This window comes from Lygodium microphyllum, chromosome 12 (genome assembly GCF_053477565.2).
Source record: "Lygodium microphyllum isolate KBCC chromosome 12, Lygodium_microphyllum_v1.1.10, whole genome shotgun sequence".
In the NCBI taxonomy this organism is placed as follows: domain Eukaryota; kingdom Viridiplantae; phylum Streptophyta; class Polypodiopsida; order Schizaeales; family Lygodiaceae; genus Lygodium; species Lygodium microphyllum.
The window spans coordinates 11,245,677-11,317,765 of NC_141146.1; the positions used below are offsets into that span (position 1 = coordinate 11,245,677).

The 72,089-nt window shown below is 40.6% G+C and overlaps 2 protein-coding genes across 2 annotated transcripts; both read left to right on the top strand.

The window, feature by feature from the left end:
• The first annotated feature begins 21,948 nt into the window (after window positions 1-21,948).
• LOC148027450 (leukocyte immunoglobulin-like receptor family A protein) lies at window positions 21,949-46,914 on the top strand. Its single transcript, XM_087689143.1, has 4 exons — window positions 21,949-22,081; window positions 44,910-44,999; window positions 45,136-45,403; window positions 45,961-46,914. Exons 1-4 carry the CDS (start codon window positions 22,039-22,041, stop codon window positions 46,292-46,294), a joined length of 735 nt encoding a protein of 244 aa, XP_087545269.1. The 5' UTR covers window positions 21,949-22,038; the 3' UTR covers window positions 46,295-46,914.
• Window positions 29,062-31,357, top strand: LOC148027451 (uncharacterized). Its single transcript, XM_087688896.1, has one exon. It carries the CDS (start codon window positions 29,443-29,445, stop codon window positions 30,115-30,117), a length of 675 nt encoding a protein of 224 aa, XP_087545022.1. The 5' UTR covers window positions 29,062-29,442; the 3' UTR covers window positions 30,118-31,357.
• Window positions 46,915-72,089: the final 25,175 nt, after the last annotated feature.

The following is a 72,089-nucleotide window of genomic DNA, read 5'->3' on the forward strand; positions in this document are numbered from 1 at the left end:
GGGTAATGTAGGTCAGAACATCAATTAGGAAGTCATCACAGGAGTTGATCATGTTGGCGATGTGTAGCTCTTCTCTTCCTCGGTAAGGATTCAATCTAAATAGGAGTGAGCCATGTTATGATCTTCTAAGGGTCGATTGCAAGTGATTGCCAATATTCTAAAGGATCTAGGAGCAATACAAGTAGAGGTTTTGATGGCACGTCTTTGCTCGACATTAGTTATGATTGGATAGCCCTCTTGTTCCCATTGAAGATGGAGAGCATACCATTTACGTAGAAAGGAGGAGTCAATGACGGCCAGCTTTTTAAGTTCTTATAGCTCTTGGCTTGTGGCAGAGACTTTGCTTGTTGTAGAGGAGGTGATTAGCCTTTGTTTATGAGCTTGCTCTCGAGAAATCTCAATGCCGCAATCAATTCCTTGGCCATCATGGAAACTTTAATGAACCTTAATTCGAATTCTTCCCAGGTGCATGGGAGTATGTGTACATCAATTGCCAAAGGTTCTTCTAGGAGACCTAAGTCCAACCATTTGTAGCTTTTAGCAAGCATTGTGAAGGTAGCATCCAAGTGTCTACTACATATGACCAAGTTATCCCCTATATTCTCAACTAGATCAGAGGCCAATGTAAGAATAGATCTCCACTCATAAGAGGGTTTAAGGCTTGCAAGAGGTTGGGGTTTGATTGGGTTGGATAGCTGAGCAATTGTTGGTGTTTGTTACTTTGGTTGATCCTTAGGGCACAGGCTAGCCACTTGTGTGAGAGGCATGGTTTGGAGCTCAGATGATGTGTTGCTTGTTGGTTGTGAAGGTGTTGGGGTGCTAGCAGCATTAGGTTGCATCAGTTTAGGGGTAGCCACTTGTGGTTTTGGTCAATAGACCTGTTAAGGTTCGACAGATTTGGTTTTTGACTCAAGCAGTTTAGCAAGTTTAGATGGCTCACCACTCTTTGGAGATGGGCTAGTAGCATACAGCTGAGGGGCACGTGTGTGTGTTGCTCTTGGTCTTAGGCACCTAAATCCAGACATTGCCCTCATAGTAGCCTTGTGCATATAATAGGACTGCAAGTACCCATCATGGCTTGAGTTCTAGAATGCCAATTGTGTCTCTTATGCTTAGGATGTGATGTTTGGGAGTTATGGGTCCAGCGAGTCATTGTGATTGTCATTTAGGTATCCATCTTAGCTGTTATTCAATGGTCTTGGTTGTGTTTCCCTTAAGTTGCAATTGGTCAGTCTTGGCAGGGTAGGACAAGTCACAACCCCCTCCTTAGACTTTGTGTTAGGTACTCCTATCGCTGGCACTATGGGCTTGGATGGAGCCATGCTGCCCTTGCTGAAAGTTGTTACTATCCTCACATTGCCAATGGCAGGGTGAACATGTTGCGAGTCTTAGTCGACATTGCAATGTGCCTGCTTCTTGAAAGCGTGTCCTAGCAACAATTCCTTACCTGTAGCCTTGGTGCTAGGTAGGACATAGAAAACCATGGGTAGGCTTTCAGTCTCGATAGAGACCATTACTTTGCACTTCCCTAGCAGAGGGTAGGACTATCCCCCCAGATGGGTTGAGCTTAGCATTCATGGGTTGCAATTGGGGCTTACCAATGAGAGTCCAATGCTCATGGGTAAGGATGTTGAAGTCAGCTCCCTCATCAATGAGCACATCAAATGTGTGTGTCTTTTGAGCAATGATTGTGATTCACAAGTAAGCAAGTTCCACTGCCTCCTCGTTCGTATCCTCGATTTCTGTGATGGTGGCTACTCTCATGTTGATAGGTGACTATTGCAACATTGGCGGCTCATGCAATGGATGGGTTGGGGGGTAGTACTTCTTGAGGCAATTGCCACTAAAGAAGCCTATGCCCTCTCCCTCTAAGGTTTTGAGCTCTACAATTCCTATTTGACTAATGTTACAGACTTTAAAAGGCCCTAATCCTCTAAATTTCATCTTCTTCTTATGGCCCTTCACTAAGTATAGCAATACTAGGTCACCTTGCTCAAAGTCATGTTGTTTGACATGCTTGTCAAACCAACTCTTGCATCTTGCCTTCTCACAGATTACCACTTGAGTAGCTAGGAGTCGTATCTCAGAGAGACATTTCGGTGCTACTAAGCATTCGGTCCATGCTTCTTTCCCATCCCATTGCTCTTACATTGCTACTCTCAAGCTAGGAATGAAAAACTCTACTAGCAAAATCGCTTTGATTTGGTAGGTGAGCTTGAAAGGTATTTGTCCATTTGTTATCTTATAGGCTATCCTATAGGCCCATAGTGCTGTCATGAGTTTGTTATCCCAGTCGCTATGTGAGGCAAAGACTACCTCAATCAAGACATTCACTAGGATCTTGTTCGCAGACTCCACTTAACCATTAGCTTAAGGGTAGTAAGGTGATGATTTTCTGTGGATGATCAAGAAGGTGAAAAGCAAGTAGGCAATCACTTCATTAATGAAATGAGTACCTTGGTCACTGACTAGTTTGATGGGGTAGCCCAATCGTAAGATCACTTGCTCCCAAAAGAACTTAGCCGTAGTTCTAGCATCATTCTTTCTCATGGCTAGCTTCGGCCCATTTTGTAAGGTAGTCCATTGCCACAATGATGTATTTGGCTTGGGAGTACTGTGCCCGACTAATTGGCCCAATGCAGTCAATGCCCCATTTATCCTGTTGAGAATAGCAAATGATGCTTGGCTATAGAGGCCAAATGTATGCCCATAGAGGCTGAACCTATGCCCTAAAGAGACTAGAAGATAGACAATTGATGTATGCTCTAGGAAGAGATGTTCCTAATCCCGTATGCACAGTGACAATAGTGGTACTACCCAAAAGCTATATAAGCATGTACTTGACACTCATTTTTAAAAAAATTGTACCTTCAATTAAGCACTCAAGATTGTGTTTATGAGTCCAAGCTAATCTATCTTGGAACCTAATTCACTTGAGTTACAATCTCTTCTCTCTATCATGTATCAGTTCTATGATTTGTGTCCACCATAGCCAACTAGCTCTAGATCCATGTTTCTTGACATGGTATCAGATCCATGGCAAGCTAGTTCTAACGTCATTAGTTAGCTGTATTCTAATGTAAATGAATAGTAGGAGTTGAACCTACGTTAAGGCCCTTTGCCATATCCATATCATAGGTCCATTTCCAACCCATGGATGCAAGACAGGAAGAAGAGATGCAACAGGAACCTGAGAAAAGGTTGCCCCGAGACAACCCTCAGAAATTTTATTTTGTGTTTGTCCATGGTGCTTAGTGCTAGTACAAGGAGGTCAACCTCCTTCGCATGAGCAACCACCACACCACCCCTATTGATCTCACAGCCTCAAGCATTCACCCTACGGATCCCAGCACGGTCTCCTCCTTTGACGATTATAGGTAGTCACTCCTCAATTTCCTCCATTCTCTCCTCTAGAACAAGGGGAAGGATCCTCCCGTTGTGATCCTCATCGGCCATATGTTGGGCGGCAACTCCATTAGCCTTGCCGCGCTGATCGATTTCCAGGAAAATTAGCTGCCCTTGTGTATGTTGACACTAGAATAGCATAGGTGTGCAAAGAGAGAGAAGGGTGTATAGCTCGAAGCTTCCTTCGAAGGGTTTGTGCCTATGCTTACCTTTCATCAGGCGCTTCTCATGGCATTTCTATGGAATGCTCTGCCGCCTTATTTGCAGCCAAGTGGATGCAAAAACTAGACAAAAAGTCACCGATGGAATATATTAGTGAAGTACCCCCCATACCTATGGAAGGACGGGTTGTGGCATGCATAGGGGGCCTAGATCCCAGCTCTTGGTCATTCGGTGGAGTTTATTTGTCTTGATTTTCTGATGAACCAAATGTTTGCAAGTATTGTGGACTTCGGTATGAGCAAGCACACCATCATTAACTGTAAAAGTGATTTGCAAGTTCAATCACTGACAATAGCTTCAAAAATAGATCAGAAGCTCAAATTTTTGCTCTCTTATATGTTTATTGCCAAGTTCAAGTATATGGCTTTCAATCCATGTACAAGAGCACTTGCTTATCGAGCAAGCTTGTCAACTTGTTTAGTGTATGATGAGATTATGGGATTTTTTCATCTCAGTTGTAGAGCCTTCTTCTGTACCCATGAATATAAATGCAACCTGAAAAGTAGTTTAATTTTAAAAAAACTAATAACCCTTATTACTAAGGTTTAAATAAGCCTCTACTAAAATATCCCAAAAATTATGTATTCCAAGTCCATGTATCCTAAAATTTGTGTCAAAAGAGAAGTACCACACATCAACAAAAGGGACAAGGATCACAACAAAGAAAAAGAGCATGAAGACCAAGAAGGAGTCCAAGAAGATCAAAGACACCTAGAAGATCGAGGATATTACCAAAGGTTGCCAAAGAAGCAAAAGATGAAGATATTGTTTCCACTGTTGTTGTTGGCAAAGAATTTCCCATAGTGGATCTCCCGTAGTGGATCTTGTTTCCCATAGTGGATGTAAAAAACCCTGCCAAGATGTAAAGTTTCAAGCCTTAAACTTGACTAGGCTACCAAAGAGCTAGTCTTCTGGGCCATGTCATCATGTAGGGAGGGCAAAAGATAGCAAGGGTAGAGACTCATCATTTGAAGGGGGGTGTTGAGAATAGCAAATTATGCTTGGCCATAGAGGCTAGATGTATGCCCATAGAGGTTGAATCTATAACCTAAAGAGGCTAGAAGATAGACAATTGATGTATGCTCTAGGAAGAGATGTTTAGAATCCCATATGCACAGTGAGAATAGTGGTACTACCCAAAAGCTATATAAGCATGTACTTGACACTCATTTTTTTAAAACTTGTACCTTCAATTTGAGTCACTCAAGATTGTGTTTATGAGTCCAAGCTAATCTGTCCTAGAACCTAATTCACTTGAGTTACAATCTCTTCTCCCTATCATGTATTGGTTCTATGATTTGCATCCACCATAGCCAACTAGCTCTAGTTCTGTGTTTCTTGACATTTTCAAATGGTTGGCATGCTATGACTAGGGTCAACTCCATCTTATCTTTATGAATAGGAACCTTAGTCCTTTGACACTCATCACAATACTTTATAAATTTAGCAACATTAGGAAATAGGGTGGGCCACCACAGTTGAGATTGTAGCCCCTTTCGGGCCATAGTATCTCCGCTGAAGTGTCCTCCAGCAATTCCACCATGCACTTCACTCAATACATTATGCATTTTCATGCTCACATATGCATCTCTACAACAAGCCATCTATCCTAACCTATAGAGTTGGTCGGCGATCAATTGATAGGGTTGAATCTTAAGGATAAGGTGCCTTAGCCTAGCCTTCTCCATTGGTCTCTCTGGTAGTGTATGCTCTAGGATCTGGACTATGTCATTAGCTTAATAAGGTGTCAAGTCAACTCTGAATAAATACTTTTTACTAGACATGATAAAAAGGTGTGCATCATGTAGGTCATCTATAATGCCTTGTCCATAGGCCTCTCCTCTGGGTATGCAGGACATGTGATCTACCATGTAATGTTACTTGCCTTTACATACAACCACAGAAAATTCAAACTCTAAAAGTAGAAGTAACCACATTGAGCTATGCGTCACACAAGGTTTGTTAACAAGATAAAGGAAGGCTTGATGGTCAACAAAGAAGGTAAAGGGTGTAGCCAAAAGATAATGCCAAAATTTATTTATATCAAATGCCATGGCCAAACCCTCCCTCTCTGTTATGGATTAGTTCATCTCTATATCCATGAGTTGTCTGCTAGCAAGCTCACTAGAAAGCAAGGTTATGTTTGCTAAACTAGCACAAAACGGTTCCAACATCAAACTTTGATGCATCAATATGCACATGGAATGTTATGCTCCATTAGTGTGGGGCTCATAAATTTGGTGCAATAGTGAGAGCCTTTTTCAATTCCTCATAAGCGTGTTGGCACTTCTCAATCCACTCAAATATAATCAACAACTTGTAGAGTGGTCTAGCAATCAATGCATAGTTCAGAACGCACCGCCGATAGTACTTTATGTGTCCTAGGAAGCACTGAACTCACTTATAGGTGGGTGGTGGTGGCAAGTCGACAATAACCCTGATCTTAAAGAAGTCAGTGGTGGAAATGCCATTCTTGGATACCACATGCCCTAAGATACGTTTGTGTTTCACCCAGAATTGGCACTTTAGGGGGTTCAAAGAGAGACTATAGAGCCTACATCGTTCAAAGACTCCGTGAAGCTTATCCACCTATTCTTTCCAACTAGAGTGTACACATAGATCATCAACAAATACTTCTAGCTCTTGCCTAAGTATGCCTCTGAAGATGGCGCACATTAAATGTTGAAAGGTAGCAGATGCACTCATAGGCCCAAATGGCATGACTATGTATGCAAATACACCCCACTCTGTGGCGAACGATATCTTATGCCTATCATTGAGGTGTACTTGAACTTGGTTGTAACCTGAGAAGCTTTCCAAGAAACTGTATGCCTCTTTTCCTACTACTCTCTCAAGCATGTGCTCTATGTAAGGCAACAAATAATTATCTCTCTTAGTCCCTATGTTGACTTTCTTGTAGTTTACACACACTCGGATATTCATGTTCTTCTTCAAGACGATCAAAATGGGTGATACCCAATCCATGTGCTCAATCTAGTAGATGAATCCTGCCTTCAATAGCTTATCGATCTCTTCCTTCACGGCATGAGCATGCTTTGGGGATTCATCAGGATGTTATGTGTTACAACCCTCAAAAGGACCAGGAAAACACGTCTATGTACTCTCACAAGAGAGCAATAAGATCATCCTCTTCTTACTCAGTCAAGTCATCAGCTATAGACATGGGTTGAGGCCTCTCCCTTTCCCCTGCTAAGTTGACTTCCTTGACTCTGGCAGGTCCTTCTATTGGTTCACTTATCTGTCCTTGTCTCTTTGTGCCCAATAAGATCACTACCCTATCCCCTTTCTTGAATTTAGTGAAGCGCTTTGGAAGGTCTTAGGGTTTCTTTTACTATTTAACTTTCGATCCTTTTTGTTGTCCTGTCTTTTCCTCCTTCAGCTATATGTGCCTTTGGTGGACCGACAAGTCCCCTTTGGTGCGTCTGATTGTAGGTGGTCAGGTATCTCTAGATCACTCTCAGAGCTTACTTCTAATTTCAGTTGAACTCACAACCCTCGCTAGAGGATGGAGTTTCCCCTAATGATCGCAACTCTAATGTTGAAAGAGAGGTGAGACACTTGGTTGGACTAGCCCTGCTTGCTCATAGTCTATCACACCTAAGTGATCCAGTCAAGTGCAATCACATTCAGTTCTAAAGACTCCTCATTCAATCCTAAATGCATTGGCTCTCTGCGACTTGGATCTAATTTTATTTGTTAGATTGCTCGGTTGTCACAGTGTCACACTCTATCGTCTCGGCCTCTTCTTCACTGCTTTCATTCAAGGAATAGTAGTCCTCGTACTCGTCGTCTGCATTGCTACATTCTAATTGATCATCATCATCTAGGTCTCAATTCTCAACTCTCTTTTCATCTATGATGAGTGCCCGATTGTTCATATGGTTCAAGTCTCATACACTTTAGTCCATTGCCATTTTGATTCACCGATGAGATCATGGAGTGGCTTAAGATTAGTAGCTGGGTGACCAACTAGCTCCCTTGTTAGATACTCAAGAATCCCTTGGAGCTCTTTTAGGTGACCATCTAACTCTATACATGCATGTACATACTATAATACAATGAATGATGATATATCACATCCAATAATCTATACACTCCATAATTGGATAACAATGCTTTCTTCTTATAAATGTCCTCACAAGATCAACAGATGGATGAATTTAGGGTTTAATTTATTGAAATAAAAATGGTATACAAACATTCAACACATGTATTCTGCAAAGGATCTTCACCTTTTGCGCCTTCTATGCAATAACACTTTTCACCTCACTATAAGAAACAAAAGTTACCTTTTAAAGGACTTTAACATTAAGTGTGTCCTTTTAATTTATACTAAGGGGGATTAAGCAAAAAATGAACCCACTAGTAGGAGTACAATCCCAAGAGTTAGACGAGTGCCCAAGACACCAAGAACAAAGACCTAGAGGAGATGCACCCCCCTCAGATCACTAAGGGAAGAAAAAGCTAGCCAAGGTTAGGGATACATCTTTAGCTGCCTTGGTTGACCTCATAGATGCACTAGTGGGTTAGGAGGCAACTATTATGGCAGGCATCAGCTCAAACTTGACCCTGATCTTGACCTTGACCTTAACATGGCAAAGTACTCGTACCACATCCGGGCTTATTACATAGTACGACCAAAATAGACAAGGATAGCGCACCATGGAAAACCAGTAGACGATATCGTATTTGACTTTGAGGAGAAGAGGAGATTGGAAATGATAGCATTGTAGCTCATTGTGAGTTATAGCCATGAGCAAAGGGCTCAGAGATTGTGTTGAGAGAGAGAGCTCAACGAGGTTCACTCAAAAAGCACAAGCATTCTGTCTTTGCTTGGGAGACAAGGAATTGACTTGGTTTACCAGTCTATACAAAAATAAACACAATAACTTCACTCAGTTGAAGGATCTCTTCATCAAGAAATTCTTGAAGGTAGGTTGCTTCGATAACCTCATTGTTAAGCTAATAAATGTTAGTCAAAAAGACAAAGAGGACATACGACACTACGTCACACATGTGAGGAGTCTTTACAAGAGAATTCCTGCCTGAGCAACCCAATGAGAGAGCAGTCTATATCATATTCATTAACGGGATCCACAACGAAGAACTCTATAAGGCCCTAGCAAGGAACTCGAACATGCAAAGGGATGTGCTTGCAAGATTCTTTGAGGAGGCCATACGTACGGGTAGATGACTTGCTCAAGGAGAGAAGCTCTCAAGCTAAACAGCAAGGTAGCAATGCATTTAGGAACGCCGAGAGAGCTCCAGTAACTAATGAATGAGTAGTGAACATAAAAAAGAAAAAAGTGTTGAACTAGCCGAATTGAGCTAGCCAGACTTCAAGAATCAATACGAAAGTTGACCTCACATATAGTGTGTGCACTGTGGAGGGAACCGCCTGCTAGTTGAATGTCCCGATCCCAGATTAAGGCCATGTGTCAATTCTGGAAGATTTGGGCATGACACCATGCATTGTCGATTGCCGAGATGATTTCTTTACCAGCAAACTTACATTCAGCCATACTATTTGTAGACAATCGTATTTTGAAAGGGGAGCTCCTTTTGGCTCTACCTACACCAAACGATTCAAAGCCAACTCCTCTAAGAATAGACATCAACCCAACAGGAACTCCACTAGCTCGACAATTGTACTATCTATCATGCTTGGACTCTTTTCTGTTGAGTCACCTAACAATGATGCCGCACCTATCCCCATAAATGTCATGACACGAGCTCAAACAAAGCAAGCCGATATCTCATTACCTGGACCTAGCAACCTAGATGCATCCTTTATAGGGAAAAAAGAGTCGACAACGACAAAGGAAAAAGAAGACCAGGGTAAAAATAATGCACATTCAAGACCGAGAGTAAGACCATATTAACTAAGGGAAAACTGATCACTAATGCTAAAGCAGATGCATCTGCTCGTAAAATTAGAGAGAAGGGAAGCGCTAAGGTTGGAGAGTACCCTGACCCCAACCAATAGCTAAAGGGTGTGGATAAAGCCAAGGAATGGATAAAAGAAGCACAAACTCACCTTCAAGATACCGAACCTATCATTGAGGATGAGATTTAAAAACTCTCAATCATGAGCCCTCCAATCTCTCCCACATATATGAGAGCAAGAGAGACAGCACCACCATGTGAACATCTACATGGGTAGAATGAGGGGGCTACGACTACACAAATGGCTCAGGACCATTGGCAGCACGGAGCCCATGAAGCTGAGGAGGGAAAGACATATAAAAATTTTCTAAACACACTAATAACAACTCCTATGACATTGCCATTGGGAGAATTTCTTAGGCAAAACTCCGCACTTTGGCAAGAATTGAAGCAATGGGTAGAACACAGTAATAAACATAAACTACAAGACTTCCTAGACCATGATGCCATGACACACATATTAAGCCTAATGTTAAATCCAATGTCCAAGTCCCCACAAGTGAATGCCTTTTAGGAGGGAATTGAGATGCATGCAATCTTACCTGTCATTGCCTTAAGAGATACTACGCGAAAGGGGATAATAGACATAGGAGCAAACGTTAGTGTACTTAGCCATGCAATCTTGCAAGCTTGGGGAAACCCATCGGTGGAAACCGCATGCTTTAATGTCACTCTAGCGAATGGGATGAAGGTTAGACCTTTTGGAGTCTTGAAGGATTGGCCTCTAAAGATAGTGAGAATCCAATTCTTCGCAAAGTTCATAGTTATGAAGGGAGTGGATTATGATATCATGGTAGGCACGCTTGGATGAGGATTGTCAGAGTAGTAGAGGATTGGGATAATGGCCTGATATTCTTGGGCAATAGATTAGAAGTAGTTTGAGTAGAGATGGATACTTGGAAAACCTTACTAGTGGACTTAAATGCCATCTCTACCTTGCTAAAGGGTGACTCAAGGCTTGGAAGCGATTATGGACCTCTAACAAGGTACATTCCTTGCCCTGAGGATGAGCCAGATTGGATGCACATATTGGCAACCATTGATCTCCCATTCTTAGAGGATGAGGATGAATAAAGGCAAACTATAAACTCAACTAGCTACCCTAATAATGCTATTGCTTCTAACGTGATTGTAGTACTCTTGTGCATGATGGCCAAGAGTTCCACTAGCCAACCAACCCCAATCACCTATCACATCCCAACAAATAAATTAGAACTTCACAAAATCCTCTAGTACTTGTCAAGTGAGCTCATGGGTAACCCATCTACTAGTTTAAAGCCCCTCGAAGATCTTATGGAAAGCAATGAGGGGCAATGGACTAAGGTACACAACTTAAACTTGTCATGTAACTAAACTCCCATGACAAGTGTGGTAGAGCTCAAAAGTAGGAACCCTACAAGCAACACACAGTCCCAATGTGAGGATTCTTGCGATGAGTACGAAGATTATTGTTCCATTAGTGATGAGGAGAATGAAGAGGAAGTAGAGACCATACAATATGGCATGGATAGAAGAGTGATTGAGCAAATCAGAGCAAACATTAAACCTTGAGAGATCAACGCATTTCAAGTAAGAAAAGGAGTTGCCAAGGTAGATTGAAATCGACCTTGGCTAGAATGCCTAGAGGTGGTAGACTATGAGCAAGTGAGATTAGTTCATCCTCGCAACACACCATTATCTGAAGTGGAGTTAGCTTCAGAGTTACGAGCACCAGGGGAGACAACCTCTTCTAGTGAGGATGACAAGTACAATTTTGAGTCAAAGGCAAGCTCTGATAGTGACCCCAAAATACCTTGGCCAATGCACTAAGGGGGACCTTCCAGTCCACCTAAGGTGCAGGAGGCTAAAGGAGAAGAAAAAGAAATAGTCAAAGTTGTTAGAAGTTGAACAATAGAAGAATCCCTAGGACCCACCCAAGCGCTTCACGAAGTACAAAAAGGGTGATAGAATAGTGGTGCTAATGGGAGCCAAATGGAAAGGGAAAGCACGTGAACCCATCAAAGGACCAACCAAGGTTAAGGAGGTCAACTTGGTGAGAGAGGAGAACAAGCCTCGACCCATGTACATGGTGGATGACCTAATCGAGGAGGAAGAGAACCATCTCATGAATCTCTTAAGGGAGTTTGTCGATGTGTTTGCATGGTCCTTGGATGAGCTGACAGGAATACATCCGAGCAGTGACTTACAATATTCCCATGACCCTTGAAGCAGTACCAGTCAAGCAATGACCATACATGATGAACACTAAGCATGCACACATAGTAAAGGAGGAGATTGATAAGCTATTAAAGGTTGGATTCATTTACAAAATAGAGCACACATAGTGGGTGTCACCCATAGTCATAGTCATGAAAAAAAATGGGAAGATAAACTATAAGAAGGTCAACATAGCTACCAAGAGAAACAACTATCCATTACCATACACGAAGCACATGCTAGAGAGAATGGCAAGAAAGGAAGCCTACAATTTTTTGGATGGCTTCTCAGGCTATAACCAAGTGCAAGTCCATCTGGATGATAGGCACAAGACGGCATTTGCCACCAATGGGGGGTCTTTGCCTACATAGTCATGCCATTTGGACTGACCAATGCTCCTCCTACCTTCCAACGCTTCATGTGTGCCATCTTCAAGGACATGCTCAGGAAATGGTTGGAAGTATTTATCGAAAAACTGTGCATCCGTGCTAACTAGGAAGAGCACCTAGAAAAGTTGCGAGTAGTTGCCAGTTTTGGGTGAACGTTGTGTTGAGGAATGGGATAACCACAAACTTCTCTAAAGTCAAGGTGATTATAGACCTTCCCCCTCCTACCAATTTCAAGGGAGTTCAATGTTTCTTAGGCCACACAGGATACTACCGGTGGTTTGTACTGAGCTATATGTTGATTGCTAGACCTTTGTACAAGTTATTGATAGTATTTGAGTGGACCAAAGAATGTCGACAATCTTATGAAAGGCTTAAACAAACTCTAACTTCAACTCCTATCATAAGAGCCCCACATTGGTCCATTACCTTCCACGTGCACATTGACACATTAAAATTTATAGGGGCAATGTTGTGTCAACCTAGCGAACATAACCTAGACTATCCATTGAGCTTTGCTAGCATGCAACTCACTAAGACATAAATGAACTACTTCATAATAGAAAGGGAAGGGTTGGCCATGTTGTTCACTATAGAAAAGTTTAGACACTATCTTCTAGCGACACTCTTTACCTTCTTTATGGATCATCAAGCATTGCTTTATCTTGTAAACAAACCTTGTGCATTAGGAAACATTACTGTATGGTTGCTTCTACTTTTGGAATTCAATTTCTTTGTGGTCGTATGCAAGGGCAAACAATATTATATAGTAGATCATATATCCCACATATCCATAGGAGAAGCCATGGGACAGAATCAGTGATGACCTACCAGATCCACATCTTTTTAGAATGTCCAACAAACGAGATTTGTTTAGAGTAGACCTCAGACCATATTGAGTCGATGATATAGTCCGCATCGTAGAGAATAGATTGCCTGAATGACCCATGAAAAAAACTAGGTTAAAGAGACTAATTTTGAACATCCAACCCTATTGGTTGATTGCTCAACAATTATATCGGTTAGGAATGGATGAACTTTTAAGGAGATGTATCTACGAACATAAAATGCATGATGTACTCACGGAAGCACATGGCGGGATTGTTGGAGGGCATTTCAGTGGAGACGCTAAAGCACACAAGGTGCTCTAGTCTCAATTGTGGTGGCCAACACTATTTCGCGATGCAATTAAGTTCATGAAGCATTGTGATGAGTGCCAATGGACCAAAGTTCCTACTCGTAAGGACAAATAGAGTTGACTCGGTGATTGCATGCCAACCATTCGAGAAGTGGGGAATCGAATTCATTGGTCCAATTAGCCCTACAGCACAATACTCCAAGGCCAAGTACATCATTGTTGCCATAGACTACCACAGCAAGTGGGTGGAAGCTTAAGCAACTTGCAAAAATGATGCTAGGACCACGACCAAGTTCCTTTGGAAGCAAGTAATCTCACAATTTGATTACCCAATAGAGTTGGTTTAGTGATCAAGGCACACACTTCATTAATGAAGTGATTGCTCACTTGTCCACAGAAATTCCTTCCACCCTGCTTCATGCAACGACTAGGACAAGAAGCCAGTGGGAGCTTTATGGGCATATAGGATGGCCTATAAAACAATCATAGACAGACTCCATCCAAATTGACCTATGGAACCGAAGCTATTCTATCGATAGAATTCTTTGTTCCAAGCTTCAGAATAGCAGCCCAAGAGCAATGGGAGGGCCAAGAAGCGTGGACAAATCAATTAGTAGAGTTGAAACGTCTATCCGATACTAATTTCATTGCAATCCATGCCCTAATATGTGAAAAGGCACAATGTAAGAGTTGGGTTTGACAAACTTGTCAAACAACGAGACTTTATGCAAGGAGACTTGGTCTTGTTGTACTCTGTCAAGGGACATAAGCAAAAAATGAAGTTTAGGGGATTTGGACCTTTCAAGGTTCACAATATCAATAGAATGAGGAACGTGGAACTTGAAACTCTAGAAGAAGAGGGCATAGGTTTTTTCAATGGAAGTGGCATCAAAAAGTATTACCCTCTATCATATCCACTTCATGAACCTCTGATGATATAACCATTGACAAATGTGAGGGTTGCAACCATCACTAAACTCAAGGAGGCGAATGAGGAAGTAGTAGCATTAGCCTTCTTGCGAATAACCATAACCACCTAAAAGCACCCTTGATGCACTAATTGATGAGGAAGCTGACTCAAATATCTTAACATATGAACACTAGACCGCCAATCCCAATCACAACCAACCAATTCAAAACTTAGCCTATTTGGGAGGCAGTCCTATCTACTTTTGGAAAAATGCAGACTAATGGTTTCTATCGAGACTGAGAGCCTACCCATCGTCTTTTATATGCTGCCTAACAAGCAAAGTGTTGAGATAAGGAATCATTGTTGGGGCATGTATTCAAGAAACAAGCTCATTGTAATGTTGACTACATATTGCAGTAGATCCATCTTGCCATCGGTAATGTTAGAATAGTAATGGCTTTCAGCAAGGACATCATAATTGTCCCAAAGCCTGTAGTGCCAGACAAAGCTAGTGTCAACCCTAAGGAGAGGGGTAGTACATCACAATGTACCCCATAGTAACTTCATAGCCACATCTAGAAACTATACCCAAAGCTACAACCCAAACACTCAAGGGGATCCCTTAAGCATAGACCACAATCTTGCAAATGTCAATCATTGGGAATGCATAGTGTCCGTGCCTCAAATTGTAGGCCTAAACGACAGAGTTCGCCCTCCTATAGTTCACACGTGACTGAGAAGCACTAGGTTCCAAAAGCCCTACTTGCAAGCCCAAGGATACTATGGGGGTAATACCCTACTGTATGTGGTTGCATAAACTCTTAAGTGCTATGTATGATCCTCAATCTCATGCCCCAAAAACCAAGGTTCAAAAACATCAACTAAAACAGGGGACGAGAAAAACCAAAAGGAAGGGTGCTCAATCCTTGAGTCCTCAAATGGTCTATCGACCCAAAGCTCAACTAAGAGTCTACAAGCAACCTCTCATGAGTAAGCTCCTGCTTAATGACCACTGCAAAACACAATGACACGGCATTAATCAAACTCCAAACCTCTCAAATCAAGCTTGCCACACCCACTGAGAATTCTCAAGTGAAAGTACCACACATAAACTTGTCATGTTCAACTAAACCCAAACCACTAGCAGGCCTTAGGCTATCACAACCACGAAGATCCATTCTTGAAGTGGCTTCCAACATGGCCATGGACACGGGGGATGACTTGGTAACATGCATCTCACTACTGGACTCAACTTTCATGTTGTTTGCTGCTAGAAGTTACGAACGTTTGGATCTAGGTCTACTTGATGAACCCATAGCAAGTGAGATACATCCTTAACTGTTGTAGATGAAATGATCAGCAATGAAATTTCATGAGAAAAGGCCTTAAGCCAAAGCTTAATCACCTCCTACAAGAAAAGAAAAATTCCCATGCCACCACAAGAAACTTTCTAAACTCCAAGGACTAGTTGAGTTTGAGTCTAATTTCTTGCACGAGTGGTATAATTTGGGCCTTTCATGGGCTCAAGAAGGTTACCAAATCATGACCAATGCAAAGCAATGATGTGCCATTAAGACTTCCGAGTATGACCGGCGCCCACAAATGGACCGTTATGTGACTCTAGAGTATAACCCCAAGTTCTACAATTGGATCTTGAGAAAGTAAAGCACAACACTTCCAAGGGGGAGGGGTAAAAGTGAAAAATGGATGAAAAATAAAAATAGGAATTGAATTTTAAAGGGAAGAATGAATGTGTAAAAATGTGTGGATTGATTAATGTGAGAATTTTCATTTTGTGGGTTATACCCTTCACCATCAGACACTAATCTTTCTAATCACTTTACCTTCAATGCAAGAGATGCCCTTTTAAAAAAACTAATTGCGGGCTATTGTGTGGCAATAGGAACCTAAGTGACAGGTCAACAGGATAAAGCCAACAACCTCCCCTTCTCGGAGAAGGAGCATAGAAGATATGGATTAGCCCTGGAGATATGAGCATTCAACCAATTAAAATACTGCACCATCCATAATCTGGAAGGAGTGGTGACATCTGAAGAGGTAGTGGCACATATGATAGAACGATGTAATCTTGCCAAGTACATGGAAAAGGTGGGGCAAGACATTGACCATAGTAAATGTAGAGAATTCCTAAGAACTTTTGATGTCCAAAGAAATAGTAGCATGATAACCATCAGGCAAGGAGAGACTTATAGAAGGGTGGAAGTTACCCTTGATCCAAAAATTATGGAGAAGGCCTTGGGATTAGTAGATAAACTAGAGAAGAGGCTAGAGAGTAACATAGCTGGGATGCTAGGAATGGACAAAAAGAATGTCTATGTAAATAATGGGATCAACCTAATTGACATTCCTAGCTCCACCATCCGACTGCAGGCAAAAATGGTCCATACCCTCTTCTCAAGCTAGAGATATAATGCTCTCATGAATAGAATAGGCGTACCATTGCTGGAGAGCCTTGCAGCAAACGCCCTAGATGAGATAAATTGAGACACTTACGTCTGAAAGACAATCTGGGAGTCAGTAAATATACTAGCCATAGCACCAAGGGCAGCAAGAGGGGAGTCTTCAGCTACCATAGTGGAGTCAAAGAGATAACAAATTGCTTCCAAATCTTCAACCATATGCTTTGGAGGAGTACAAACGGCCATGATCTAGGGATCCCTAGGGGAGTCGGAAAGAGAAGTAGTAGAGGAGACCCTAGAGCCATTGCCTATCCAAGAGGAGCATCACTCCCCCACCCTAGCAAGCCCGACTATCTCACTTTCAGTAGGAGAATAGTGGGAGGACAAATTTCACAAGGAGCAACAAGACAAAACAAAAAGAGATGTTAATGAAAAGAAGACCGATCGACCCACTCACAATAGCAAGAAACCTCAAGTGAGAGGAAAGTCAGTGAGAGCAAGTCTTAGAGTTGTCGAGCGCCAGGGGGGAGAAAAAAGATCACTCTTAAAATCCCCATTATAAGAATCTGGTCCACCTCTGAAAAAAAGTGAGTTGCAAAGGGTGGAGGAGGAATTGAAAAGGCTTGAAGAAAAGCACATGAAAAAATAGGAAGAGGAGGAAGAGCGACTAAGGCACCATGAGGAGGAGGAAGAGATAGCCCTTGCCATTCGGAGATCTGCGGAGCAACCCTCTTGATCTTAGGAATTGGTGATGATGATGAGCACAACACGAGATTATATGCCAAGCACAAGAATAATAGTAGAAGAGACAAGACCAAGACTGATGGTGGAAGGCAATGGGTAAAGCCCCCCTACATGGAATCTCACAAGTCCTACCCCGATAATCACCTCAACACAAGGAATTACTAAAGGGGCAGTCAATAAAGGCAAGCAAAGTGTAAGAAATTGCGCTTGCACCTAGCAAAGGAGCCCCCTTGCATGTGGAAAGAGGCCAACAACAGTAGCTCTGATATAGAATCATGCCAAGGGCCAAAGGTACCATGTTTAGAAGTATCAACTACGTCGGTGACTTCAACCATATGCAACACTAAAGATCATGATGAATTGATAAAAAGAGCTCCAAAGCCAAATTGACAAGATGATGAAGGAGAAAAAGACTGCGCTTGCAGAGTTGGAAGAAGAGAATATTGCCTTTGCAGCCTACAAGGTAGAAACAACAAGGATAATGACCATCTTAAATAGGGAGACAATCGCACTAAAAGAGGCCTTGAAGGCAAGGGAAGGAGAAGAGAGCTTAAAGGGTTTGTATGGAAGAAAGAGAGAACCACTTTGTGCTAAAAAACATGTGCAGCTTCAACTCCAAGGAAAATAGGCGCTTAGAGCTGGAAATGGAGGAGTTGAAGAGGCAAAGAGAGGAGGCAAGGAAAGAGCTGTAGGTGACAAAGACCCAAAGAGATGAGAAGACCACAGAGAAGCTAGCTGAGCTACACAACCAACTTCAAGTAGCTCTCCAAGAGCAAGCCATACTGAGGAAACAAGTAGAATGCAAAAATCAGGAGCAGCAACAAATGCACACATTGTGGCAAGAAAGGAGCAGGTGATCACCCCCTTCGCCCAGTACAAAAATCAAGGGCTAGAGCAAATGAAAGAGAAAGTAGAGCAATGGGAAGCTAAGAACAAAGATAGAGTCAAAGACTTAGCTTACAAGCTGGCCCATTTTTAGATTGAATGTCTCCTAGCGGAGAGCAAAGCTACACCTGTTGAGACAAGAATGCTAAAGCAACATCGCACCTTTTTGAACACAATGTTGAATGTCATTCAATCAATGGAGAAGAAACACTAGAAGAAGTAAAAAGAAAACTAGAATTGGTAAGGAGGATGTTGCAACATGGACTCCATGCCAAGATACCCAAGCCCAGCACTAGCTTGGGAGTAGAGGAGCAACAAACCCATCTAATATCAGCTAGCTTAACCTCACAGGAACTCACCTTGCTAAGGTTTGGGGAGCCAGAGTAGCAAGTGCATCCACCTCAACAAGAGCCAATGGAACCGGTCCAAGAAGAATGGCTCAATTTTGAACAAGACAAATAAGAGGAAAAAACAAGTGTTGAAACCGAGCCCCCCTCTGTAGCCACAAACGCAACCAGAAGAGCAAGGGGAGAAAACTATGCCACCTAAACGAATGGTGGAGATGAGGTATAAATGCAAATAATAGGTGGAATTCACCTATAGGAAGCTCCAAGCCAAGACACTGCAAGTTCCACAAGTGGCCATCCCTCAAAGCGAGGAGTGCAATCCTATGGACTAGGGCGGGGCTAAGAACTTGCAATGTGGGAGCAATGGGAAAACTATGGTCATCCTTTCGAGTTCTCCTTCACCTTCTCTCGTACATTAGACATGGTACTATCTCCAAGGGTGGTGGAGGATGTCATTAAGCTTTCAACGAGGCTAGGAAGGAGATGGCTATAGGAACAACGAGACACCCCATGAGGTGGTGGTAGGAACCTGCAGATTACTAGGAAGATAAGGTGGTGGAGGTACCTTAGAGGGTGGAGGGGTATGAGGCTTAGCCTAGGTGGTTCAGAAACATCTGAGGCTCTAAACTTAGAGGCCTGGATGGGCTTTTCTACCACCCTACTACATGAACGAGATGATCCTACCTACATGCCCTACCCGAGGAGGATTAGTGTTGACTTCAACTGGGAGGTGCATGGTAAGTATGACTTCCCTTTGATTTGCAATGTAAATGCCTCAACCCTTGAAGAAAGTCTAATCTTCAATGAAAGGGATCTCCGCCCATCCATAGTAGGTTTCCTCAAAGACTTCTCCTCATGCCCTGATCCCACATTCATCACCACCTATAACTATCTCCCTCTGTTGTGAATATTACTAGAAGAAAAACCTACTACAGAGGAAGAGCGGTTGCCTCCCCTCTTTTTTGATATCAATGCTGGAATAGATAGCTGTGTAATGGTGCGCCTCCTGATGAGAACCACCCTCTTGCTGACATTTTGTATAAACCTATTAGAAAACATGAGTGAGAGTATATTCATTGGGTGTAATCGTCCATTTTTTATGCCTACACCACTCAATTTAAGAGCTAATTTGAAGGGGTATCTGCAAAGTAGGGCCTTCCTAAGCAAAGACCTTAAGTCGCCATGCAACCCAACTCCTACTCATGAATGGGATGCCTCTTAGTGTGCTCCCTTTATAATTCAAAAAAAAGAAGAAGAAAGAAAAAGAACAGAGAAAAGAATATAGAAAAATGAAAAAAAAAGAGAAGGAAAGGAAAAGCAAAAGAAGAAAAAAGAAAAGACAATAAAAAGGAAAAGAACAAGAAGAGAAAGACGTGGAAAGAAAAGGAACACAACAATGAAATTAGCCCATCTGTACTTTATGAGCATCATGAGCACTGCACCTAGGGACCACCCTAGCCCCTTCCCCACATCACAACTTAAAGCACATCAAGGGCAGGACATGATTGATAAACCAGTCTCCCTAAGTCACTCACAACACCTCTATTTATATGAGATGTCCTCAAGTGTGGGACAACATCTTAGGCTTGCCTAAACCCATCTGCCAATTCCACCATCACTTGTATATCACACTGCATGGTAAGGTAGACATGAAGCCCTAGGAAGTGCACTCTTTTTCTTTTTAGAAACATTGTACGCCGCTGTGGCAAACCAACACCTATGGAGGCCTTCTTTGACCAATCATCTATCTTCACCATTGACAACCTCCCAGACTCACTTCCTAGAGCATGCCCAACGTGACTCACCTCCCCAACTACCCAAGAACCATGCCTCATCAACCCTCTACAAGCACAGCCTCTACCATTAGGTGCCATGGGATTGGCACCCAGCTTTGAGGGGGGTAATGTTACACCCTCGAAAGACCAAGACCGAAAAGTTGAAAAATTGGAAATGGAAGACAGTCCCAAGGCGAAGGAAAATGGAGGAGAAAGGCACACTATAAAAAAAAATCTAAAGACATGAAGTGAAGGAAAAGTTTAGATGTAAAAGGAAGCACACAATAATAAGTGCACTGTGATATGCTAGCAAGAGAGGTATCGGGTGCATTGCAATTCATTTTGTAAAAGAGTGTTGAGCTCTCTCTTGTGCAAATTGTAAAGAATGAGAGGCGTGGATTGAGGCCTACACCAATAAGAAGGAGCAAAATGAGTAGATGAATGAAGAAAGGCCGAAACAAAAAGGGGATGGCCTCCCAAGGAGGGGATAAGGGCATGTATAAAAGTCAAGATATGAAAAAAGAAGCTCATTCTTGTGTGTGGCCAAACTTGCTCTCTTCTTACTCTTGCTTCCTTCTAGTGCATGAGAGGGAAAGAGAGAGTGTGAGAAAGGGAGAGAGTGTATGTGGGAGAGTGAGGGACCGTGGAGAAACCCTTCTTCTCCTCTCTTCACATCGTCATCTTCTTCTCTTCCCCTTTCTTGCGCGTGGCGCTATGGAGGTTGGAGCTCGAAGCTTGGAGATGGAGCTTGCTTGAGAGCACATCTTGAATCGTGGAGCCATTGACAAATTCGTGGGAGGAGGTACTTGATTGGATTCGAAGGTAAGCTCACTACATTGGCATGTGGAAGAGTGCGCACAGCTATGTGAGAGGTAGCCATAACTCTCGGCTTAAAACGCTTGAAGCAATAAGCAGTCCATGGGTCTTGGTGGTTTCCCCATGAGGGCGATCACTTTCGATATTTGTGACCTTTTGTGAGAGATTCTCTTCTTCAAACTTATCTTTACCTTATAGTTGACCTTTAACATCTAATATTATTGACTGTGTGAATGTTCATCAAATCATCTAGAAAATGCGCTCTAGTTAGAGATGTAGTTTCAAACTCACAATGTGAAACCCCTTTGAGGCATTGTTAGGTTTTGACTTATTATATGGTATAATACGAGGTGTTTTGTGTCTTGCGCTGCCAGGATTGGGCAAGTAGGGTCACACGGGCAATTAGGTGCATGTATGGGTGAGTGCATTTGCAGGCAGACATGCATATTTACACCATGTGGCGATGGGGGAGGTTTTGCTAGGGGGCCATGCGGCGCATGGGGAACCCGCCCACCAAAACCTCGTGTTAATAAGTATAGAAGAATAGAAGAAAGAAGATAGAAGATTGAAGATGATATACGTATCATATCATCATCATCATCATTCATTCATCATAACACATTATCAAAGCTGGGATTAACGCGTTTGCACAGAAAGACGAATTCATTAAAATATCATATCATATCATGACATATTATATAATGACACATTATCAAAAGTAGGATTAAAGCGTTTGCACAGAAAGACGAATTCATTATCAGGGAGAGAGAGCACAGGCGCACAGGCGACGAAGAAGAAGAGCCCGACGAGAGAGTCCACATCTCAGGATGTATCATCCTTCGCGCGGTGGCGTGAGAGGGGGTCGTGATCGTAAGTGCTCTGTCACCCCTTCTCTTCTGTGTATTCGGCTTCCATTGTGTCATAATCCTAAGTGTGAAGAAACTTGAACAGCTAGGCTAATGTATAGAAACTTAGTTTGGACAGGTCGAAATTTGTCAGAGTTCCAATCACAAGAAGATGTTGTCCCTTGTTATTCCCTATAACGTTCAACATGATGTGCTTCCATTGGGGAGGGACCACATACCTCGCTGCGAGGTGCGGTTTGGGGCATGGGGGTGGGCTCTTTTTGCATGTTTTTCCCTACAGTGTTCAACATGGTGAGCTTCTGCGAGGGAGGCACCGCATACGGCCCCAAGCGGTGCCTTGTTAGGCACCACAGAAGCTCACCACGCCATGTAGCTAGGTTTGTGGTGCGGCCCCCACCCCCCAGCGGCACCTTGCTAGGTATGTAGTGCCTTCCTTGCAGAAGCTCACGATGCCACCTAGCTAGGTATGTGGTGCCTCCCTTGCAAAAGCTCATGATTTTGTCCTAATTGATAGTGTGGGAATTAAAGTGGGAATTTGTCTAAAACTTCTCATGACTTTTGAGGCGGTGGAAAACCAAATAATACCAACCTTTCATCTGCATCAGGATTCTGCGACTCCTCTGCCAACTCCAGTCTGCCCACTAACATGAAATGATGCCCAGACATTAGCTTGTCATGCCACATGGTTTTCCATGAAGCTGCACACGCTTTGTATTGGAGTCATGGCTGTACATTCAATGCCTTTCTCACTTTCCAAGCTAGAAGCCATAACTGTTCAAGGACCCTTGCTTCACATTTTCCAAGTTCCGCCTCAGTTGGAGTATGGCAGCCTGTATGAATCATGATTGATAATGTACATGCTGATCATGACAGAATGGTCATTTGCTGCACTCAGAAATGTGACCTGCTCATTACGAGAGACATGTAACAACAAAGTGCAAGCCAATGTATGGAGTAATCCTTACAAGGGTGTTGTATAGTCAACATTGGACGCTAGGTGTTAGTAGTGGTATTGATCTCTTGGCCTGTTTACCCCTCTTCAGCATAGGTGACTTGTCTTGTAGCAGTCCCAATGTTTGGCCTTCTATTGCAAGTTTATGGTAATGTTGTCCATCTTTGATTTTGAATGTTTTCAGTTTTGCATTTGATTTGTGAGCTTTGTGTCTGAGCATTTAATAGTGCATTGTCAACACCTATAGGATTCTTTGAAGTTTGCATGCATCAGAGCATATGAGGAATGCTTGCTCATGGTTTTCAATGTAGGTTTGGTTATTTTTTACAACTTTTTTCTTCATTGTGACTTGGTGAGCCATATGACTTGAAGCACCTTTGTCAATGAGCCAAGAGCTCTTTGAAAATGAGTCAATCATTGATGAAGATGAGGGTAATTTTGCCAACACTTCTTCTCAAGATGTGTCCCTTTCCCACATTGTGGGCATCAAGGCTTCTTTGAATCTGCGTCAAAGCATTGAAGAATGCTCTTGTGTCTCCTTCTTGGGCTTGGCCTTTGTTTTTTTCTCCTTTTTTCCCCCTTGTGTATCTGTAGTAAAAGCTTTTGTGGAGTTGGATCCATTACCTATGTCTTTCAAATGCTTGTCATACTCCAAGACAAGTGGGGCAAGCTCCTCCCATAGAAGTGTCTTGCAGGTCCTCGATGTAAGAAGGTTGGTGTAGAAAACATTGTATTTTTGGAGAGGGCCACTGAGTCAAAAAAATCATGGCCATATGATTTTGCCAAGGAAAGAAAGCTCATCCCTCATATCCTCCGATTTGTTGATGTGATTCTTCATGGAAGGAGATTCATCAATAGCGAGTATTTGTATTTTCTTCTTAAGAGTAATCTAGTGGAAAAATGTGTTTTGATGGTACAAAGAAGCAAGCTTCGTCCACACTTCTGTTGCCTACCGCAACTTGCCTACATGTGCCAGGATAGAATCCTGTAAGTTCATAAAAAGGAAAGATCGAGATTGAGAATTGATCCAATTCCTTAGGGCTGTACGATCCATTGTTGAACACACTCAAGGATTCTCTATGGGATGGGGAATAGGGTGGGTAACAAGCTGCCAAAGATCAAAGGTGTCAAGAATGCATTCCACCTTATAGGACCAAAGCAAATAATTTGATCCATCCAAATAGTCTTTTTTGGGAAGAGAAGAAAGAACAGACACTTGCATTGATGGTATCATCATAGGCATCCTAGGGCCAGAAGGATGGGCTCTGTGGGAGACATGGAGAGAGGGGAGAGGAGATGATTGCTCTAATCTATGTGACGTGTTGTGTAATATTTCCACGCAATTAAAAGCTAGTTGGTTAGTTCAAAAGTTAGTTAGTCAATTAATAAGTTAGTAAGGTTACTAACTAAAGACTAGCTAAAGTAAAAACTAACTAACATTAATAGCTAATACTTTTTATTTACTTTATGGAAGTTGCAACGTGAACGAGAGTTATGAGCCATATTAATCACTAGTGTTAATGTGTATAGTATGGATGGTCCAAAAATATTAGATTTTGGGCAAAACTAGCATATTTTAGATATTATCCTAAAAAGATATGGAGATTTCTAGAACTGGATGTCATATTAAAAAAAAAGCAAGTGATGTTTTAGTTAGTTTTGGAGATTTTATAAAAAGAAAAAAAAAAGAGAGATTGGCAAAATCGCGTACTCCGCGATCGCAGTTTGCAGGCAATAGACAGCACTTCGAACAAGGAGAGAAAAAAGGAGTGAATTGAAAGATTTCTAAGTAAGTGTCTTGGGGTTTTATCCCTCTTTCGGAGTAAATGAAACCATCAGCTTTATGATTTTAGTATCAGATCATTGATTTTTCGAAGATCCCCTTCACAAAGAGCTCTTCCTCTTAGCCACAATCCTTCTTCTCTTGGTTAGCTATAAATATGAGGCATGGGAGGCACAAGGAGACCTCGAGAGGTTGCGAGAGAGAGAGAGGTAGAGGGATACCCCTCCAAGAGATTGCAAGGAGAGAGAGAGAGAGAGAGAGAGAGAGAGAGAGAGAGAGAGAGAGAGAGAGAGAGAGGAGTTATTCCGAGAGGCTGTGAAAGAGAGAGTTAGCTCAATTTTCCCCTATCTCTGTCTTTGACTAAGCCATATTCTCTTACGCTCTCCTATCTGGAATCTATTCGGCCTTCTTTATTTCTCGAATCTACTTGCGGATGATGCCTCACAAGTGAAGAATGTCGCGTGCGGATAGCAATCTCACAACGAGCAACAAAGCTTCGGGCGAGGGTATCACCGCTGATACAACTACGGTACCGGATGTAAATAATACATTTCTAAGTTAGTTTCTTGCTTTGATTTCTACTTGACACACATTAGGCCCCGTACTATGCCGTACGAGAATAGGACATCAAAAAGGGTAGGTTTCATCTCACATATTCGAAAGATAGAGTTTACAAAGTGCAGGTATCAAGAGAAGTAAATTGCATCTAGATGCCATGCAATAAATTTTTACGTAGCATAAATAGCATATAGAATTTCAATGTTTTGTCAACTCCCTCTTCTTTTAAAAATAGATAGGTTTTTCGCTACACTAAAGATATGTTGTAGTTGGCACGCTTGATGGATTGCATGAAAGTAATCTAGCTTAAAGGAAATTCATCTTTGAAACTTTACGTCTTTGCCCTAGCTCTTGTTAATAGCATGAATTGATAGCTCATATTTAATAGATTGGATCTTGACGATGTGCATAGTTAGTACACAATGGTCATAAGGATTAAAACTAGGATGCCTTGAGATCTGTCTGATAACCACTATGTTTATCAATCCAATTCGGGGATGGACTAGATACAAACAAAGTCAAAGTAAAATATATTTATACTTGTTGGAAGAAGGTTGAATTATCGATCAATGTAAGTGATCAATAGAATATACATCTTATATAGTTGTATGAGACCTTAATATATGTCTTAGCTGAAGCGTTAAGTGAAATTTTTGCATGGTATTGCTCTTAGATCCCAAGGGGGAGAGCAAATATGCGATGGAATTGTTATCGCGTCTATTCTTGTATTGTTTGGGAAAAATACAATTGTTTTTTGTTGGTTGATCGAACAACTTCCTAAATGCTTGTACATTCAACTGCTTGTTGGATTGTGGTTTGGATGATTACTCCTAGTGCTTGTGATTGATGGTAAATTCATGGCGGAGATCTGTGATGACAAATTGCCATGGGGAATAAAGGAATGCTTCTTGGAAGATGATATTAGAGCTGATTGCCTTGATTGTGCTTGATTCTTAACTATATTAATTGAGGAAGGATAGTTTGCACGGGTGGATCACCTCCATGATCACACCGCGGATAAACCCGAAAAGAGCATTGCTCGATTCATGGGCCGAAGTTCGAGTGGTGAAAAGGCCAAACCACGGGAATGATGTTTCACTCCTAGAGAGCTTGCGGGTCAGGTGGAGCTTTGGACACCTCTTGCTAAGTCCGGAACAGAGTTGAAGACTTTCGTGGCCCCAACATTGGTGGCATTGGAGATCCTATTCTAGATAAAGGATGAAATTTGTGGTGCTATGTGATTTGGACCAGTTACTTCTGCGGGGCAGAAGGGATATATAATTTCTCTTGTATGGGCGGGAGACAAAGATTAACTTGAAGATAAGTTAAGGAGCTTGTTTGAACTTGTTTGTCAAAAAGGAAATTTGCTTTGTTTTCGTGTCAGTGCTATAAGTTACGCAAACGAATCTTGTTCCCTAAAAGGCTTAATTAAGGAAGCTGATTCTAAATGTTATACATAAATGTGATAGGACTTAATTAAATAACTAAAGAATGCCTATTGAGGAAAGTGGGTAGGTGGAACCCCCGACGGGTCTGTCCTATGGTAGGGTGGTCCCAGAGAACTGGGAGGCTTCTCACAAGATTTTATCGACGACCGACCCTTAGTAAGTGTCAGGATAGAATCCCTATTCGGTAGCACATAAAAAGTGGGAAAAAATGTTGATGTGGTAGTTGTTGCATGCGCAAACACCTAGGAAGGCTGGATATTGTTTGATAGGGCAGCACATGCTGGAAATTAACCGACGAACACTTTGAAATTGATTGAAAGAAGAATTGCATACTCTAGAATGAGCTGTTTCCTCTGTCAAAAGTGCTAGACATGTCAAAGCTCCTAATGTCCTTGTCTAACTTAGATTGAGGCTCTCAAGTAGGAGATGATAGTGCATGATAAACATGATTGCTAACATCATCCACATGCCAAATCCCAATACTGTTCTAACCACTAAGGCATTGTAATGCATAAACTAAGCATAAGCAACACCTTATGATGTACCATGTGATAGCCATGTAAAGCATATATCGGCCGCAAACCACATGTAACTTATTCAATGGTACTTCTTTTGCATCACTTGCAAATGTACATTGCATTGTTGGATGTAAAGTCCCTTCGTCTCCGTGTAAATAGACTTACGGGTGTAAACACACCCTTAATGTACCCTAACATATAAATACATTCTTTTTTTTTTCTGTGTACCATCACATCGGTACACCTATCTTTGCGTTCACTCTTCCTTTAACTCTCAGCTCATCTTTGCTCTTCAGCTAATGCTTTGACCTTGCACGCCATTGTGCACTCTCACCCCTTCAAACTGGTATCAGAGCGTGACGGTCCAAGCTCGCAGACGAGACAGGTGCAAGCGATAGCTACAACTACAGGAGAGAGGAAGCAGTCACAGGCAAGGGGAAAGTCGCAGGCGACATCAACATTCGAGGAGGACCACGGCAGGTCTAGTGTGGACCAGCGACAGTCGGAGGCAGCAGTAGCGGGTGTGACGACTAGTGTAACGGCTGAAAGGCAGTGGACGTCGCGTCCAGTCGCGACATGCCAGCGACCAGGCGCAGCACGACCAGCGTGACGGCAGAAAGGCAGTCGACTTCTCGTCCAGTAGCGATACGCCAACGACACCAGGCGCAGTGTGACTAGCACGGGCGGCAGTTTGGTAGGTGTCACGTCGCCTGACAGGTCACGGACCTGAATGTCGGGTCAACAGACCCATATTCCGTTTTTTTTTCAGAAATATTTGAGATTATTTTTACCTCCTCTCTTCCGGGTGTTCCCATGCGCACGCACAATGTGCAGATTTGTGTAGATTTAGGCCTAGAAATTTGGGGCTTTTCTAGATTGAGTGTTGCTCATGCAAGATCGAGGCATCTGTGTCAGGAATCGCAGACATTGTGCGCGTTTGAATTGGGTATTTCACCAAATTTACTGAAACTTGCTCATCCGAGTGAAATTTCTCAATGTTGGATTCATAAAATTTGGGGCTTTTGCTGTATTGGAGAAATTTTGGTGAGCTGAGTCAGATTGGTTGACATTGGTGCACAATTGGACCCGAGAAATTTGGGGCTTTTATAAAATTTTGTGAAATTTTGCTAAATTTGCCCGTTTTATGCTTTCGGGAACATGTATTAATGCAATCGAGGCAGATTGGTAAGTGAAATTTGCGGTTTTTTACTGAAATTTGTGGATTTTGGCAAAGTTAATGCGTGAAATGCACTTTGGGAATATTTCTGAAGCAATCTTATTGCCATAAGTAGATTGATTTGAGCATTTTTATCTCTTGCTTGTGCGATTTTGGAGAAATTGTAGAGAATTCTTGGTGTTTTGGGGTATCACAAGTTGATATGAGCACATATGTTTGAAGTACACATGTTGGGCAGCTCCCATTGAGTTGATGTATTGCTGATTATTCATGTTGCAGCAGTCTTAGTGATCATTTGCAGATTTGGGATTGGTGCAGATGTATTTTTGGTGTTATTGCTGAAGTGGGAGTTATCTGGCAGTGATGTATGCATTTATTGTATGCTGAAATTGCAGTCATACTGCTAAAAGTCATTCATTCTACTGCTATATATGTACTTGGATTGAATCTTGCTATTATTTACTGAAAAATTGGGCTGACATTAGCTGAATATTCAACTCATTTTTGCTGTCATAAATTGCAGCATTGAATTTCTGGTGTATTGCTGAAAAATGGCTGCAAATGCTTCTAGCAGCAGTGACACAAAATCCCTCTTTGAAATCAAGAGGTTTGATGGCACTGGCTTTGACTTGTGGAAGGATAGGATGCAAGGCATTTTGTTTCTCAAGGACTGTGAAGATGCTCTCTTGGAGACTAAGCCTGCAGCTATGACAGATGTGGATTGGGCTAGACTTAATAAGAAGACCATTGCATACATTAAGATGGCAGTGTCTAATGATGTCTAATTAGAAGGCCATTGCATACATTAAGATGGCAGTGTTTGATGATATACTTATAGACATCAAGCGTCTTGATACAGGTTATATGCTATATGAAAAAAGCTTAAGCACACTTATGAAAATACAACTCCTGTGAATCAAGTGCATCTTATGCATAAACTTGTGAACATGGAGTTGGATGAGTCTAAGCCAACATTTGGGCATTTGAGTACTTTCATAGGGGTTTTGAGTCAGTTGCAGGACTCTGGTTTGACAGCTTTTGATGATAAATTGAAAGCTATTTTCTTATTCATGACTTTGCCTGACAGTTGGGAATTTTTGGTTGTGTCACTTAGCAACAACCCCGCTTCGACTTTTGATGGTGTTAGAGGTTCAATCCTCAATGAAGAAATCAGAAGAAAGTCTAGTGGTGAAAGTAGTGGCTCAGCTTACCATGTAAGGGGCAAGTCTGAAAAGAGAGGTAATGTAATCAGTAAAGGTAAAAGCAGAAGCAAAAGCAAGGGCAAACAACAGGATGTCACATGCTATCAGTGTGGGCGTAAAGTTCATAAAAAGCCCGATTGCCGGTACTTCAAGAAAGAGCAAGAAAGAAAGAAACAACAGGGTAAGAAAAAGAAAGATGATGACAGCTCTTCCTCAAAAGAAGTTGCAAAGGCAAATGTTGCATCCAGTGTGGTCATTGAAGAGCTTCCTGACACCGAAGATATACTTATTGTAGCCTCATCTAATAATGTAGATATTATGGCAGCAACAGGTGATATGCACATCACCAAAAAGGAGGTAATTGATGCCTTACTTTCAGCTCATGATGGGCTGTCACAATGATGGATAGTGGACAATGGTGCTTCTTTTCATGTTACCCCCTCTTTGGAGTCATTTTCTGAATACACTGCAGGTTGCCTAGGCAAGGTTTTCTTGGGTAATAAATATGCATGTGAGATAGAGGGTGTTGGCACCATTCACTTGGCTCTTGAAAATGGCCAAGAGCTGATTTTGCAGGATGTCAGATTTGTACCTGGCATAAAGAAGAGTCTACTATCAGTTGGTACTTTACTACATTTGGTGGTGGATCTTGGAAGGTCCATAAGGGCTCTGTGCTGATTGTTAAAGGCAGCAAAAGGGGGACTTTATATTACTTGCATTGTAAAGCATTACCTGGCAAGTTCTTGGTTGTGGCTGAAGTCCATTCACAGATGGAGCTTTGGCACAAAAGACTTGGTCATATGAGCCAGAAAGGCCTTCAGGTTCTCTCCTCTTTAGGGAGATTTGATGTAAAAGGCTTTGGTCTTGAATTTTGTAATGATTGCTTATATGGAAAACAAGTAAAGTCTCTTTATTACTTTGGTGTCGTTAAGAAGTCTAACGCTCTTGACCTAGTTCACTCTGATGTGTGCACTATGCCTGCTAATTCGTATGGGAGTGCATGGTACTTTGTTACTTTCATTGATGATTTCAGTAGAAAGTCATGGGTGTATGCACTTAAGAGCAAAAAGGATGTGTTGGATTCTTTTAAAAAGTTTCATGCCTTTGTTACCACACAAAAAGGGTTTAAGTTGAAAGCCATAAGAACAGATAATGGGGGTGAGTATGTCTCAAAAGAATGTAACAAGTTTTGTGAGATGCATGGTATTAAGAGGGAGTTGACAGCCCCTTATAATCCTGCATCAAATGGCGTGGTTGAAAGATTTAACCGCACACTTTGTGAGAGAGTCAGATGCATGCTGTCCACAGCTAATCTCCCGCAGCAGTTTTGGGGAGAGGCTCTTAAAACTGCAGTTCATGTATGCAATCACTCTCCCAATCGTGCATTGGAAAATGGCATTCCTGAAGAGGTTTGGTTTGGCAAACCTGCTTCATATGACCATTTGCATGTATTTGGTTGTGAAGCCTTTGTGCATGTACCTGTAGAACAGAGGACCAAACTAGACATGAAATCCATCAAGGGCATCTTCATGGGATATGGAGATAAGGGAGAGATGGGTTATAGAGTTTGGCTTCCTCAGGGCAGGAAGATAGTTGGCAGCCGAGATGTATTTAATGAGGCAAATTGCTGAAAAATACTACACATGGTGATCTTGACAAAAGGAAGGTCAAATTTCAGCATGAACAGCCACCCAGCAGCCATTAGCTGAAAATTATGTCCCTTTTGATGCTGAAAATGAGCAGCAACCTATTGTGCTATAGCCAGAAGATCATGGACAACAAATAGATGCACTGGATGAAATAGGACAACAAGAAAAACATGCTGAAAACAGATTACAGCAGCAAGAAGATTCAGAAAATTAGCCACCTGGTGATGGTGTGCAGTGTGCACATTCCTCAGGATGTAGGCCCATTGCCTGATAATACAGATCATTGGGTAAGACGGTCTACACGTGTCAGAAGGTAGCCACAGAGGTTTCAGCCATCTTTGGATTGCATTTTGTTGACTGATGAGGGTGAGCCTTTGACATTTAAAGAGGTACAGTCATGTGAAAACAAGAGAAAGTGGGAGCTTGCTATTCAAGAAGGGATGAAGTCTTTATATTCAAATAACACATGGGAGCTTGTACCTTTACCCAAGGATAGGAAAGCTATTCCTAATAAATGGGTTTACAAAGTGAAATGTATTGATGGGAAGCCCAAGTATAAGGCACGGCTGAAGGCATAGACTTCCAAGAGGTCTTTTCACCAGTGGTGAAGATGACTACGCTCAGTGTTTTGTTTGCTCTCACTGCATCCTTGGATTTAGAGTTGGATCAGCTGGATGTGAAGATTGCTTTTCTTCATGGTGACTTGGATGAAGAGCTGTACATGAAACAGCCAGAAGGATTTGCTATTCCAAGAAAAGAGCATTTGGTTTGTAAGTTGAAACGCAACTTATATGGGCTGAAACAAGCCCCTAGACAATGGTACAAAAAATTTGATACCTTTATGCTCAGCCATGGATTTAAACGCAAGCATGCAGATCACTGCTTATACACTAAAAAGGTTGATGATGGCAGCCTTATTGTGCTGGTTTTATATGTGGATGACATGCTGATTGAAGGACAGCATAAGAGTACTTTGAATGCTCTTAAAATGCACATGGAAACTTTACCTCTAACTTTACTAGCCTCGAATCCTCCACTAGATTCTAGGCCTTTTTCTTGCTTGACCATTGCAATGCTTTATACTTTCACATTCTTGCAATTTCAATTTAACTAATATGCAACATTGCATTTGGTTGACATGCCCCTTGTGTGTACCTTACACACTAGGAGCACTAGATGCATTAGAAAATACTCTTGTTTGTATACTTTGGACCATTGCAACAAGATACATTTTTCCATACATCGCATGCATTACTAGCTGCATTTTTCCTCATGACCAGCACTTTATGGAGCGTTTGCATGACTAGCATTAATATCATGAGTCTTAAACATAGTGGGCTGCATATATGCATTGCCAAACTTGCCACTTTGTGCCCTAGCATCATGCCAACATTGCCATACATGGAGTTATACATGCTACCAACTATACTAGGATTGAAACCAGCCTTCCTTCCGAGGATAGGTGGCAATACCCTGATTACAACCTAGTTACAGCAGCAACATTTATTATAAAACTGAGAAATGCAAATTAAGTTACAATCTTGGACAATGGACACCTTGTTGGCCCTAAAATTGGTGCCCTTTTCGGTATTTCTTTAACTTAATTGAAGAAGAAGTTGATGTACAATGGGATTTTCCCAATCCCTTTCGGTATTTCAAATCCCCTTGCCGTCCAAAATAACGAGTAAGTCTTCAATTTGATTTGTGTTGGGTGTAAAGGCCCCTTACGCTCTCTCGTATGTATATTATTTTACACATGTGAACTCACCCTTGCGGTTGTAAGTGTACCGTACCCTAAGTATAAATACATTCTTTTATTCTTTGTGTATATCACACTGGTACACACCTATCTGTCGACTCTCACTCTCACACTCACTCACTATTCACTAAACTCGTGCTGTACCTAGATCGACAAGTGTGTTCTCTTTGCTTTCGCTTGTACTCATCAAACTGGTATCAGAGCATGAGGGTCCAAGCAAGTAGCAAACAAGCATTTGCAATGTCTGCCACATGTAGTAGTTGCCAGTTGCAAGCGATAGCCACAATCGCGAGTTGCAGGCGACAGCCACAAGCAGTAGTTGCCAGTTGCAAGCTACAACCACACAGTCGCTAATTGTAGGCAACAGCCATAGGTGCTAGTTGTAGGCGACAACCACAGGATCCAAGTCGATGGGGCAGCAATAGGCATCAGACGAGGCCAATGACAGGCGTTAGATGGCCAATGGTGCTGACTAGCACACGACCAGCGGATTAGCACGACAGGTCGATAAGGCCAGCAGCGACAGACGGGCAGTGCGTGACGGGCTAACGGGGCTAGGCGGTAGACGGGCATGTCAACGACTTTTTTAAATCAGGAATTTTTTGTTTCTCTCCTTTCTCTACTTGGCGTTCGCACGTGCAAGCACAAAACACAAATCTGCATAAATTTGCTCTTAAAATTTGGGGCTTTTCCCAAATTTGGTGCTGAATATATATTTCAGTGACCCTTGACCCATAAATTGCAAATATTGGGTGCACAGGCCTCGAAAATTTTAGGGCTTTGCACGTGTAAGTGAAATTTTGCTCAGTTGAGCCCTTTTCTTTGAAATTTGTGCACTCTTGGATCCCGAAATTTGGGGCTTTTGCAGAATTAGTAAAATTTCTGCAACATTTGCTCGCACTTGATACTTGGAAAGATGTATTGATGCAATTGGGGCAGATTATATGTAAAACTTTTGCTGCTTTCCACATTGGTGATGCATTTTGAGTTGAATTGAGGCTTGACAATGAAATTTGCAGCAGATTCACTGCTGGGTGGGAGAAGTTTGAACTTTGGATGTTTCAAATGTTGTAAAAGGGCAGCTTCTCTTGGTATATGTATTGCTGAATGCCCATTATGTAGTGAAACAATGCTATATATAGCATTATGGTTATTGCATTTGGGCATCATGGTGATGTATTATTGAAGTGGGAGCTGTCATTAATTCAATTGTATCGGATTTGATTCGTATATATGCTGTAATCAGTACTTGAGACTGAAACTGCAGCAAAACATCTGCTTCTTGGACACCTTGGAAGTACAAGTGTGTGTACTTGTTGTTACATTCAGCAACCTTGCTATTGGCTGAAAGCATTCAACACTTTATTTTAGATTTCTATTGTTGAAGATGGTTGGTAGTGCATCTACATCTGACACAAAGAATCTTTAGGGATTCGTAAATTTGATGGCAATGGCTTTGATCTTTGGAAAGATTGTATGTAGGGTATACTCTTACTGAAGGATTGTGATGATGCTTTGGTAGAACATAAGCTTGTTGCTTTGCCAGATGAGGAGTAGGCTAAAATGAATAAAAAGGCCATTACTTACATTAAAATGGTAGTCATAGATGATATCTTGGTTGATATAAAGGGGTTTGATATTGCCTATACAGTTTGGGAGAAACTCAAGGCTACTTATGAGAATACGACTCCTGTCAATCAGGCATATTTCATGCGAAAGTTGGTTAACTTGAAGCTTGATGAGTCTAAGACTGCCTTAGAGCATTTGAATGCTTTTACTGGTATTTTGAGTCAGTTACAGGATGCAAGCTTGCTAGCTTTTGATCCTAAATTGAGGGCTATCTTCTTGCTTATGACTTTGCTCGATTCATGGGAAGCATTGGTTGTGTCATTGAGCAATAACCCCAACTTGACATTTAATGGTGTGCATGGTTCTATTCTAAATGAAGAGATTAGACGCAAGGCAAGTGGAAAATGCAAATAAGAACAAAAATAGGAGCAAAATCAAGAAAAAACAGCAAGATGTAACTTGTTATCAATGTGGTCACAAAGGACATAAATAGCCCAATTGCAGGTATTTTAAAAGGGAACAAGAACGCAAAAAGCAAGCTAATGCAAAAGGCAAAAAGAGTGAAAAGGATGGCAGCTCTACCCCTAATGAGACAGAAAAAGCAAATGTGGTATCTAGTGTTGTTATTGAGGAGATAGAAGAGGATAAAGATACCGATTTTCTTGTTGCATTTTCAGATCCACATGCTATGACAGTGGAGGACATGTATATCACTAAAACAGATGTGATAGATGCTTTGCTATCAACTCATGATGGTTTGTCACAATCGTGGATTATTGACAACGGTGCTTCATTTCATGTAACTCCATCTTTGGAGTGTTTTTCTTCTTATGTAGAAGGTAATCTCGGAAAAGTCTACCTAGGCAACAATCATGTATGTGATATTGAAGGAATGGGCACCATACACCTGGCTCTAGAAAATGGTCAGGAATTGATCCTTCGTGATGTTAGGTATGTACTTGATATCAAGAAGAGAGCAGCTAGAGAGCAAAGGTTACTTCACTACTTTTGGTGGTGGAATGTGGAAGATATAGAAAGGGTCTATGCTAGTCACTAGAGGTGGTAAAAAGGGGACTCTATATTATCTCTATTGCAAGGCATTTCTTGGAAAGTTTGTTGCAGTTGCTTAAGTGCAGTCACACATGGAGTTATGGCACAAGCGTCTTGGACACATAAGCCAAAAGGGTTTGTAGACACTTTCTTCACTTGGAAGAGTTGATGTGAAAAACTCGAAGCTTGACTTTTGTGATGATTATGTACTGGGTAAACATGTAAAGAGTCCATACTCTCATGGATTGTATTTTAGGAACTTGAACATGCAGTTCAGCAGTCAAATAATGAGGTCATTGACATTCCTTTGGATATGGATCCATTATTTGATAACACAGATCATTGGGTAAGAAGGTCTACACGTGTTAGAAGACCTATACAAAGGTTTAATCCCTCTTTGAATTGCATTTTGCTCATAGACGAAGGTGAGCCTCTTATGTATAAAGAAGCCTCATCATGTGAATTATAGAAAAAGTGGGCACTAGCAATGCAGGAAGAAAGGAAGTCATTGTATTAGAATGATACTTGGGATTTGGTTTCATTACCCAAGGATAGGAAAGCCATTCCTAACGAATGGGCCTATAAAATCAAATGTGTGGATGACAAACCCAAATACAAAGCCAAACTTGTGGCTAAGAGCTATACACAAAAAGAGGGCATTGATTCTCAAGAAGTCTTTTCTTCCGTTGTCAAAATGACCGCTCTTCGGGCATTATTTGCCATTGTAGCATCTATGGATCTTGAACTTGATCAGATGGATGTTAGAACTGCATTTCTGCATGGTGATCTGGAAGAAGAGCTGTACATAAAACAACCCGAAGGTTTTGTTATAGAAGGAAATGAGTAATTTTCTTTATATAAATTCTGAGCATACATCTTGAGGTGGTTGTCAAAACCTTAATTTTTACGGTAATTAGCATTTACATCAAAGATTGATTGAAATCTCTTTCTCTAATGGCTCAAACTGCTGAAAAATATTGAGATAACTTGAGTGATGGTTGGGGGATGAGAGAGAATGCTGTAGAGGGGGAAATTTCAGAGATTCATCATGAGAACATTAAAAAGTGTTACTGCCCTGCCCAAACAGCCATGGAAGCTATCAGTTTCAGCTTAGGACTTCTAGAAAGACTGCTGCCCCCTCTTGTATGTTGTCACTTGTACCAGAAGGACCTTGGGTTGCTGTCACTTGCTCTTGGAGGGCTCTAAATTGATATCACTTGCTGTAGGCTTGGTCCATGGTGGTTGAAATCACATCAACAGTATCTCCTTGCTCTCTAACAATCTCCTTCTCTCTCACAATGGTTGGAATAGATTTCCACCAGCCCCTAAAAAAGTTTTTCCAACTTGCATGGGCAAGTTTTGCCAACTGGCAGCCTTCTAAATAGGTCTAGGCCAAAATTTGACAATGGGGAATTTAAAAATCTCTCAAATTATGGATCTTTGGCCAATTAAACGAAGATGTTAGCTGCTACCATCAACCGAGCCTTGAATTGGTCTTCATATTCTTCACCTTCTTGTTGGTCATTAGCATCTTATGACCTAGAAGGACCCACTTCTTGGTCAACTAACCACATTTTCTCCTTGCTGTCCATGCTGTAAATCTGTTCCAAGATTAGGTATTACATTGTTTCCTTCATTATGTGCATTTATAGCATGCAATACATCATCACTAGTTGATCCCATCTCACTTTAGGAAGACATTCTTGTTGTAAATGCTCAGTTGAATATAATTTCAGCATTAGAGTAAAGCTTTTGACCTTTGATTAGGTGCCTCGGGTGCACCAAGTCAAGGGAATTGATGGTGTCTCAGTAAGGGAATGATGAAACCAGCCTTTCTTCTGCGTTCCAAATTGCCAGCTCCACAACATCTTGGTATGGGATGAGTAGGCATGTTACCCTAGAGTCCACGTGTAAAAGAACATGTCTTGATACCAATGAAACATTCTCCTTGGATCCAATTTGCACCCAAGCTACAGCATGAGCCATTTGTACAGAGAATGACACATAAGGGAATGCACATCATCCTCACCCCTCAAGCATGGAGTGTTCCAAATTCCAAATTGTCAGTCCATATCTTCTCGGTCTGTGGATGAGACGGCTTGTTGGTCTAGAGTCCAGGTTGGCGACCAACTACATTATGGGCCATTGCCATGTCACAAGGGTGGGTGTTCAAATTGCCAGCCCCCAACATCCCGGTTTGTGGATGAGACAACCTGTTGGCCTAGAGTCCACATGTAAAGAACAGGTTGTTGCTTTGATACTAATGAAACATTTTTGAATGATCCAACTTGCACACAAGATACAACTTGAGCCATAGGTACAGAGAATGAAATGTAAGGGAATGCTTGTCAGACTCAACTGTCATCCATGGAGCCAAATAGGCTCACCCCTGAGCCTAGGACCAGCTACATAATGGGCCATTGTCATGTCACAAGGGTTGGTGTTCCAAATTGCTAGCCCACGACTTCCTGGTCTGAGATGGCCTGTTGGTCTAGAGTCCACGATGGCCTGTTGGCCTCGAGTCCAAGTGTGGTGACCAGCTACATTATGGGCCATTGTCATGCCACAAGGGTTGGTCTTCCAAACTGCCAACCCATAGCATCCCGGTGTGCAGATGAGACGTCTGTTGGCCTACAGTCCAAGTGTGGTGTGACATTAATGTGACATTAAAAAGGATATTTAATGTCACATTAAGGTCATAAGTGTGGAATGTGACATTAAAAGGGATATTTAATGTTACATTAAGGTAAATTTAGGGGAACATGCACGAGAATGACCGTCCGGGCTCTTGGGCGCCCGAACGGGGTCAAGGGGAGCCTAGAGAGTAAGGGAGTCCAGAAATAGTAGGACTCCAGCAAGTTGACGGCTGGCAAAGAGATAAGCTTGAAGGCCAGCACTTATCTAGGCGTGGCTGGGAGGTGAAGAACACTCGTGCTTCCATCAGTCTCAAGAAATCTGTTCCCGTAATCTAACATTGGTATCAGAGCCGGTAGCCGTAAGGATTCCTGAAGGTCTCAACAGAAGAGCAGTGACGAATGTGAAGAAGAATGGAAGTCAGTCGTGAAGAAAAACGGAAGCCAGAAGCGTCCCGTCCTGTCGCGTCTTCACGGCACTTAGTTCCAGATGGTCACGCGATCTGACGTAGTACTTCCGCCCTGCCCCGTCACATAAGAAAACGGGCCGTCACTTCTGTCCGGTCCGTCGCGTGAGAAAACGGGCCGTGAAGAAAAAAATAAAAAGGAGAAGCCACGTCACGTCACATTAATGTGACCATTTCGTTGCGAGCAGAGAAGGATACGTCACATTAAGGGTGACCCGTTTCGTGACGGGCAAGGAAAAGAAAAGAAATAAAAACGTGGGTCGCGAGGACCAGGCGTGCAGCCGCCAGCATTCGCGAGGACCAGGAGTGGAGTCGCCAGCATTCGCGAGGACCAACCAGCTCAGATGTGAAGCTGCCAGCAGCCGCGAGAACTAGATCAGAAGTGGAGCCGTCAGTATCAGATTGCTGTTTACGAATAGGACTGCTCCTGAGACGGATAGGACTGCGACTGCTGTGAGACAGGCAGAAAAATTTCATACATAACTGAAGCCACAGCCTGCCATTAAAAATCAGGGAAGTATTTTATCTTGTATGCAAATTTCTTATTTTTGCTTTCCAATTCCAGTGTATTAATGGCAGAAAAAGGGAAAGAAAGGGTAATGGAAAGTTCTAGTTCCGGGGATCAACCTATGGTAGATCCCCATGAACCAGACATACAAGAAGAACAATGGGAAGAATTTTTTGCCACGAGAGAACAATTTGATGATCTTTCTGCTCGTGTGCAAACTCAGGGGGTTCAAATGGAGTTTTTAACTCAAACACTTACTGAAATAAAATCTCAGTTAACTTTATTGTTGGAAAAAGACAAAAATAAGATAGAAATCTCAGATGTCCCATCTTCATCGAAAGATTTAGATGCGACCATTCGGGATTCTAAAGAACCCCAAACCTATCATAAATTGAGGGATAATCTGGTTTTAAAAGATATGAAACCACCTCAATTTTACGGGGAGGAAAAAGATAGGAATAAAGATACAATCTTTAATTTCCTCCAAAAATGGGAAGATTTACATAAATTAAAAAATACACCACCACATCTCCAAGCACTGGAGGCCAATTTAACTTTGGGGCCCAAAGCATATAAGTGGTGGCGAACCTTAAAGGAGGCGAATAAAATACCTGAAACTTGGGCTCAATTTGAATCCGTATTTTTAAAAGAATTTCTTCCTGAAAATGAAATGGAAAGAAATTGGGAAGATTGGGATTATGTCAGACAAAAGGGACGGCCCCTACTGGCATATCTGGAGGAATATCATGAGATAATCCTCAAACTAGAAGGAATTGATGAATTCCAAAAAACAAGAGGATTCATTAGGGGATTGGATAAAGCCTGTAAAAAGGAAGTAAAACGGAGTTTACCTAAGACGCTTGAAGAGGCAATTAAATTTGCATTAATTTATGAAGATAATACGCGTCCAGGTACACTCACCAGTCTCATTGATATGGAGCCCAAGTCTAAGGAGTTAGAAACCTCAAAATTTGTGGGCAAATTTAAAAGAAAAATGCCATTTTTTAAAGGTAAAAAACAACCTTTTGAAAAGAAACCATATGTGAGGCCAAAGCTAAGTCCTGATGACTTTGATAAGGCCAAAAAACAAAAATTGTGTTTTAATTGTCTATTCCCTAACCATGCTGCTTGGAATTGCCCTCAAAAGAAAAAGGGGGAAGACAAAGAAAAGGACAAGGGCAAGGGAAAAGAAAAACAAATCCATGTAGTGCAGACCTTAGAATTAAAGGGTCATGAAAAGTATAAATCTTTAAAGGTCTTGCACATGGATGTACAACATAAGTGTTGTATGTCAACTTCTTTGTGGCAGCCTACTTTTGGGCCACATGATTTACTTAGAGTACATGGATTGATAGCTGGAAAACGGGTTAGAGTCATGATTGATGACTCTGCCACACATAATTTTATAAATTATGCACTTGTCAAAAAATTGAAACTTCCCCAACAAAACAGTGAGCATCAATACGTTGTGCGTATGATGCAAGGCCAAGACAATAAAATATGGGATACAATGGTATCCAATTTGGAAATCGAGATTCAAGGATATAAAGATAAGCTTGATTTCCAAATAATGAACATGGAAAGAGCTGACATTGCTCTAGGGAGGGAGTGGCTATGGGGATTGGAACCATCCTTAAAACGTAGCTATCACCATAATACACTGGAATTTGAAAGGGATGGTAAGACTTTTGTCATTCAAGGTGAACATGAAGTATCTGATAATCCTTTGCTGTGTTCTACTGAAGTTCAGAAGCTGATAAAGAAGGAAGTTTGTGAGGTATATATGTTATGGTCTCTTCCTGTACAGAATACTTTTACTTTCTGTAATATAAAGCAACAATTTTCTTATGTTTGCGAATTGAATGTAAATAATGAATTGAACAGTTTGTTAGATGATTTCAAAGATGTGTTTCCTTCTGATTTACCTAGTGGCCTTCCACCAGATAGGGGTGAAATAAATCACCCAATTGATATAAATAAGGATACACACCCAATTTCAAAACCACCATACAGGTTAAGTGAAACACAGCATCAAGAAGTTGAGAGACAAATTAAGGATTACCTGGATAAAGGATTTATTCAACCTAGTAATTCACCTTGGGCTTCACCAATTTTATTGGTAAAGAAAAAAGATGGTTCTATGCGACTTGTGTTGACTATAGAGCAATTAATAAAATAACGGTGAAGAATAAATTTCCTATGCCCAGAATGGAAGATCTTTTTGATCAATTGCAAGGGGCAAAATTCTTCACAAAGATAGACTTAAGATCAGGTTATCACCAAATAAGAATTAAGGCACAAGATATTTCCAAAACGGCATTTCGTACTAGATACGGGCATTATAATTTTTTGGTGATGCCTTTTGGTCTCACTAATGCACCAGCTACCTTTATGAAGCTGATGAATAGTGTTTTACGGCCCTATCTAGGACATTTTGTAGTAGTCTTTTTGGATGATATCTTGATCTTTAGTAAATCAAGAGAAGAACATTTGGAACACTTATTATTAGTATTCCAACTGTTAAGAACACATTCCCTTTATGCGAAGAAAACTAAATGTGAATTCTTTGCACAAGAGGTCAAATATTTAGGGCATATAATCTCGAAAGAGGGAATCAACATGGATCCAGAAAAAGTAAGGGCAATTATAGAATGGCCACCTCCACGGAACTTGGAAGAGCTGCAGATCTTCCTAGGTTTATCTGGATTTTATCGTAGATTCATTCGAGATTATGCCAAAATAGTTGTTCCAATGACAGACCAACTTAAAGGGAAAGGGAAAAGTTTTAATTGGGGAACAGACCAAAATGAAAGTTTTCAAAAACTTAAGGTAGCTATTGCTACAGCTCCAGTATTATTAATAGTGGATCCCAATAAACCATTTGTGGTTGAAGCTGATGCCAGTAACAAGGCAATAGGCGCGGTCTTATTACAAGAAGGTCGACCAGTTGCTTTTGAAAGCAAGAAATTAGATCGTGCAAAACAGAATTATTCTGTTTATGAGAGGGAGCTGTATGCAATAGTACATGCAATGAAGAAATGGAGGCACTATTTGTATGGTGCCAAACTTTTGATTTTATCGGATCATGAAAGCATTAAGTGGCTTAATGATCAATCAGATTTACATGGGCGTAAAGCCAGATGGGCCGAACTCCTCCAAGAGTTCGACTATGAAATAAGATATAGGAAAGGAAAGTATAATATAGTAGCTGATGCACTCAGCAGAATGCCCATCATTAATGAATTGAGTTTTACTCAGTTCACTTCCAATTTGCTTGAATCTTTAAAAGGGAAATGTCAGGTTGATCCGGCATATTCCAACATATGGGAAGCAATAAAAAATGGGGATCCAAATGAAAGTGCTTCTACTGAGGAAGGAATATCTGAGGATGTTCAACTAGGAAATGGAGCATCAGGGGTTGCTCAAACTGGATTCAAGTGGAAGAATTTTACCATTGATAATGGTTATTTACTCTACAAGGGTAGGGTATGTGTCCCGAAAGATATAGAAATAAGGCGCCAGATACTCTTTGAGTGTCACGATACCCCTAGTGCGGGACATCCAGGAGTTAATAAGACTTATAGTCTTATTAAAAGGCAGTTCTATTGGCCTGGAATGAATAAGGACGTCCTTGACTATGTGGTCAAATGTAATAAATGCCAGGTTAATAAAGCTGAAAAATTAAAAATGGGAGGACTTCTCCATCCATTAGAAATTCCTTCGGGAAAATGGGAGAGTATCTCCATGGATTTTATTGTTGCTTTACCTAGAACACAGAGGGGGCACGACTCTGTGTGGGTAATTGTGGATAGGTTGACCAAAATGGCTAGGTTTATTCCAACTTCAACTGATGTTAAAACACCAGAATTGGCTAGATTGTTCGTAGAGAACATATACCGATTGTATGGCCTTCCGGCAAATATAGTTTCTGATTGGGATAGAAAATTTGATAGCCATTTTTGGCGTGCGGTATTTAGGAAATTGGATACTAAACTTAGCATGAGTACGGCGGATCATCCGCAAACAGATGGGCAAACTGAAAGGGTTAACCAAATTCTTGAAGATATGCTTAGGGCATATGTAAGTAAAAGGCAAACTAATTGGAAAGAGTATTTACCAATAGCAGAGTTTGCATATAACAGTGCCAAACACTCTTCCACTGGATATAGTCCATTTATGTTGATGTATGGGTTTCAGCCCAGAGCTCCTTTTGCAGTAGGACTGCATAAGGAAAAGGTTTAGGCAGCTAAAGACTTTTTGGAGGATTTGAATAGTATGTTAAAATTTGCTCAAGAAAATATTAAAAAGGCTCAAAGTCGAGCTAGAGCATATGCCGATCCTCACCGAAGAGACATCTCCTTTGAAGAAGGAGAATTGGTCTATCTTAAGGTGCCTGAACAAACTAAAACTATGAAAAAGGGACATTGTCCAAAGCTTTCACCAAGGTATTGTGGTCCTTTCATAATACTTAAAAGGGTGGGAGAATTGGCTTACAAGCTCCAACTACCTATTGGTAGTAAAATACATCCAGTTTTTCATGTAAGCAAATTAAGGAAGAAGTTGGGTGATTTGGATAATCTAATCTTAAATGATGATATTGAGGAGTTATTCTATGACCAATCTAATCCACATGAACCAGAAAAAATATTAAATGTTCGTAATAGACGAACGAGGAATACTATTTATCAAGAATGTTTGGTTAAGTGGAAAGATTGTTCAGAAGAAAGCTCAACATGGGAGCGAGTAAGTACTTTAAAGAAAAGGTTTCCCGATTTACAGTTAGACCTTCCAAATATCGTTTTCGAGGACGAAACCGATTCTTAAGGGGAAGGAAATGTGACATTAATGTGACATTAAAAAGGATATTTAATGTCACATTAAGGTCATAAGTGTGGAATGTGACATTAAAAGGGATATTTAATGTTACATTAAGGTAAATTTAGGGGAACATGCACGAGAATGACCGTCCGGGCTCTTGGGCGCCCGAACGGGGTCAAGGGGAGCCTAGAGAGTAAGGGAGTCCAGAAATAGTAGGACTCCAGCAAGTTGACGGCTGGCAAAGAGATAAGCTTGAAGGCCAGCACTTATCTAGGCGTGGCTGGGAGGTGAAGAACACTCGTGCTTCCATCAGTCTCAAGAAATCTGTTCCCGTAATCTAACATGTGGTGATGTAGTACAAATGAACTCATGTGTCCTAATTCAAGCAACCTGACATTACCAACAGCTCTAGAAGACCTAAACACCTTGAAAATGACTCTTCAGGTGCTGATTCCCAAGTTTTAGACAAAGGAGAAACAGTAAAATTTGAAGTGCAATTTTTTCTGAGAGGAACCACCTGTTCCCCCCTCATGTGCTTGCTCCTATGCTCCTATGCACACCCCCCTCCAACCATCAAAACCAAAAAAAAAGGAAGGTTAATGTAGACTGAGCTTTAGGATGGTAGTTGGTCTGTTACTATCTATGTGTGTAACATTTTCTTGACTGTTTACTGGTCCTTAAGTTGACCACAGAGATATATGAATAACACAACACAAGGCTAAGTGCTGATTTGCATTGCAGAGTTCAATTGGGACGATGTTAAAAGTGACAAGCATAGAGAAAATTATCTTGGACATAGTGTGAAGGCTCCAGTTGGGAGGTGGCAAAAAGGTGGGACTTTGAATACTCTCGTCATTTTTGGTTCAGTTTTCAATGGACACACGTATCTCAAAATTCCTTGATATTACAACCTATTACAACCACAATGCCAAATTCATAATGTTACGTAACTTGCTGTAATCAACAGGGAAGGATCTTACATGGTATGCAAGAGACAAAAAAGCTGAAAGCCTTGCTGCAGAAGCAGCCAAATCTGAAATTCAAAGGATCAAAGAGGATGAGGAACAGGCCATGCGCGAGGTTTTGGGTTTGGCTCCTGTGAGGGAGAGACGTTCGCAGGGGAACCGACTGGATAAGAGAGAGACGGCTGAGCTACTTAAAAGGGGGAAAACTGAAGAAGACTTGGCACCTGGTTATATGGAAGGAGAGCGCATTCAAGGCTTGGGATTTGCTCCGTAAGTCTGACAAACTCTTTGTTACTTTCTTTGTAGATGACTAGAAAGTTTCCATGTTTGTTTTGTTGCAACTGTAAATTTACACACACAAGGAACTTAAACCTCCTTTAGCTGACACTGTTCTATTGGATTTATAATGTATGTCTTGCAAACGTTACTGTAGTGCTTTAAAATCCTCAATTTCCAGTTTCTAGAATTGCCCCTGTTATGCTGATAAGCTAGGTTTTTGGGGACTAACCTAATGCAGTCCTTGTACTGTGGCATTTATTCTAGAAGATGTGGATTGCCATTGTTCAGATTGTTAGTGCAAATGGGGCTGATTTTAGTATAGGTCTTCTGTGTTTGAATGTACCAGCTTTGAAAATTGGTGCTGAAAAGTTGGTCCCAATTTTAATAGTTAAATCCATACACTGTAGCTGTGTTGAGGTCCCATGACTGTGGTACCAGATATGATTAACTGCGTACTTTAGAAAATGAATTATTCATGTAAGTAAGAAGATGATGCGGTACATCCAACTTGTGCTTTAAATATTGCGCTAACTCTGCATTTTTTCCAGGGCACCCAGACATAGCACAAGCAAAAGTAATCCTTTGTTTCCAGGAATTTCTGGAACAGTTCAGGAGCGTCTAACAGAACGAACTGCTGATAGCAACATCAATATTTCTAACAGAGACTCTAGTCACTTGAGTGATGAAATTGATGCAAAACAGAAACGAAAATTGGAAAAAAGGGAAGCTAAGGAGAGGAGAAAAGAGGAAAAAAGAGCAGCAAAGAAAGCAGCAAAGAAGGAAAAGAGGAAATACAAGTCAGATGATTCTGCCTCTGACAGGAGCATTGACAGGAAGAGGGCAAGGAAACGACATGACAGTAGTGATAGTGATGATGGGTAGATATCACTACAGTGTACTACTGAAGGATTTATGGCTCATTAAGTCCTCATGCCATCCTAACAAACAGATGCAATAAGGATTCCGGTATCTTTTCCTTCTGTAAAGGAAAAGTCTTCAACAGTCTATACTAGCATGAATGGGCTCTGATCACTTTGCAACTCCTATGTAATCTTGGTGTGGATGCATGTATGTGCTGACACATTATCTTATTACACATGTTGTTCAGAAGGTACGGCCTTATCACATTATTCACAATCTGTAAGAAACAGGGGATGAGGCCAGAGGTTGCCCCGTGCTAAGGAGTGCTGTTGAATAGATGTAGGAGGTAATCGGAACAATCCTGGTGGAACTTGCGGTGGTCACAATGGATGAGGAGAACCTATACAACAGAATAATTGACAAAGATTATGCAAAGGAGTGTTTTTAAGATGTGTAGCTGCCATTTTTGGCAAATTTGGCTTCTTCAAGGATTAGAATTGTAGATTGTACCAGATCCTTCTACTAAGGTAGAAATCTGGTTGTGCTGAGCTAGTCAATGGCAAAAAATTTGACTGTGGAAGTGTGTAGTGATGGTTCCTATTTTTTAAATGCAAAATGCAAGGGGTGATTCTTAAGTTCAATGATTCCTGTGCTGAGTCTATGTTGGTTTGTAAGGAACTTGATAAAGACAGGTTGCATAAAGATTGCTAAGCATCTAGACTGTTCTTTTGGATGGAGTTTATCTAGGATGGCATGATAACCAAATTTAATGGATTAAATGCAACTTCACATGGCTTGCATGCTCAATAGCATGCAATGGAATTTCTTAGACATTGGATTCAAACAAAATGGAATAATTTAATTAATGGCACTTGGATGTTCATATGGTTCAGATTGATACAGATTGAAGAGCTAATAGCATGCTCATATTATGATGAGTCCCACAATAAACAAGTAGTCAAAGGAAAAGAGTATGCATTGGGATGTTGCCATAAGCACCTCGTTTGCAAAGCATTGACAAAACTGTATCAAGGAGACCTTACCTTAGAAGTTAAATGTATTAGATTTACAGATTTGATACGAGTGATTGATATCCATAGTGTCAAAAAATATCTGTCGAACCGTTCATTCATATGATCCCCTTACTAATATGATGCAGATTGATGGTTGGGTTCTTTTGTAGATTTTTGTTGCTATCATATCAATAGGGATCTTGTGGAAATGTTGTATTTGCATATTGTACAAGGAAGTTCTTTGACATGACAGCTCCTCTTGAGAGTTGTTACAGTCTTTTATCGATTTTCGTCTGCTTGAGAAATAAAGTTGCAGTAATAATAACTGCTATGGTCTCTAGTATGCTGAGGCTACAAGTTGCAGAAATGAAAATGTATGGTACTTGAGCAGATGCATGTGTGTTTTGGTTTTTTCATTTTTTTTTCTGCCGGTTGAGTATAAGATCTATTACGTCACTCCAGACACAATTTATCTTTGATAGGGACCATAGTAATGGGAAAAGGACAAATGTTTGTTGATTTTCTTATTTAAAGAGAAGGCAAACGTGAATAGATTGACTCTCAAGTACTGAAAGGAAAGTAATGTGTCCATGTCTAAAATATTTGTGATTTGTTTCGGGTGTTTTGGGGGGTTTTCGACTGCATGGAGGTACCTTATTTTGATTGGAATAATGTGTCAATTCAAGTTTGCACAAACAACACACTTTGGTGTGATTCCCTTTTTAAAAAATAGTGTATTACTTGTCCTAATGCGATAGCCTATGGTTGTGAGATTGAGCTAGCAAAACAAATAATTGACATAATTTAGACATGGCATATTATATGAACTGGTTCTCTATGCATCTTTGGTGAGCATAGTATTAGAAATCACCCTAGTCCATCTTGAGTTCGCTTAGGTGGATAAGTTTGGTAGCAAGTGATATGGAGGAATCTAAGTGGTGCTTTTGGTGAGCTGATTTTAATATAGTTGCTAAAACCACGATTATAGTAACAATGAGTTTCATCTCTCCTCTGCGTGTGTGTGTTTGTGTGCACACACACACACACACACACACACACACACACACACACACACACACATGGATGCATCCTCTCACTTAGCTTAAGGTTAATGACAATATGCATTTTTCGTCACTCTCTTTATTAGTTCATTCACGAGCTCTCTTTTCGCATGTTATAGTTTTGTCTCTCCCCCCCCCCCCCCCCCCCAAAAAAAAAAAAACACACACCCCCACACACACGCACACACACACACACACACACACACTCTCTCTCTCTCTCTCTCTCTCACCAAAGTGCTTATGGGCTTGGTGGAATTAGAGGGAAAGTTGGCAATAGAAGTGGATACACAATAAAAATGTTGAAGAAGTCAAGGAAATAATGATTGACGTACAACATTAAGTACAAAGGGAAACTAGCACAAGAAAGGAGGCATATTAACAAGTACAGAAGGGAATTGAAACAAGGAAGGAGATAGACCAAGGTATGATAAACATCTTCTTTTCAATAGTTAATTGATTGTGTTCCATGCATGTATAGGAGGCCTCCTTGAGGGGTGGCATGAAGAAACACAAGAAGAACTAGGTGATGAAGAGTACTAGGAATGCTAAGAATCATACAAGCTAGAGACCACACTAAGACTAGTACTTGAATAAAAAGGGTTAAGTGGATGGTACCATGGCGTCATCAAGCAAGGAAAGAATTAAGCAAACTTGCAATTTGGAAATATGGAAGATGAAGTGTCAAAGCAACCAAAATGTTTCAAGGGAAACAAACTATGGATCATAGATAAACTTACACTAGCACAACTCAAAGTACTGGGTGAAAATGCTAAGATGAAGGAAACATATTAAGCCACTTCTTTATACAAATGTTTAGCTAGTTCAATTTTATCTCAATGCAATGATATGACAACCACCCTTTCTTAGTGCATTTCTAAGCAATCATTGATTGTTATCAAGAGTGCATTTATTCACTTTGTAGAAAAGAGTGCAAATGGGTTGTTTATTGAGGTGGAAAAGTCATTATAGAGGAGTTCAAAAGCCTAAGCATTGAGTTAATTTTGTTGTAAATGGATAGTTTATCGAGGTAGAAACGTCATCATAGAAGCTCTAGGTTACTTTTGGGTTATGATGTATTAATTAATTTTGATAGCTTTAGTAGTTAGTTTTCTTTTTGGAGCTAATGGTGCCTTGCTATGAGTTTCTTTTTATGCCGACGGTTCCCAAAGTGGATTGTAACTAAAAACTTTGACTTGTGTCTTTGCTCTATATGCCTTTATAATATCTAAAAAGATGTTAATACAACTTTCTTTCTTTCTTTCTCTCTCATCTTCCTTGGAGAATAAGATGATTCTCAGATTCCTCCCCCTCTATCTCGATGATTTGGTGCTAAATTCTCTTCTATTCTTCTTTGCATCTCTAGTTAAATCATGCAAGTTGTATCCTTTGCGTGATTGTTATCAATACTATGCTAGGTCTTTCATCATTGTATATGGCATTGTACTTACCATCCATGATTTGAGATAGGGTGCTAGTATCTCACATATATCATGGGTATTACTTTGGGCAATTTGAGATAGGGTGTTAGCATTGGACTTATCTCTCACTATCTGAGAGAGTGTATATGGGCATCTCTTTAGGTAGATTAGTGGGTTGAGGTGGGTGCTCTTCTTAGTGAGTGAGTGGGTCCTCTATAACACATGATGTCTTGTATTTATGGCATCTATGTTGCTAGCTAACTTGATCCAAATTAGCTCTTATATATGCGGTCTATCTCCTCCTCTATTGTATCAACTTTGCATGCCTCATCTTGTTAGAGAAAGGGAGTTTAGGAATACTCTGGTTGTTTCCCACGCCATGTGTTGATGCACACAATCTTATACTTTGGTATATGGATTCCATTTCTTGAGGTCATTGTCCTAAGTCTATCTATCTTGTTCTTCTATTGAGTTCACTATGTATATGCAACCTCATTATCTTGTTTCCATTGCTCTACATCCATCTCCAAAATGAACCACCTAGTGAGGGAAGAAATTGCCACAATTGTTCTAAGTGTGTCTAGATGCATCTCTACCAAAATATAGTAAGAAATAATTGAAAATGATGTGGTGAAAAAGAGTTAGAATTCATGTATAGCAAAGTACTAAGCTAGTGGACTATGATCAATCCCCACAAAGGGAAGTGAACCCAAAGCTTAATAAAAAGCTTTAAACTTTTCACAAGGCAAAGCCTTTATGAAAATATCAACAAGGTTGTCCTATGTTGGCACATAGGCCAAATTGATCTTCTATATAGAGTCTCTCCCTAACATAATGATACTTTAATGAACTTAGTGCCAGCACAAAACACTAGGTTTTACACAATTGCTAATGTGCTTTGACTACTAATGAAGATGGTGGTTTAACACCCAAATCAACCAAAAGGCATCTAAGCCAAACACACATTAATCACACTATGAAAGCTTCCCTTTACTTAGCTTCACAACAAGAAGTGGTTTGCAATGGGCTACTTCTTGGACAACCAAAATGTGTACGAGTTGCCAAGATTGAAGCAAAAACCACTTGTGGAGACACATGTCATAACAACTAGTGTAATCAAATATTAAAAAAGCATGTCAATATGCAATAATGATCCCCCTCCTTGAGATGATAAAACTAGCCAAGGTACCATGTATTTTCCAAATAGTCAAAGATATGCTTCACTTCCTACCAATGCTTTCTGTATGGACTATGCATAAATCTACTCATCTATGGGATTGCAAAGTGAATGTCATGCCTCATAATGCATATATAAATCAATCATTAGAAAATTTGCTAATAGAGAAAGCTATCAAAGCAATCTCCATCATTATGAAGGCTCGACTTAAACCTATATCCATAGGAGTAGCAATAGGCTTGTTGTCCTCAAGACCACAAAAATGCCTCAATATGCTTCGTTTGGCACAAAGAAATGCCTCCATCACATTGCTTAAATTGAAGGCCCAAACGAAGATGCAATAAGCCCAAGCTCAAGTCAACCTTGAAAGAAACATGTGTCTCATTAGGAATGGTGAGCAACATGCCATCAACATAAACCACAATGATTAGAGGTACATCACCATCATGTTTGACATACAAGGTGCTCTTAATTGGATTATCCTAAGAACCATGTGCACTCAAGTATAAATGTGCTTGGTCATACTAAGCTTGAGGTTTTGACTATATAATGTTTTGTCAATTTGCATACTTCACTTTTTTGTCCTTTTTGAGCAAGACTACAAGTTGAAACACATATACTTGCTCATGCAAACCACCATTTCAAAATTCAATTCTAATGTCAAATTGATGTACATTCTAACCATTATTAGTGCTAATGCACAAATGCATGAATTGTTGTGATACAAAAAGTGGGACCAAAGGTCTTATCAACGCTAATGCCATTTGGCTAAACATAGCCCTTTGCCACAAGTCTAGCCTTAAAATAATAAATGTTACCACTTGGCTTACATTTAGACATGTAAAACCACTTAATAACAATGGCCTTTTTGCTAAAAGGCAAGTCATACAAGAACATAGCACCACACTCAAATTGCATATCATCCATCCAAATTTGTGAATTTTGTGACTCTTCAAAATAAACTCATCCTCAACACACATATTTGAAATAACTAGTGTGTAATGATCAGAGGCACACATTGCACTATGAGAGCCAAAACAAGTATGACTAGACAAGGGTATCCAATGTTCTACCATGTAATATATCCATTAGCCATTTCAGCATAGTTATTCACTTCTAAATCTTTGCTCTTTAATCAATAAGTGCATCATTCATATCTACATCATAAATAGGAAATCTATGGATTCATTAGACACCTGCGTAAGTTGAAAAACTACCTATTTAATACTACATTTGACTACCCATCACCAAAAAGAGGCAACAAAGTGTCACATATGTACTCTGTGAGTGCACACCTATCTCGGTACATGAAAGTAAAGTTTGCTCAACATATTTCACAAATATACATCGTGACTAACCAAAATATGCTTAGTTTTTGGATGATATAGCTTATAGCCTTGGCTTTTAGAACTATAATCAACAAAGATTTTTATAGCCTTGTCATTCAATTATTTATGATGTTGCATAGGTACAAATACATAAGCAATGCAACCAAAAACACACAAATGATCAACCGATGGCTTTTTGCCATGCAAGATTCATATGCAATGACAACCTACAATGCTTTAGTGGAAGATTTATTTAAGATATAAATTGCACACATCATAGCCTCAAGCTAGAAAATCATGTGGTAAAAGTTGACCTTATGATACATTTTGCCATCTCCCAGAGAGACCTACTCTTTCTCTCATCTATAAAATTTTGTTGAGGTGTATAGGGTATTGTAAATTGGTGTTTTACTCCACATTAAATCCAAAATGCATTAAACTCTTTAAGCATATATTCTGCCCAATAAAAAAGGAGAGTGCCTACTTGAGATCCTAGTAAAATTTTAGCTATACATATACATTTTTTTGAAGCACTCGTACTTAGCTTTCAAAAGATACACTCATGCATATCTAGAGTAATTTTCAATGAAAATCACAAAGTAAAGATCATTGCCAAAAGACGGTGTTTGCATCAGATCATAAATATCAACATATACAAGCTACAATTTGTGCAAAACTCTCATTGAACCATCTTTTGGAAAAATAGCATGTTTTATCTTACCCAATATGCAATTTTAACAAATACATTTATAGGTGCCTCAAGAGTAGTCAATGAAGACACCAAATTAGATTTATGCAACAATAAAAACTAGCAAAATTTAGGTGATCAAACTTTGCATTTCAAAGTATGCAATTGTACATGCCACATCTTCCACATATTTCTCATAATTGTTAAGCTTGTATAACCTAGAACATGGTGAAATGCAATGGTTGTATCACCATATTAGAGATCACGAATAGTACATTTATCATGCATAAATTTAGTAATTAAACCAATCTTGGCAAGTACAAAAATCGACAATAAATTCTTTTTCTTATCTCTAGTACATACAAATAATCTAAATGTGTGAAAGTTTTGCCATGAGTAATAACCAACACAATTTTACCACCTTCCTTAACAAGACAAGAGGAGTTATTGATGCATGTGATAGTACGGCCCTAAGGGGTAAACTCAAGAGAAGTAGATAAATTGTGTTGCGAAGTAATGTGCTAAGTAGCACACAACGTTAATAGTATCATACATTTGAATCCAAAAAAGGCATCTAGAATAATGTGTCAAAAGTTCACAATTGCATTGCTCATTATATACCCATTCTATATCCTAGACAACATCTGTAGATCCATTTGCAATAGTCATACTAGCCTTTTTCCTTTTAGCCTCTTTTGGAGCTAGTTAAGGACAATCCTTAGTGATATATCTCTTACCTTACAATACTTGTGAAAGCTTTTACTCTCAAATTTCTTCTCATCCTTATTAGCCTTCTTTGCCTTAACAACATTTTTGCAAATTATTAATATTAGAAAAGACAGTTTTCCTTTACCTCTCTTTGACTACCCATAAAAGCTTGAGCCGCAACATGCATAATGGGCCTATTTTACTAAGATTGGTCTTCTTGCAACAAAACACAAACCAACTCCTCAAATCAAAATGCATCGGGATTTTATTCATCATCAAACAAATAATATACCTAAAATTTTGATAACAATTGGGAAAACTATTGAGAATAGTTTACATAGTGAATTATGTGACATTATCTCATAAACAACAATTAATTGGCCCTTAAGAGGTTTGATCTTTTGTAAAAAAAAGTGGCCATAGAGTCACCTTCATCCATGTGTTTAGTCTCTAATTGCTTATGTAGACAAGCAATACATGCCTTATTTCTTCCTTGACATGGATGCACAAGGTTGTCTTTCATGAGGAAATGTGTGGGATCATGGTGTGTTTAATAGATAATGCAATCAAGGTATGAGCATGCACATCTATGCCATTCCAATAATCTACTCAACAGTAAGTATTGGTGCTCTAACATTTATTGCAATAGAACTAGAACATGCAACATCCTCAACAATACTTATTTCTATTGTAGTTACAACTTCCATAGCCATGATCTAATGCACGTCAATTCCCTACACAATATTCCACAACCCTATTGCAACCAATATATGCCATATTATGTAAGCCCAAAGTGGATAGTTAGTTCCATCCAACTTGTCTTCATAGCTCACACACCAAATACATCATTGTTGTCATCCATGCTCATTGATTAGATGCAAAAGGTACTTGTATATGGCAAAATCTACACAAAACTAATGTTATGTAGCACAATACAAACTAGACTTCAAAAGGCCTTATCCACAAAAACAAATGTTGTCAAAATTTTTGCACAAAATAATGCAATAGCATATACAATTCTGATTATAGTGCAAATAGAGCTTGAAATGAGTTCAAATTTAAAAAAATTGATGATACTGAGTTCTATACGCTATCTTGTAGCATTATTTGAGTTGAAAATGCTTGTCAAATCTCATCCCAATCAAAGGACATGAAGTAGAGTGTGCTGACTATTCTCTCCAAGAAGTTGAGGTCCACTCTTATTCCAGACGTTGGGTTGAGGGTTGTAGGAGTGCACACACACAACCAAGAGAAGAAGTAGCTTGAGAGCACACAATAAAAATTACCATCTCAAATGTGCAATGAGTAAAATGTTTTCATCTATTGAAAAGTAAATCAATATTATATTCACTAATTATGAGAAACAGTTCCCCACTAACATATTTTATCATCTATTGATGCAATGAAATACACGCCTAGAAAATGTCAATAATAAATAAACTAGTGGTGATTTCCTATCTAGCCTTTCCATGTGAGGCTATCTTCACTTGCATGCACAACTTTTCTTGCCTCTTCTCTATTTGGTCTAATGAGTAACTCAATGCTTTCCCAAAATTTCTTGCCTCTTCTATATTTGATAATGAGCAACCTAATCTTTTCCCATCATGGTCATTGAATTTTTATTCGATGACAAATGTTATTAAAAGGGCTCGCCCTTATGGAGATCTGTAAGGACACATATTGTGGGATTTCACTAAGTGAAAGTATAATGCAAAGAGAACTTAGCATGAAATCATGCAAAAAATGCAAGAAAAATGAGAGAAGTAAACGCACATGTACTTCATAATTAAGTACTGCTAAAGCCAAATTTTCACCATGCATTCTCATGTTACGAGCTAGAAGTAGTGTGATTTCCAACACCCCCTTCAAACTAGTTTTAGACTAAAACGTATACATATAGTTTCTCTTTGACTACTAGAAATTGCTGAGCCACCAAAGTATTAGTCATAGTGGAATATTGGCTTATTTTTTCCTTCTTACCTAGCCTAGGCTTTTTTGAAATTACAAGTAGGATAATCCTCCAAATGTGCTGCCCTAGTCATTAAAAAATAGAGGAGGTCTTTCATCATATTATAAGCTTCAAAATCCCAATTACTATCGAGAGTGGTGGTGATATCATTTGCTCCTTCACTTGGTTGGTATTTTTAATTTATTTTTCTCTTCAATTTTCACAACCACATATTTGGGCTAAGATGCAATGAGAGAAATGAGAGGCGACTATGCTCAAAGATAGGAACTCTATAGAGTTTACATTGGAAGTGAAATTCTAGGAACATTTGTGCTAATAGTTGTAATGGCAAAAGTCTCTTTGTTCAAAGTAGATATTCCAAACTTAACCTTCAAAGTAGTTAATCCTCCAAGTAAGAGTCCAAGCTTCGATGGCAATGCAAAATGGAAAGCACATAGGATGACTCTCATCAAGAATAAGAATCCAGACACTAGTGATCCTCAAACATGTCATCATGGTGACGACTAGTGGAAAGTTCCACTTTTGTTAATGCTCTCATGGTTGAGACAATTGAGGTGTGTATAATATCAATTCTGTTAGTTGAGATTAGATAAGGGTTCCTAGAGTGCTAATATTGATCCTACCAATATCTGGCCACTCATAAAGAGTAGAAATATTTGAAACTTGATTCCTGTCAAGAATCAGATCCACATAAAGCATATCATAACCATGGATTCCTTACTTTTGTCCTCCAAATTGGCAAAGTGTTTCCTCGTGTGGGTATAACCTAGGAGCAAAGAGTGCTCTTTTTCTCAACTCCCATCATGAATATGAAAGCCAATTTGCTCTAGGATCTTGAATCTTCTGGAATTCTTTAGTGCATGTAGAAAGCCATGCTCTAGGTCCACTATGGTTGCATATGGATGAGCCTAGGATGTCCCACTACCACCACCCATTTACACTCCCTCCTTGGCTCTAGAGAGTCATGAGTGATGATTGCACCACTAGGTATAGAAGACCAATGTGATGACTGCTACCATTGCTACATGGGCAAAATTTGAATCAAAATCTAGTGATGATAAAGAGCCTCAAGAGTCCTTTCTCTTTTTCTCCTTTTGCTTCCCCAATGCTGTTAGTTCCTTGGAGTGCTTGTAGAGGTTCCCCTTCTTTCCATAGAAGTATCATTGTCCCTCCTCCTCCTCTTTCTTCATGTTATCCCTCCTTGACGTAGCCTCAACTCACTCATGTTGGCCACAAAAAGGAGATGTTAGCTTCCCTTATATTCTCAATATAGATTTATGCTTTAGGAATGTGGAGGTCACGTGTTGGAAATTGACTAGCGATAGATATTTGAGCTCATAAGGTGTTCACCACACTGTCAAACTCCAAAGGCAATTTGCAAAGAGTAGTACTCATCAATTGAGCTCTGGGTAGGGTTGAATACATATTGCAACATTGGTCATGGACTTGTGTCACTCATATGGCTAATGAGTCAATCATATTATTAGACTCAAAGTTGATAATTTGTAACTAGCTATGGAAGGTAACAACCTGCATGGTTGATGCAACCTTGTATGTGAGCTTGAGCTTTAACTATGCTTTACGAGATATCTAGGGGAGGTAACTACTAGTAGGACCTCCCTCAAAATATATCAAAGGAGTGTTAAACATATCTTTGCATAATCTATATCCCAATTTAGGATTGCTTCCTCAAATTTGTCTTCATCCCACCTAGATGGAAGAGGAGAGGGTTGTTGGGGCCAAGAGATAAAGCTTTAAAATAGTGTGCCGAATTTACTTTTGCATAAATTGGGCTTTCAACACTATGGTTTAAGTCAAATTGTTAGGTCCTTTAAGCATGTCATTAGTGTTATAACATGGAGGAGCCTAACATAGTGTTATAACAAATATTATCTCTAAGGAAAAGGACAAGAATGTGAAGTGAAGTGAGTGTAGTGAGCTTATGCACAACAATCAATACATGTGATCCTTCCTTTAGGTCTAATCAAGCTAAAAATCCCATCTCAATATAAAAATAATTTTTTTTTCTAAATCAACACATGTGAACCTTTCCTTAGATCATCAAGCTAAAAATACAATCATAATATAAAATAGAAACATTAAATATGTTAAATTAAGCTAACATAAGCATGGGGAATCAAAATGACTACATAAAAGGCAAATATGTTTGTTGTTAAAGTTGAAATAAGGTAAGGTTGTTCAAACATAGGGTACAACAACACATGATTAATTGAAAATAGTTTGATTGGCAGCTATAGGAAGTCATTAAGCTAAAAGATGATGCATCTGGGCTAGTTGAGAAAAGCTAGGAGCAAAATACAATGTTTTATGGTCTTTGAAGGAGTTGAAGAAGGTGGAACAACCCTTAACAAAATACGTAGTACAACATATGCATTGAAACTAACTAACTAGTCCTTCATATGCCACGTGAGATAAATACATAGCAATGGAAGCAAAACAATGAACTTGTGGTATACATCATAAATTGATCAAGAGAACAAAAACAAATGAAAGAAGAGACAATGAACTTGAGAAATGGGATCAATATACCAAAGCATTAGAGTGTGGAAGTCTACATAGGCTATAGGCAATTAGCAAAGTACTTACACACTCCCTCCCTCCAATAGTATGTTGTGTGCAAAGAAGACACAATGGAGGAGGAGATAGAGAACATATATAGGAGTGGATTAGGTTAGTGATGAGCAACATAGAGGCTAGAAATATAAGTAGATGAGCCTCATAATGACACATGTAGTTAGTGGAAAGGTGACCAAATAATCCTGGTATACCCATACACACCCATGACATACAATGCTAACACTCCCCTCACTGTAGCTTTGCATATGTGGTGTGGTGATAAGGTGGTGCATATCCCAAAAAGATTACCTACAGTTAACTTGACTTATGTGGCCCACTTGTAAGCTTATGTGTGTCAATCAATCAAATTTGAGAAGGATTTTTTGAAAAAAAATAAAAAAAGAATTAAATCCTATTTATTTTCTTTGTCATTCTTTATCTTGTAGCATCACATGCTCATTGCTAGTGTGTGCATACCACTACATGTAAGCCCTAAAGCTAGTGTGGATCTCTATCTCGAATTGGCACTTTTTCTTTGAAATACACTTATGCCAAAGGTTGTGGCCTCAACTATGTCATGCAATGGGGCTTGCTCAAACAGTGTAGGCCAAGCTTTGCCTATGTGGTAGTAGGACCCATGATGACCACTACCTGATTTTGGAAAACAAACCCTATTGTTGCTTGCTAGGCAAGTTCATCATGTTCATGCAAGCATGAGGGGCTTCTTCTCTAGCATCAAATGGGAAGTTGAGATGTTGATGATGTTCTATTGCAAGAATCTCCCATATGACATCATTCTGTTTCATGTGCCCTTTTACACTGTTTGTAGTAGGGCTTATGCATAGTACATGAATTTATTATCTCCCCTTTCTCCTCCATTTTGAAAGATACTATTGTGTCTATGACATGATTAGAGGTACCTTCTTATTTCTTAAGTCTTTACTTTACATTGAAGAACTGCATAAATACTAAGAAAGGATCGCCCCCTTGCCAAATTCCATATTTTTACCTTCTTACTTTTTATTTCTATATTGTACTTTGCATGACTCCATGTGTGGCAAGAAAGCAATGATCCCCTTTTTAAATTCCATATTCTAGTAGTAATTGCAATCTAGACATTTGATGCTATACATTAGTTCTCTCCCCTCTTATTTGGGAATGCATGCATGTACCTCTCTCATTTTCAGGATTCCACCAATTGATTATTGCATTACTATATTGTGTTTCTAGATTTTTTTGCAAATTAGAGAAGACCACATTAGTCCATTGCTAATATAATTTCTTGATATTATATTAGATTGATTTACACGTACGATATTACCTACTTCTACACGCGAAGCTAATATTTGTAACAATATTCTTCATAAAACTATCGAATATACTAAGTTTATGATCTCTCAATGTGAAAATTTATATGTATCATATTGTCTAATTGATTTTAATATACTAAATAAATCATGTTATAATCCAAATACATATCCATGAACTTGTTAATAGGTAGTATTGTTCAAACTATATAGTATGTAGAGATTAAATATAGTCACATTGACTGTAAATGATATTTTTAATATTTTAATAGATATTACTATATTTTAAAAATAAATACATAATAAAGCATAAAATAGTATACATGAGTGGTGAAAAATTAAAAAACATGTTTTTTATGATGCCTGACCTAAAAGTGTTATTTTTTCTTACAAAAAGTCTAATTTTGTAAATTTGCCTACGTAGCCTTGTTGACTAAATATCTTCCAATCGATTTGAGTATTTGTATGTCCATATTCTAAGTTTGTGAAAGAAAGTTACAACGAAAACAAGTTACAAACTACCTCAGGACAGTTCAGACTATATAAATATATGGAGTTCATGTCCATACTTTTCTTTTTGAGTTATGTATGATTATTCCTTTTATGATTATTGAGTTTGATTATAAAAATTGGGATTGAAAGTAGAATTAAGAGTCACATATCCACATTTAATTAATATATCATAGATTGGAATTGGCTTTTATTGAGGAATACATTATTCAAGAAGACTTGTACGATTGATACTATGGTTCTCAAAGCAATTCACTGATTTGTATAGAAGACAACTGATCAAGGCAATTATTCATATTCATCTTCTTCTAGAAAGTTGAGATTGTGATTATGAATGAGATTGAGAGTGAGATTAAGATCCCTTATCATGTACATGATATAAGCTCGGGGGTGGTTGGGAGGTTTGAGCTTCATATTAAAGTGCATGTTGTGATGTTTCACTACTTCTACTCCATAAACTTGATCAAATATTATATTGAATTCTCTTCTTCTCTATTTTTTAGATATATATCTTTATTCAATTCGATTGGATATGCGATTAATTGTGATTATCTCATATTGCAAGTGGTATTAGAGCAATTATGATATGTAAAATGGAAAGCTCAGAGCAAAGAATAAAGGAGCAAGAAGAATTTATTCAATGTTTTCTTACTGATATAAGAGGAGAACAAGTTGGCAAGAAAGCTACAAAGATACTAGAGATCATTGTGGATCTAGGAGGTGAAGCAAATATGACTCATATGGATGAGTCGACTGAAATGGTGTCTCAACACTCTAGGTTACAAACAAGCAAAGAGAAGAGAAATATATTTTAAAGATGATGTTGGAGAATCTACTATTAAGTAGTATGCTTTTGTGATCGACTTGAAGATACAAGGAAGATTTGCATACGAAGGTGATGTTTGGGAGAGTGAAGATAGATAATCAACAACGAAGTGATTGAGATAAATAGTAAAAGATTATCTATATGAAATACAATAGTAACGCAAGGATTAATGAGAAATTTGATAAGAATATTTATTTATTTATGATAGATATTTCTTTAAAATATTTTATTGAGAGTTCTAAGCTTAATGTAATTATTTTCTTGAATCTAGTGAATACTTCATTTAAGAGTGATGTGATTATTATTTTTAAAGTTTCTTTAAAGTGAATAGAGTTTTTCTATCAATGAATTGTCTTATTTCATGGGATTAGGTTTTGCATAGAATATATCTCTAATCAAATTAATTAGAGAAGTAGCATGGAGGGAGAAAGAGAGGTATCTAATCTCTTTTGTTGCAACTCATAGGTTTATCTTTTCAAATTTTTCAATTTAATATAATTGATATGTTTAAATCTCATATAAATCTTGAATGGAAAAACCTTTAGATTTATAGCTTTTCTTTAGATGAGAGAAGTGGTGAATAATAACTCAATTTATAAGGATTATTTATTACATGATTATTCTTATATTAGAATTCATGGAGTATTGAATCTCAAAACTTGTTTGAAGAAGCATAGTAAGAATCACATATGTCCGTACTATTTGGACAACTCTAAGTAGTATATGATGTATCTTTTTTAATAATCTTCAAGCTATATGACACTAATAAGTTCTTACCTCTCTTACTTATACTAATAAATTTTAACATATTTTTTATATTCATTCTTTTAGAAATGATACAAATGATATAGAAAGTAAAATAAATAAATGATATAAATATATTAAAGTAAATAGAGTTATCATTTTGTGGTTCAATGCTAGGTATTATGATTAAAGGCTTCGAGTAAATTGATTGCTTCATGAGCTTTTTTTTGTAGATATTATCAAATCTACATTATAAGGTGGTGTATTTAGTTATGTATGCTAAACCTTCTTTATTATCTATTTTTAAAACCTTCTTTACAAGGTACTGTATTTAGTTATGTATGTTAAAAACTTTTTTACTATCTATTTTAAAAAATATATATGTATTTATTATGAAAATTAGAATAATATTATTAATAAATAATGTAGTTGTTATTAAGTATGGACTAAATGAGAGAAGATACATGTAACTATGATACAGAGAGAGAGAGGGGGAGTAAAACTCAGTTTGATTTTGAGTTTGCAAGTGATGTATTTACAAAGATTTCTATTCTCTTACTATGGATGTATATATAATATATATTATGATGTATGTATATAAAACATTGGCATTTTGAATATGTTGATTCATATTCTATGATATTATCTTATATGTAAACATTATGATGGATACTATGGAAACACAAGGATTAGAATCTTCATCCTACAATATGGGATATATTTGCGATATGATATTATTGATAGTGATTGAATATTTCTATTTAGAGATCTTAAGATGATTGAGCCTCTTTGGAGGGGAGATCATATAAGTATCTTGCAAAAGAAGCAACTCTGAATGAGAACGAGGATGAGAATGTGAATAAGAGAAAAAAAAAGGCTATGGTTATTTCTAACTAGACATGCTTAGATATAATCTCCACGATGAGAGTGAGATTAATTTAAATCAAGTATGCTTGGACTCAACTGTGAAAAAGAATATTTAAGAACAAAAAAAGATTGACTTGAAGATTTTGATGATCACTTTATAAAGACTAAATGTGAAGGACCATGAAGAAGATGTCTAACTATCGAGAAGACTATTCATGAAGACTTTATGAAGATGATGCAAGATATTGAAAAGAATCTTTGTGGATATTTTATAACAAAGACTCTTTATTTGAAAACTCTAATCTTATGAATATATATATGAATTCAAATATAAATATTCATGTAAGTGACACTCAAGATTTACAACCATATTTAAGGTATGACAAACATAAAAGCAATGTAAAAAATAAGTTCTTTTATTTCTTTTTCTTTGATACTTTAGCTTAATGAGTGTAAATTTTATTTGACAATAATAAATGATATTTAGAAATAAAATTTTCAAGAGGAATCAGATGCCATTTATCTTTCTTAATACATGTTAAGTAGCTAAGCTTTGAGGACAAAGCTTTTGAAGAGGAATTGGATGTAATGATCTTCTTCGTAAAACTATCAAACATATTAATTTTATGATCTCTCCATGTGAAAAGTTGTATGTATTATATTATCAAATAGATTATAATAAATAGATAAATTGTGATATAATCCAGATACATATCCATGAACCTGTTAATATGTAGTATTGTTCAAACTATATAGTCTGTAGAGATTAAATATAGTCATATTGGTCATAAATGATATATTTGAAATATTTAATAGATACTAATATATTTTTAAAATTAAAATACATAAAAGAGCTTAAAATAGTATGCATTAGGTCGTGAAAAAAACAAAATATACTTTTTATGATGTTCAACCTAAAATCATTGTTTTTTCTTACAAAAGCTTAATTTTACAATTTTGCTCATGTTACCTTGTCAACCAAGTATCTTTCGATTGATTTGAGTATCCGTACATCTATATTCTGAGTTCATGGGAGAAAGTTACCAAAAAAAAAAGTTGCAACTACTTTAGGATAGTTCTGACTATACAGAGATAGGGAGTACTTCTTGTCCTTACTTCTTTTCTTTTTGAGTTATATATGATTACTCCTCTTATGATTATTGAGTTTGATTATAACAAGAGAGTTTGAAAGTAGTATTAAGAACCACATATCCACATTTAATTTAGTATATCACTAATTGGAACTGGTTTTTCTTGAGGAATATCTTGTTCAAGAAGACTTGTACAGTTGATACTATGGTTCTCAAGCAATTCACCGATTCATATAAAAGACAATTGATCAAGGCAATTCATCATCATCATCTTCTTTCATAAATTCAAGATTGTGATTGTGAATGAGATTGTAAATGAGATTGAGAGTGGGATTGAGATTGGGATCCCTTATCATGTACATGATTGTTATCGTGTTTCCGACCATGTTACCATAGCACAGAGGAACAGAAATTGGGAAGAAGGAAAAAGAGAAAAAAAGGCGCCTTGACTGGCAACCAATCCCTGAAAAATTCAAATATTCGGACATGACCCTCAAAAGGCTTCGGTGTGGGGCCACGGCAATAAAAGAGAAAAAGGCGCACCATTAAAATATGGGAGCGCCCCCAAATCTGTGTAAAAGAGTGCCAGGCTCGCTCCTGTGCAAAGTGTATGCATTAGTGGGAATAGGGTAAATTAGAATGGTGGGAAATGGGAAAGAGAGCCTAGGCTACGGCCGGCCATGTAAAAGAGGAAAAGGGGATGACCGCCCGGAAGGGATTTAGGGTTTTGTATATAAAGTTGAAAAAATGAATGAGAAGCTCATTCTTTGGTGTGTGGCAAAAGGAGTCCTCTTCTTCTTCTCTTATTCTCTCCTTCTTGCTTGTTTGTGTGCACTTGAGAGAGGGAGTGTGAGAGTGTGAGAGTGAGTGTGTGTGAGGGTGAGGGATCAAGAGGGTGAAGCTCTTCACCATCTCCTCTCCTCTTCTTCTCTTCTCTTCCCTTCTCTTCTCTTGCACGCACGGCTATGGAGGATGGAGCTTGGAGATGGAGGAGGCTTGAGGATGCTTGCGCTAGCATCTAGGATCGTGGAGCTACCGGAGTGCATGGGAGAGGAGGGTACTCGATCGAGCATCAAGGTAAGCTCACTACATTTGTAGGATCGACGATGCGTCGGCTAGGTGAGAGATAGCCATTAGAGCTCGCTTGAAACGCTTGAAACAATAAGCGGTCCATGGGTCTTGGCGGTTGAGTGAAAGCTCCCACATTTTGGTTCTGTTTCCGGGACCGATGGATTCAAGCTTGAGCACTTGCACGCCTCACATCGAGCATCGAAGTAGGGTATTCATCCCCGAAACGGAGCTTGAGATATGTAGGAAGTTGGTTGCTTTTAATCTTCGGAACAAGTAAGTATTTTGGATATTTTGGTTGTTTGATGATTGGAAAGCATGGAAAATCTATCCCAACTTTTTGTCTTCGATTTTTGTTGCATTTAGCGTAGGTTAGAGATAGGAGATCGAACCGGAAAAGGGTAGGGTTCACAGTTTCAAAACAGAGTAAAAACATGAAAAAAAGTCATGCAAATGCGCAAAATGCTCGCTAGTGAGGACTAAGATCGATAAGAGAGGGATCAGGGGTGTCAATGCCACAGCTGGGAGGGCATATAAGAACCAGGAGGCCAAAAGAGAACTCATTTATGCCATTTCAGTGTGAGAGAAAGAGAGAGAGAGAGCTAGGAAGCCCCAGGCCATGTGATTTGATCACAGCACCGACGCACTCACCGATCCATTCAGGTACATGAATCCCTCCCTCAAACCCCCTAGATGGTATCTGGAGGTTTGTGCTTGTAATGGTTGAGTAAATCGCAAGAACCGGGCAAGATCGGCATCGCGCGGTTTTCGTCGCGTCGTTCTCAGACTGTCCGAGCCATTGCTTTTGGGCCAAGGCCCAGAATCGGCCTTCGGCCCCTTGCCATTCAGCCACTCAGCCAGAACCCTAGTTGGCACTCGGACTGTCCGAATAAACCTGTCCGAGAGACCCTTCTCGAACCGTCCGAGCCAGAACTTTTTGACCACGTGGCACATTCGGCCTTGTGCCATTCGGCCTACCCGAGCGACCCGTCCGAATTCCAAAACCAGACTTGGCCACACCTGGGATTCGACCCTCGGCCAACTGCGGTTCGACCTGTCCGAATTAGCCTGTCCGAGTCTGTCAAACCCGCCATTTGGCCTGTTCGAGTAGAAATCGTTCGAGCCAGAATTCGAAATTCGGCCCTTGGTCCCATGCCATTCGGCCCATCTGAGTGACCCGCTCGGACCCTAGCGCATTTCCAGATGCTATACAACAGATGGTGAGCAGTTATGATGCGCATGCCCGGTATGAGCACCATGGCAAAACGGCATATGCAATCATTGCAAACCTAGAGGAGGAGAGAAGGCTCGCCCACAAGGCATTGCAAGGCATAGCCGAGTATAATAGGGATCAACAAGCCAGGAGCCCGAGGCAAAGCATGGAGCTGCATGAGGTATAGCGAGTGCTAAACTTGGCTGGCCGGAACCGTACAGACCAGGAAAGAGCACTAGAGGGAGACCTGACGCTGAGTGAGCTCCTCATGAAACGGCTGCTCGATAACACCGCAGTAGAGCAGAGTGCCACTGCACTAGCAACGTCGCTGCTTGTAGGGTTAGGGGCAAACTAGGGCTCAAAGAGCTAGGCCAAAATACCTATTGTCGCCAAGCAACTCGACAAGTACCAGCCACATGACGATCCGTACAGCTTTGTCGAGCAGTTTGAGCAAGTCTGCGAAGCCAATGGCCTCAACGACCAGACTCAACGTTCGCAAGCATTCAGACTTTGCTTAAGCGATAAAGGTAGGACATGGTATACAAGCCTGGATGCCATAGAACGGGCCAACTTCAATAACCTCAAGGATCTTTTTGTCAAGAGGTTTGCCGAGCCCGGATACTCCGACAACCTGCTAGTACGCCTGATGAACGTCAAGCAAAAGGAGAAGGAGGGCATCCGCGACTATGTAACCCACGTGAGGAGCCTCTTTAAAAGAATCCCTTTAGGCGAGTGACCGACTGACAGGGCAGTATCGACTGTATTCATCAGCGCAATTCGAGATGAGGAGTTGTATAAGGCACTGGCAGGCAACTCAAGCTTGTAGCGAGACGTGGTGGCTAGGGTTTTTGAGGAAGCCATCAGAGTCGATGACCAGCTGAAAGAGCGGAGCTCCAGGAGCTCGAACCTAGAAGAAACCAACCCGCGGAGTTTAGAGAGAACGCCAGCCTCTAGTGAATGGTTGAACCCATCACCCCAAGATAAGGGGAAAGCCACCGAGACAGTGGCGGAGGTCAGGATGGAATTAACCAAGATACAGGACATGCTGAGATGACCAACGCGGCCACACATCCAGTGCATGTACTGTGGAGGGAACCACTTGTCGGCTGAGTGTCAAGACCCTAGGTCAAGACCTTGCGCCAACTGCGGGAGGTTCGGCCACGATGTCGCACAATGCAGACTACCAAGAAGGTTTCCATACTCGCAACCCTACGGCCAGCCTTATCTAGCTAACAGGCCGCAGCCATTCTTCGAAAGGGGAGCCCTGTTGGCTCTACCCGCGCCTAACGATATGAAACCCGCCGTCCCTAGAATGGACATAAATCCCACCGGCATTCCCAGACCGCCTGGTTCTTATGTGACCCACCCACCAAGCGACGCTCCAGTTCATTACGTAGAGGAGCCAAATGATGAAGAGACCTACCTTTACCCTTACGCCTCACATGACGACGAGGGTAATGCGGTCCTCATGGACTATCGACTCGTGTTGGTGATGGCGTTGGGAAGAGGACGGGGTAGAGGCCTAGGAGGCCAGCCACAGGATCCAGTCACTTGTTGGACTTGCGGACACCCCGGTCATGTCTCATCGCGTTGCCCTGAAAGAGAGCAGAAAAACAGGGACAAGGCGGATCAAAGGTGTGCAGAGTGCGGAATCACCCATCTTTTCGTTGATTGCCCAAAGCGGAAGCCGTCCTCTAGCGCAGCTAATTTTCCATCCGTCCCATTAGGGCTGTTTGGTGTCGAAAACCCCGACGGGGAGGCCACACCTATTCCCTTGCGAGTTATGACCCGAGCCCAAACCAAGCAGGCCGACATCTCTCTGCCAGGACCTAGCAACCTGGACGCAGCCTCAATAGGAAAGAAAAGCCGCAGGCGGAAAAAGAAGAAGTCGGACGCTAAGGTCACATTGAAGACCGAGAGTGCTACGACTTTAATTGCTGGGAAGAAAGTCTCAGATGCGGAGGCAGAAACTTCAGCCCCTAAGACAGCCGGAAGGGGAAGCGCCAAGATAGGGGAATACTCGCATCCCAAGCGACAATTGGAGGCCATAGAAAAGGTGAAGGAATGGGTGAGGGAGGCTCAACAGCACCTCAAAGATGCGGAACCCATCACGGAGGACGAGATCGAGGATCTCTCCAGCATAAGCACGCCAAGATCACCGCCTCCACCTAAGTCGGTCGAGGCTACCATGCCACAAACAGTGCCACTAAGACCAAGCCTAGACGCAATGGAGCCGTAGATCAGCCGTGGTCGTTGGCCCGGACAGTCTAGCTTAAAGGAGGGACAAGCACTTAGCAATCTCTTGACCACACTAGTGACCACCCCCGTAACATTTGGCCTGGGAGATCTGCTTAAGCAGCACCCTGCCCTATGGCAAGACCTTAAGTAGTGGATTGAGGGCTCACAAGAGCAGGTCACGGTAGACCCGCAAGACCAGGATGCAGAAACACAATTGCCTAGCCTCACGTGCACTCTGTACCTAAATCTTTGCACATCAATGCCTTTTGGGAAGGCTCTGAGATGCACACAATCCTGCCGGTCCTAGCCCTGGGTGACTCAACAAGGAAGGGAATTGTAGACACGGGAGCTGGGGTTAGTGTGCTTAGCCACACGGTGCTGCAAACTTGGGGAAACCCACCTGTTGAAGCTGCTAGGTTTAACGTTATACTAGCAAACGGTATGAGAGTGAAACTATTCGGGGTCCTAAAAAATTGGCCAGTAAAGATCGCAGGAGTCCAGTTCTCCGTTGACTTTATAGTCATGAAGGGAGTGGACTACGATGTCCTATTAGGCCGACCTTGGATGCGCAACGCTAGAGTCATCGAAGATTGGGGTAACGGCTTGATCTTCCTTGGCAATAGAACTAACCCTGTACGAATAGAAATGGACACTTGGAAGACCTCATTAGTCGACCTGGACGCCATCTCAACTATGCTCAAAGGGAACACTCAGGTCAGGAAGCCCTATGAGTCCTTGACCAAGTATATCCCCTACCCAGAGGATGAGCGGGATTGGATGCATGTCCTCGCTACAATTGACCTATCGTTCTTTGACCAGGAGGCATACGAGCAAGCCATCAAAACGGTCGGCAAGGCAAACGAAACACTTCCTGTGCCACTCTACATGATGGCAGCAAACCCCCATGAAGGGCTTGAGCCTGTTACCTTCCAAGTGCCTTCCAACAAAAGGAAACTCCAGGGAATATTGGAGTACTTAATGGACCAGCTAGCAGGCAACGCAACCACCAACTTCAAGCCGCTCCAGGACCTCTTGGAAGAGTCCGAGTGGAAGTGGACCAGGGTGCACGAGCTGAACCTCAGGTATAACTGGGCCTTGGTCCCCGACCAATGAGACGACCCAGAGCAAGCCTTGGGAGACGATGAGTAGTCGAGTGATAAAGATTCCTGTGATGAATACGAAGATTGCCAATCCTTCGGTGATGAAAGTGAGGGTGAAGTGGATACCATAGAGTATAACACTGAAGGACGAGAAATTGAGCAGATACGGGCAAACGCCAAGCTGCAGAGGAGACAGGCCCTTAGAATGGACCAAGGAGTTATGTGTATGAAATGTGATCGTGCTTGGTTGGAATGCATAGGAGCCGTAGACCTTGAGCAAGCCGGCCTCGCCCAACCAGGGACGACATCGTTGCTTAGAACCGAATCGCCATCTGAGCTGCGGCCACCAGGGGAGACCACCTCTACTAGTGAAAATGGGGGGTTTAACTCTGAATTGGAAGTTACTTCTGATAGCGACCCAGAAATCCCTAGGCCACCCATGACCAGACGCACCAAGGGGGACTTACCTGTCCACCTGAGGCGCAGACGGTTGCGGCAGGATGAGGCAAAGTGCCCCAGGGATGCACGATCAGAGGAACAGAGAAAGCCGCAAGACCTCCCCAAACGCTTCACTAAATTCAAAAAAGGAGATAGGGTAGTGGTTCTGCTAGGTGCCAAGCGCCAAGGGCAAACAAGCGAACCAATCGAAGGGCTAGCCAAGGTCAAGGAGGTAAACCTAGCCCTGGGAGGGGAAGTATCCCGACCGGTGTTCATTGCCGAGGACTTGACTACTGAAGAGGAGTTCAGTCTTGTCGCTCTTTTGCAGGAGTACATAGACGTATTTGCTTGGTCCTTAGATGAGCTGCGAGGGGTAGATCTGAGTGTTGTGACTCACAACATACCCATGACGTCGGATGCAACACTGGTCAAGCAGCGACCGTACCCCATAAATCCAAAGCACGCTCATGCTGTCAAGGAGGAAATCGACAAGCTGATGAGAGCTGGATTCATTTACGAAATTGAGCACATAGACTGGGTGTCACCCATAGTCATCGTGATGAAGAAAAACAGCAAGATTCGAGTGTGCGTCAATTACAAGAAGGTGAACGCTGCTACAAAGAGAGACAATTACCCCTTTCCGTACACCGAGCACATGCTTGAGAGGGTGGCAGGTAAGGAAGCCTACAGTTTCCTGGATGGCTTCTGGGGGTACAACCAGGTGCAAATGCATCCTGCAGACAGGCACAAGACCACCTTTGCCACTGAATGGGGCGTCTTTGCTTACGTACTCATGCCCTTTAGGTTAACCAATGCCCCCGCCACCTTTCAACGCCTTATGTGCACCATATTCAAGGACATGCTTCGTAAGGAGTTGGAGGTCTTTGTTGACGACCTGTGTGTCCATTCGACCTGGATTGAACATCTAGACAAACTCCTCACGGTCTTTGAACGGTGTCGCTTATATCGCCTCTCCCTGAACCCCTTGAAATGTCAGTTTTGGGTGAAGCACGGATGCATCTTAGGACACGTGGTATCAAAAAACGGCATTGCCACGGACTTCTCGAAGGTCAGGGTTATCATTGACCTTCCACCCCCAAGTAATTACAAGGGAGTTCAATGCTTCTTAGGTCACACAGGATACTATCGTCGGTTTGTACTGAACTACGCGCTGATCGCTAGGCCATTGTACAAGCTACTAATCGTCTTCGAGTGGACCGAAGCATGCCAACGGGCGTACGAACAATTGAAAAAGGCTCTAACGACGGCACGATTCTGCGAGCCCCAGATTGGACCACTACCTTCCACGTACACATTGACGCCTCTAAGTTCGCCGTAGGAGTAGTGTTGTGCCAACCGGGTGAGCATAACTTGGACTACCCAGTGAGCTTCGCTAGCAGGCAACTCACTGAGACGGAGATGAATTATTCAACAATGGAAAGGGAGGGACTAGCCATGGTGTTTGCCGTGAAGAAATTCCGGCACTATCTACTGGCCACACCTTTCATTTTCTTCGTGGACCATCAAGCCCTGCTCTACTTGGTAAACAAACCTTGCACTATAGGACACATAGCTCGTTGGCTCCTCCTGCTCCTAGAGTTCGATTTCTCCGTGGTGGTACGAAAGGGAAAACAACATTACATGGCTGATCACATGTCCCGTATACCCACAAGAGAAGCAGCTGGACAAGGTATCATTGACGAGTTACCTGACGCCCACCTATTCTACCTGTCCAGAGAAAGAGACCTATTTAAGGCTAATCTGACGCCATACTGGGCAGATGACATAGTCCTTACAACGAATACGTCGCTGAGCTGCTCTCCCAGTTGGAGAGAGTGAAGGAGGAACGCAAAACAGCCGTGGCGGAGTTGGCAGCCGAGAAGGAAACCATGGCCGCCTTCTAGTTGGACAAGACAAGAATGGTGGGATTGCAGCAACGCGAAATTGCAGAGCTGAAACAGGAACTGAAGGCTAGGGATGAGAGAGAGGAACATTAGAGGCAGTTACTTGAGAATGAGACGCAAGAGTTAGTGAACATGCAAAGAGGGCACAAGCTTCTCATAGGGCAGTACGAGGAGCTTGCTGCAAAAGCTGCTAGGGTGGATGCACTCAGGGAGGAGCTGAATGCTAAGGATGAAGAAAGGCAACGAGGCATGGAGGAGCAGGAGGAGGAGCTCAAGCGCCTAATAGATCAGCTGACCTATGAACGACAAAAACAAGAGAGGCTGGTCAGGGAACTAGAGGATTATGGACAGAAAATCATGATGTTGACCTTGAGACAAGGGGAAGGCCTGGAAGTGATGAACAAGAGGGCGGAGGAGTGGGCCGCGGATAACGAGAGGAAGGTGAAGACACTAGCGCGCCGCCTTGCTTTAACAGAAAAAGAGAAAATCATTGCGGAGAGCAAGGCAGAGGCAGCCCAAGTGGCCTTCAATGCTCAACAGAAGATCTTCCTCGACACCATCTTGGACGCCA

Coding starts and splice junctions, on each gene's coding strand:
- LOC148027450 (XM_087689143.1), top strand. CDS start 22,039: ATGTATCATCCTTCGCGCGGTGGCGTGAGAGGGGGTCGTGATC. Junction 45,000..45,135: donor AGTTGGGAGGTGGCAAAAAG/GTGGGACTTTGA, acceptor TGTAATCAACAG/GGAAGGATCTTACATGGTAT. Junction 45,404..45,960: donor CAAGGCTTGGGATTTGCTCC/GTAAGTCTGACA, acceptor CATTTTTTCCAG/GGCACCCAGACATAGCACAA.
- LOC148027451 (XM_087688896.1), top strand. CDS start 29,443: ATGCATAAACTTGTGAACATGGAGTTGGATGAGTCTAAGCCAACATTT.